The 72,089-nt window shown below is 37.6% G+C and overlaps 2 protein-coding genes and 2 pseudogenes across 4 annotated transcripts; 2 read left to right on the top strand and 2 right to left on the bottom strand.

Annotated features, from left to right (window-relative positions):
- Positions 1-11,470: 11,470 nt before the first annotated feature.
- On the bottom strand, positions 11,471-12,875 carry LOC309709324 (uncharacterized protein). Its single transcript, XM_082537889.1, has 3 exons — positions 12,769-12,875; positions 12,307-12,623; positions 11,471-12,098 (listed from the first exon to the last, which is right to left on the bottom strand). Coding segments are annotated over exons 1-3 (780 nt in total). The 5' UTR covers positions 12,771-12,875; the 3' UTR covers positions 11,471-11,637.
- A 9,845-nt stretch (positions 12,876-22,720) lies between these two features.
- LOC309707756 (kallikrein-8-like) lies at positions 22,721-26,783 on the bottom strand (annotated as a pseudogene). The gene is made up of 6 exons: positions 26,735-26,783; positions 25,379-25,559; positions 25,057-25,246; positions 23,457-23,509; positions 23,035-23,192; positions 22,721-22,935 (listed from the first exon to the last, which is right to left on the bottom strand). The product of its transcript is annotated as a kallikrein-8-like (transcript).
- Positions 26,784-31,359: 4,576 nt separating this feature from the next.
- LOC309708755 (somatostatin receptor type 3-like) lies at positions 31,360-43,083 on the top strand (the record flags this gene model as incomplete). The annotated part of the gene is made up of 2 exons (XM_082537046.1): positions 31,360-31,481; positions 42,236-43,083. The coding sequence occupies exon 2, from the start codon at positions 42,301-42,303 to the stop codon at positions 43,081-43,083; it is 783 nt and encodes a 260-aa protein (XP_082393172.1). The 5' UTR covers positions 31,360-31,481; positions 42,236-42,300.
- A 2,218-nt stretch (positions 43,084-45,301) lies between these two features.
- On the top strand, positions 45,302-48,871 carry LOC309708756 (ras-related C3 botulinum toxin substrate 2-like; annotated as a pseudogene). Its single transcript, XR_014280894.1, has 6 exons — positions 45,302-45,383; positions 45,814-45,931; positions 46,073-46,135; positions 46,534-46,693; positions 47,000-47,133; positions 48,341-48,871. The product of XR_014280894.1 is annotated as a ras-related C3 botulinum toxin substrate 2-like (transcript).
- Positions 48,872-72,089: the final 23,218 nt, after the last annotated feature.

The following is a 72,089-nucleotide window of genomic DNA, read 5'->3' as shown; positions in this document are numbered from 1 at the left end:
CAAATATCTTTGACTTGCTTTTATGTCTTATAATGTTTATGTGTGTATTTATGTCTTCAATTGCTGTTAAGTAACTTTCTTGCACTGAGGTCTGTTTGTTGCAAATATCTTTGACCTGTTTTTATGTCTTTTAATGTTTATGTGTGTATGTATGTCTTCAATTGCTCTTAAGTAAATTTCTTGCACTGAGGTCTGTTTGTTGCAAATATCTTTGACCTGTTTTTATGTCTTATAATGTTTATGTCTGTATGTATGTCTTCAATTGCTGTTAAGTAACTTTCTTACACTGAGGTCTGTTTGTTGCAAATATCTTTGACTTGTTTTTATGTCTTATAATGTTTATATTTGTACTTAAGTGTTGCATTGCTGGTAAGTAACTTTCTTGCACTGAGGTCTGTTTGTTGGAAATATCTTTGACGTGCTTTTATGTCTTATAATGTTTATGTGTGTATTTATGTCTGGTATTGCTGTTAAATGTGTATTTATGTCTTGTATTGCTGGTAAGTAACTTTCTTGCACTGAGGTCTGTTTGTTGCAAATATCTTTGACCTGTTTTTATGTCTTGTAATGTTTATATTTGTACTTATGTCTTGTATTGCTGGTAAGTAACTTTCTTGCACTGAGGTCTGTTTGTTGCAAATATCTTTGACTTGTTTTTATGTCTTATAATGTTTATATTTGTACTTATGTGTTGCATTGCTGGTAAGTAACTTTCTTGCACTGAGGTCTGTTTGTTGGAAATATCTTTGACGTGCTTTTATGTCTTATAATGTTTATGTGTGTATTTATGTCTGGTATTGCTGTTAAATGTGTATTTATGTCTTGTATTGCTGGTAAGTAACTTTCTTGCACTGAGGTCTGTTTGTTGCAAATATCTTTGACCTGTTTTTATGTCTTATAATGTTTATATTTGTACTTATGTCTTGTATTGCTGGTAAGTAACTTTCTTGCACTGAGGTCTGTTTGTTGCAAATATCTTTGACCTGTTTTTATGTCTTGTAATGTTTATATTTGTACTTATGTCTTGTATTGCTGGTAAGTAACTTTCTTGCACTGAGGTCTGTTTATTGCAAATATCTTTGACCTGTTTTTATGTCTTATAATGTTTATATTTGTACTTATGTCTTGTATTGCTGGTAAGTAACTTTCTTGCACTGAGGTCTGTTTATTGCGAATATCTTTGACTTGTTTTTATGTCTTTTAATGTTTATGTCTGTATGTATGTCTTCAATTGCTGTTAAGTAACTTTCTTGCACTGAGGTCTGTTTGTTGCAAATATCTTTGACTTGTTTTTATGTCTTATAATGTTTATGTCTGTATGTATGTCTTGAATTGCTGTTAAGTAACTTTCTTGCACTGAGGACTGTTTGTTGCAAATATCTTTGACTTGCTTTTATGTCTTATAATGTTTATGTGTGTATTTATGTTTTGTATTGCTGTTAAGTAACTTTCTTGCACTGAGGTCTGTTTGTTGCAAATATCTTTGACCTGTTTTTATGTCTTGTAATTTTTTATGTGTGTATTTATGTCTTGTATTGCTGGTAAGTAACTTTCTTGCACTGAGGTCTGTTTGTTGCAAATATCTTTGACTTGTTTTTATGTCTTGTAATTTTTTATGTGTGTATTTATGTCTTGTATTGCTGGTAAGTAACTTTCTTGCACTGAGGTCTGTTTGTTGCAAATATCTTTGACCTGTTTTTATGTCTTATAATGTTTATGTGTGTATTTATGTCTTCAATTGCTGTTAAGTAACTTTCTTGCACTGAGGTCTGTTTGTTGCAAATATCTTTGACTTGCTTTTATGTTTTATAATGTTTATGTGTGTATTTATGTCTTGTATTGCTGGTAAGTAACTTTCTTGCACTGAGGTCTGTTTATTGCAAATATCTTTGACCTGTTTTTATGTCTTTTAATGTTTATGTGTTTATGTATGTCTTCAATTGCTGTTAAGTAACTTTCTTACACTGAGGTCTGTTTGTTGCAAATATCTTTGACCTGTTTTTATGTCTTATAATGTTTATATTTGTACTTATGTCTTGTATTGCTGGTAAGTAACTTTCTTGCACTGAGGTCTGTTTGTTGCAAATATCTTTGACTTGTTTTTATGTCTTATAATGTTTATGTGTGTATGTATGTCTTCAATTGCTGTTAAGTAACTTTCTTGCACTGAGGTCTGTTTGTTGCAAATATCTTTGACTTGTTTTTATGTCTTATAATGTTTATGTGTGTATTTATGTCTTGTATTGCTGGTAAGTAACTTTCTTGCACTGAGGTCTGTTTGTTGCAAATATCTTTGACCTGTTTTTATGTCTTATAATGTTTATATTTGTACTTATGTCTTGTATTGCTGGTAAGTAACTTTCTTGCACTGAGGTCTGTTTGTTGCAAATATCTTTGACTTGCTTTTATGTCTTATAATGTTTATGTGTGTATTTATGTCTTCAATTGCTGTTAAGTAACTTTCTTGCACTGAGGTCTGTTTGTTGCAAATATCTTTGACTTGCTTTTATGTCTTATAATGTTTATGTGTGTATTTATGTCTTCAATTGCTGTTAAGTAACTTTCTTGCACTGAGGTCTGTTTATTGCAAATATCTTTGACTTGTTTTTATGTCTTTTAATGTTTATGTCTGTATGTATGTCTTCAATTGCTGTTAAGTAACTTTCTTGCACTGAGGTCTGTTTGTTGCAAATATCTTTGACTTGTTTTTATGTCTTTTAATGTTTATGTCTGTATGTATGTCTTCAATTGCTGTTAAGTAACTTTCTTGCACTGAGGTCTGTTTATTGCAAATATCTTTGACGTGCTTTTATGTCTTATAATGTTTATGTGTGTATTTATGTCTTGTATTGCTGGTAAGTAACTTTCTTGCACTGAGGTCTGTTTATTGCAAATATCTTTGACGTGCTTTTATGTCTTATAATGTTTATGTGTGTATTTATGTCTTGTATTGCTGGTAAGTAACTTTCTTGCACTGAGGTCTGTTTGTTGCAAATATCTTTGACTTGTTTTTATGTCTTATAATGTTTATGTGTGTATGTATGTCTTCAATTGCTGTTAAGTAACTTTCTTGCACTGAGGTCTGTTTGTTGCAAATATCTTTGACTTGTTTTTATGTCTTATAATGTTTATGTGTGTATTTATGTCTTGTATTGCTGGTAAGTAACTTTCTTGCACTGAGGTCTGTTTGTTGCAAATATCTTTGACCTGTTTTTATGTCTTATAATGTTTATATTTGTACTTATGTCTTGTATTGCTGGTAAGTAACTTTCTTGCACTGAGGTCTGTTTGTTGCAAATATCTTTGACTTGCTTTTATGTCTTATAATGTTTATGTGTGTATTTATGTCTTCAATTGCTGTTAAGTAACTTTCTTGCACTGAGGTCTGTTTGTTGCAAATATCTTTGACTTGCTTTTATGTCTTATAATGTTTATGTGTGTATTTATGTCTTCAATTGCTGTTAAGTAACTTTCTTGCACTGAGGTCTGTTTGTTGCAAATATCTTTGACTTGCTTTTATGTTTTATAATGTTTATGTGTGTATTTATGTCTTCAATTGCTGTTAAGTAACTTTCTTGCACTGAGGTCTGTTTGTTGCAAATATCTTTGACTTGTTTTTATGTCTTATAATGTTTATATTTGTACTTATGTGTTGCATTGCTGGTAAGTAACTTTCTTGCACTGAGGTCTGTTTATTGCAAATATCTTTGACGTGCTTTTATGTCTTATAATGTTTATGTGTGTATTTATGTCTTGTATTGCTGGTAAGTAACTTTCTTGCACTGAGGTCTGTTTATTGCAAATATCTTTGACGTGCTTTTATGTCTTATAATGTTTATGTGTGTATTTATGTCTTGTATTGCTGGTAAGTAACTTTCTTGCACTGAGGTCTGTTTATTGCAAATATCTTTGACGTGCTTTTATGTCTTATAATGTTTATGTGTGTATTTATGTCTTGTATTGCTGGTAAGTAACTTTCTTGCACTGAGGTCTGTTTGTTGCAAATATCTTTGACCTGTTTTTATGTCTTATAATGTTTATATTTGTACTTATGTCTTGTATTGCTGGTAAGTAACTTTCTTGCACTGAGGTCTGTTTGTTGCAAATATTTTTCACTTGTTTTTATGTCTTGTAATGTTTATGTGTGTATTTATGTCTTGTATTGCTAATTGTTAGGAACCCTAACTTTATTTATTTTTTTAATAGTAAGATGTATGTATGTATGTGTGTGTGTGTGTGTGTGTGTGTGTGTGTGTGTGTGTGTGTGTGTATATATGTGTGTCTGTGTGTGTGTGTGTGTGTGTGTGTGTGTGTGTGTGTGTGTGTGTATATATGTGTGTCTGTGTGTGTGTGTGTGTGTGTGTGTGTGTGTGTGTGTGTGTGTGTGTTTGTATATGTGTGTCTGTCTGTCTGTGTGTGTGTGTTTTTTGTCCACAGATGAGGTTTGAAGTGTCTGTGTGGTGCAGCTGGTCTGGTCTGTCTCTGTACAGTCCAGGCTGCACCCACCCATAAAACGGTGGAGGCTCACCAGGACATGCACACCTCACAAGTTCCCGGCTCTCTCGGCTCGGTTGAAGACGGGTTTCTTGGAGAAGGGGAGGGCAGTGAGGCACAGTCCCCCATCCCCCGACGCCCCTCGCGATGCCCCTCCTTCTTCGACTAACCCTCTGCAGAGGAGCCGTGAGAGCCAGGAACTTGTGAGTTTTGTATATCCACTCAGGCATCCTTCATACCTGGTCTGTAGGAAGTTCCTGTCAGAAGGAGGATGGACAGTGAACATTTTAAGCCCACTCGGCAGCGACAGATGGCCACCCCTTCCTGAGCCTGGTTCTGTCGGAGGTTTCTCCCCGTTAAAAGGGAGTTTTTCCTCCCCACCGTCGCCAAGTGCTTGCTCATAGGGGATTTTTTGGGCTTTTTTTCTTAAAACCAACCGCTGATAAGTTCACTGGCATCAAGTTTAGGACTCTGCAAATATTTAAATGGATAATTCGTCATCAAGTGAGGAATGATCCATTTAAATCATATTTGAGAGTCACATATATTTGTATATAAATATGATTTGTTGGACAATAAGGCAAATCACAGACTAATTTGGACAATTGGGAAAAATTAAATAAATAAAAAAAATTGGATAAAATGCATGTGTCATTGTTTCATATTGATTTCAAATAACATACCATTTGATTTCAACATATTTTTGTTACACTTGCAGTGGTGTTATTTTGTTATGATCCTGTTCCTTTTAAATATAAATATAAACCATCTAAATAGAAATGGAAAACTAGAAAGATTAAAAATATAGCTTTACTAATCTGAAAGTTATTTGTCATTGGATCCATCATTCCCACAGTGGAAACACATTATCTCATATTATGTTCAATTCAGTAGTTAAAAGTATAAAGTTTAATAATGTCTATTTTTAGTTTACTTTGTTAATAAACACATTTTTTAGTATTTTAGAAACACTAACATCATACATATCCAAATATGAAGCAATGTTTTAACTCCCATTTACATACAGACCTGTGGCCAACTTTACAAACCATTTTGAATTTTTCCAGCTGAGGCGTTCAAAATAGATATACTTTTGATTGTCACAGTGTTATTTGGGCAGCTGCCTGCCTAATATAACATAACATCACCACAATATTTTACATTAAATGAGGAAATGTATCTTTGTTTCCTCAGCTAAGACTGCTTGGCTGCTGTAGCTTGTGTTTATGTTGAGAGTGACATCTGATTTAAAAGCAAGAAGCAAAAGCCACTGAGCACCATCAGTCAGCACAGAGGCAATGCTACAAATTTAAGGAACAAAGGTCAATTCTTTGTGTGTGTACATGCACAGAGCACATGTGCACACGGTTGTGCAGATTAACTCACAGATGTATATGACAACTCACGTTTGTGGCATTAACATTGTTTTCCAATCTTAAACAGAAACAGGAAGCTCCAACCCGGAGGGCGGTGCACTGTTGGACGGACCAATCGGAGTCTGCGCTGCGGGACTGTTTTGATCACGCCGACTGGGAAATGTTTCACGTGGCCGCCAGAGACATTGATGAATACACAGACTCAGTCTGTGGATTTATCAGGAAATGCGTGGAAGATGTCGTCCCATCCAGAACAGTCAAATCCTTCCCAAATCAAAAACCCTGGATTAACGGAGATGTTCGCGCGGCACTGGTGGCACGGAACACCGCCTTTGCCTCCGCGAACACATCGGACTACAAACACGCACATTACCAACTCCGGAAGACGATCAAAGCAGCCAAACGTGAGTACAGGGACAGGGTGGAACAACAGTTTGACAACCCTCGGAGTATGTGGCAGGGACTAAACACGATCACAGACTTTAGAGGGAAAACCAGCACACCGCAGACCACGGCCTCTCTGTGTGAGGATCTAAACGTATTCTACGCTAGATTCGACACAGCGAACACCATGAGACCGGACAGTGTGCGCACCGCGGATGACGTCAGTGCGCACACTGTGTCTGAGGAGGATGTGCGGAAGTGCTTCAGGAAGGTGAACGCACGCAAAGCTACTGGTCCGGACGGGATTCCCGGCCGCGTCCTCAGGTCATGCGCGGCTCAGCTGGCTGGAGTGTTCACGCACATCTTCAACCTTTCCCTCTCTCTGTCTGTAGTCCCAGCCTGCTTCAAAATGGCCACCATCGTCCCTGTACCCAAATCCTCCACCATCTCCTCATTGAACGACTGGCGACCTGTAGCCCTGACCCCCATCGTAAGCAAATGCTTCGAGAAGCTGGTCAGGGACTTCATCTGCTCTGCACTACCCGACTCACTGGACCCTCTACAGTTTGCATACCGCCACAACAGGTCCACTGATGATGCCATAGCCCTGACACTACACACTGCCCTGTCACACCTGGAGAAGAGAGACACGTATGTGAGGATGCTGTTTGTAGATTACAGCTCAGCATTCAATACCATCGTTCCCTCGAAGCTGGACAGGAAACTGCAGGATCTAGGACTGAGCAGCTCCCTCTGCAGCTGGATCCTTAGCTTCCTGTCTGACAGACGCCAGGTGGTCAGACTGGGCAGCATCACCTCATCCCCCATCACACTGAACACTGGTGCTCCACAGGGGTGTGTACTGAGCCCTCTCCTGTACTCACTCTACACCTACGACTGCACAGCCACTAACAGCTCCAACATCATTGTGAAGTTTGCGGACGACACTACAGTGGTGGGTCTTATCACCAACGGTGATGAGACGGCTTACAGGGAGGAGGTCAGCGCCCTGACCCACTGGTGTCAAGACAACCATCTCACCCTCAACGTCGCAAAGACAAAGGAGTTGATAGTGGATTTCCGGAGGTGCAGAGAAGTACACACCCCCATCACCATCAACGGCGCTGCTGTGGAGAGAGTGAGCAGCTTCCGGTTCCTTGGCGTACACCTGGCTGAGGATCTTACGTGGTCAGTACACACAAACAAAACAGTGAAGAAGGCGCAGCAGCGCCTCTTCTTTCTCAGGAGACTGAAAAGATTCGGCATGAGCCCCCGCATCCTCAGGACCTTCTATCACTGTGCCATTGAGAGCATCCTCACTGGATGCATCACCACCTGGTATGGCAACAGCACCGCCTACAACTGCAAAGCTCTCCAGCGAGTAGTGCGGTGCTCTGAACGGATAATTGGAGGTGAGCTTCCCTCCCTCCAAGACATCTACAGGAAGCGCTGCCTGAGGAAAGCGGGGAGGATCATCAAGGACTCCAGTCACCCCAGCCATAAACTGTTCAGACTGCTTCCATCAGGAAGGAGGTTCTGCAGCATCCGGTCCCGTACCAGCAGACTGAGAGACAGCTTTTTCCATCAGGCCATCAGACTGCTGAACACGTCATAGACACCTCAGCTTCACTACTGGAACTTCAACATTATGCACTCCACACTGTATATAAATGCCACTTGTTTTGCACATATTCAACTCTGTATATTTTATTATTATTATTATTATTATTATTATTATTATTATATTTTATTTTTTTACTATTTAATTTGTAAAAATGTGTATACACACACACACACACACACACACACGTAGGAAAATATTTAGTATACACATCCAGAAATGCATACACTATTATATATTGTGCATATATTTATTAGTTTCAGGTTGGCCATTCTTGTATTTTGCTCGTTTGTGTTGTTGTGTTTGCACATCTCTGTTGCTTGTGGGGCTCGCACACAAGAATTTCACTCGCATGTGCTGTGCCAGTGTGCCTGCACATGTGATGTGACAATAAAAAGTGATTTGATTTGATTTAAATGTAATACATACATTTCCGTCATTGGCCATAATTCTTGCAAGGAAGGGACTCAAAGGTCACAAGTTATTAAATAAAATTAATTAAACACACCATTAAAAGAAGTTCACTATTCACTCCTTAAACGTCATAGCTAGCAGCAGTTATTTATATCTATGAAAGAGAGAGCTTAATTGTTTGATTAAGCTTGATTGGAATGTCAGCTCCACACTGTGGCTGGTTGATTAAATAAGTTGGGGGAGCAAAAGTAAAATGAGCTACTTGTGGGATACTATTTAACTTGGCTTGGGTAAGCTGCTCATTTTATGCTCATTTTACTTTTCAGATGGTGTCAAGCCTGGCAGTTTGGTGTAATTGTTAGCCTAGTAATTCATAGTAATATATTTCTCACACACAACCTCAACCTCTGCCTCTCCATGTGAGCAGAGACGCAGCAGCATCTTGTTTCTACAGGAAGCCTGATTAAAATGTTAGGCATTTATACGGTGTACAAGATTAAAGAATATAAAACTGATATTACTAAACCTGACTTCCTTCCATCTATTTTCTGCTGCTTATCTGAGTCCGGTCATGATGCCCAGACGTCCCCCTCCCCAGCCACCTACTCCTGCTCTTCCTGGAGAACAGTGAGCCGCCACTCTGGTGCCTTTCGGTGTAAACGAGTAGCTTTCCAAATAACTCAGCTCTTCATTGTGTTTTCTAAGGCAGAGGTCAGACATCCTTCAGAAGATGCTCATTTGTGTCAGATTTTAGTCATAGGTAAAGGTATGACTGTAGACTGACGGGTAAATCAACAGGGATCAATACCCTGCTCCTCTTTTTTCCAATACAAGTTCCTCTATCAAATCATTTTTTGACACTTGAGTCAGCAGTCCAAGCAGAGATGTCCAGAAGTTCCTTTTCCCACTTAAGTGGTATTTATGGTCACACAAATGCGTCTGACAACAGACAGGCAGCGAATACTGGGATACCACGGCGATAAAATGTTAAAAGTACTGGTTGTGTTTGACCTCATCACCAGGATGAGTTGGAAATACTTCAAATTCCCTCAGGTGGCCTTTTGCTGGTTGGATTGCCACTACAGTCTGTAAACTGTGGAGGTAATTTTGTGAGCTCATTGGATGAGCAGTTTCTGAAATACTCAGACCAGCCCATCTGGCACCAACAACCACGCAATCTCTTTCCCCCATTCTGATACTTGCTTTGACCTTCAGCAGGTCATCATGAACATGTCTGTATGCTAAAATACTTTAATTTGCTGACGTCTGATTGGTTCACTAGACATTTGTGTTTAACGAGCAGGTGAACAGGTGTACCTGGCAAAGTGTGTGTAACCCTCAGTGTTACTGACATGTTCCACACTGATGCACAACAATACTCTGTGCCCCACACTGTTTTATTAAGTATGTCTAATCACTGTGGACATTACATGTACCTTCTTAGAGGAGAGGTCAAAGGTCAGTTACCTTTATAGGTTCCTGCTATATGTTGTGACATATACACAGCACAGTTGTAGGAATGATAGTTTCTAAGTTCTAAAGCTTTTTGTCAATTTTCAACCAATAAATCTTAAAGTTGACCTTGAAGACCACAAGTTTGAATGGATTGTTAACATGACCCCACTCTACAGCACTGCAACATTTTAACATGAGTTATTTAAGACTTTCCAGGTATCCTGGTTACAGAAAAAGATTGATGAGCAGAAAAAAAGAAACAAACTTTAATTGTTTCTGATTAGAAGCTGTACAATCCGGACTGACTTTAACAAATGTGCTATAGGCTCAGCTGGAAAATAGTGAGCTTTACAAGACTGATTTTGTTCCAAAGGCTTTCACAGACCTCAACCAATCCTAAGGCTAATTAGCACGGCTAGAATTTTAAAAACATTTGTTAAATGTTGTCATTACTAACATATACCTGTTTTAGAGCATGCTGAGTAGCGAGAATGCAAAGTTATTGTTACCTCTAAAAAAAAAAGTGAAGATGTGATATTAGCATGTACGGAGCCCCTCTGATGACATGGTCCAAAACATAAATAAATTGTGGCCACAAAATACTACTTCGTGGCCACGAAATGGGTATAACGTGTGAACGAAATGCTTATTTGTGAGCACGAAACACTTGACCAATAACCGTGATCCTTCCCAGGCCCTTGCAGTTGGTTGACAATAGAATCTATCCCAACGTCCGAGTCGTACTTACGTCTGCAATGCAACTGGGCTCTTAATATCCTGTTTAACTGTCTCTCCATAATAATGGTTCCTTTCAGTGCCAGGCTTTTCAAAATGCATGTGTAGCTCATTCCCAGCCTAAAATTGTCAGGGATCTGGGTCTGAGGGACCTAGACCTATTATTGTGTATTGTTTACTCCACTGTAAATAAACGCATTTTGGGTCCTCCTTCCCCACACACCCAAGGTCTGCCACGCAGACCATGACAAAAATAAAACTCAATCATACTGTCTCTGGCCATGTTGTACAGGTTTAGCCTACTCTTATGCTTATGTCTCTACACAGCTGTCCAATGTATCAATATGATGTGCGCACGTCATCTATTTGTTGCCACAAATGCGTAATTCGTTGCCACGTTATACCCAATTCGTGCCCACAAATTAGCATTTCGTGCGCACGTTATTTCGTGCCCTCGAAATAGTATTTTGTGGCCACAAATAAGTATTTCGTGGGCACTTATACTATTTCGAGGGCAGGAAGTAGTATTTTGTCGCCACAATCTATTTATTTTTTGGAGGATGTCATCAGAGGGGCTCCGTAAGCATGAGCTATATAGTATCTCCAAGAGAAAAGCGATCAGCTGATCATTGATCAGTTTCATGATTTAAGTAGCAACAGGAGAGAGAGGGAGAGAGAATGGGAGAAGAAGAGGCAGCTGGCCACGTAAAGACACAGAAGAACTCCAGCTTTGTGTATTTTTTTTCCATTCAAGCTGAAGTCCGGGACAAATCGGGTTCCTTTTCAATACGAGACGCGGCCGGTCCGCGGGTCTCTCCTCCTCCTTCCTCCCCTTTCCCTCATCCACCTGCTGTACTCAAAATTTGTACTCAAGTACAAGTACTGTTACACTGCTTAAATTGTACTCAATTACAAGTAAAAGGTACTGGTGTTAAAAAATACTTGAGTAAAAGTACAAAGTACTCTTCTCAAAAACTACTCAGAGTATTAATTACTTTTTAACAGACTGATGTTTTATTCTGTCGTTAATAGCAGGCATTCAACTCGATTCACCAGTATAAATATTTATGTTCAAAGCACATTTCTCAGATGAACAAGGTATAGAAAGGTAACTTGTTTTGTAAATAAATGTAGATATAAAAGAAGGAATTTTGTTTGTTAAAACAATGACAAATATGTTTCTGAACATGCGTAGAACCATTTAAACTTTTCCCCATACACTGAACAACAGGCAGGTGAGTGTCTTAAACTCTTAGCATTTCTGTCACACTTGAACCTTTTGTTCAGTTTCAGCAAGAGCTGGTTTTCTAAATTAACAGAGGCAATCCAACTTGGTTTGGCTGTGAAGAGTAGACCAGCACAGCTAAAAAGTCGTTCACACGCAGCAGAAGCAGGCAGAGCTGTGTTCAGTTTAAGAGAGAGGTTTTTGATACCTGAGAAGGAGTGCAGCAGCTCCATGGTGTCTGTGGCACAAGCAAGGTAACCATCAAGCTCAACTGCACTTTGCAGCCTTCTGGAGATTGGTCTGGAGAAGAATTCATCTTCATCAGATGACTCTCTTTGCTGATCCTCACTCTCATGCTCTGTCGTTTCAAGATGTTGTTTGATGTATGTCAAGGCTGTAATTGCAAGTAGATAACACAATTTTGTTATTTACATTTCAGTGATTATTCCTGAACACAAATTTAAAAATGGCAAATTCTCAAAAAGGATTGTTTAGTATTCAGGACAGACCATCAATAACTTACAATGTATTAGGTGAAATACTCACTTAAGCATGTGTTCAAATGTAAAAATACACAAAAATGGGATCACATGAATCCTTACCAGCCTCTGTTACATCTGCTCTGTCAGTCCAGGAAGTCTTGAACTTGGGTAAGAGGACTGCAGCTGCAGCCAACTCTGGATCCTCCATCATCGCTCCAAAACGCTTTTGAAGGCCATTTTGCAGGGCTCTGATGAGTGGCACGCATGTCTTGCTTGATGTCTCCAGCCTGCTAAGTTTGGACAGTAGTTGTTGGATTACTGGCAGGAGCCATCCCATAAAGGAAGTGGACTCAGACTGAAGAATGTTTGAAGCTTTCACCAGTGGCTTCATGGTGGTACAGTACTCCCTAAGGAATGCAACTTCTGCAGGACTCAACCTGTAAGACACAACAACAAAACCCACCATGACTATAATAGGGATCTTCTGATTTAATATTAAGAGTCTGCTCACGTTTTTAACCATCCATTAAGGAAAATTCACAAAATTTGCAACCATATTGGTAGGTGTCCAATTTTACTCACATTTTCACCTTGAACTCCTCACAAATGCTCCTGATGGCATTTTCCCCCTTCTCATCAATGATGCGTATTATCCTTTCAATGGCAAGGTAGGTTGAATTCCATTGTGTTGCATTGTGACGAATGATCTGTAGTTCACACTTGTCCTCTACCACTTCATTAGCCAAATGAGTTTTGTTCCAAATGGCCTGGCATTTTGCAAAGCTTGCACGGGAGAGCCTCTTGTAGGTGTCATTCATGCTCTCTGCTAGGGCAGCATCAGATGTTGCCACAAGGTTTAGCAGGTGACATGCACATCGCTGATGAGGCGGGAGTTGATACTCCAAACCAGAGTCTTCATCAAGAATTGCACTTGCCTCATGGTAGTCAATATGGTCAGTCAGGTCAATAGTTTCTGGGTCTGCTTCATCTTCAGCTTCATCTGCATCATTTTGTGCCCCAAACATGTGGAAGGCCTTGACAAAGTTGGATCCACTATCAGTTGTGGTTCTTACAACTTTGCCTCTAATCTTGTATTGGCAATGGATATCATCAAGCGCACCAGCAAGCATGTCAAATGTGTGAGACCCTCTCAATCTTTTGCATGCTGGTGCTGCAGATCTTCTTTCCAGGGACTCTTCCTCCAATGGCATGTGACTCCAAGGTAACTTTTCTGATGAGCTGACCAACAATCAGTAGTGGTAGCAACAAATTTGACTTTATCCAATGCTGCAACCAAAGTCATCTTCATGTGATCAGCAGCTTCACAGATTCTGGCACAGACAGTGGGTCTGGAGATGACTTTGGCTTGAGGTTGTAATGTGGTAACCAATTCTTTGAAAGATGGCTGTTCTACCACTGGCTGTAGACCCTCACATATGAAATTGATGACAAGCATGTCAACAGTTGCTTGTGGAACATGTTTGTTTGCAGCTCTCAACATCAGGTCTGGTAACTTGGCTTGTGTATTTGCTGAGAGCTTGTTTGGTGTGGCTGTGGTCTTTCGCTGACGAGATGTTGATGCCACAGTGATATTGTACTGCTCAATCTTCGATGGATGTTTCCTCTGTAGAGATAAATATTATCATACGTCAGGTTCATACATTACTTCATAACATCACTGTGATTAACACTACAGGAAAACACATTTTTAAAACATCATTCAACTAGACATGAGCTAATCTTTGATTGTTTAGCATAGTATAAAAGAGTGGTGAATTTGGTCAAATCTTGCAGATATATTGCTGTATTTATTTACAAATGTAAACCAATTTTGAACGATCATTGCAAAAAACATGAATTTCTGTATACATTCTAAGTTCTGTAATCTGTATACTATCTGTAAAAAGAGTATCGACCAATGTATCAGTATCTAAATTTTTAACTCCTTTTTATCAGTATCACCCTAAAGTTTTCAGTATTAGTCAGGTTCTAAAAATACTAAGAGAGCAAAATATGTGTATATAGAAAATGTAATTTAAGAAAAGGGATCACATACACAAAAATGCTGCCCATACAGCTAACAAATAAAAACAATCCACATTATGTTCTTTGAAAAATATATCATATCGGGAAACATGTAACCCTACTGATTAAGAGCCATGTCACTATGATAGACCTATATCAGGCCAATGATCCTGATCAACTGATCCATCAATCGGGCTCTGGTACATGTCAGCTGAGAGCTGGAAGATTCATTTGAGATGCAGCTCAGCACTGTGTTCAAGTTTTGTTTTTGTTTTTTATATAGGCCAGCTGATTGTAGGCCTGTGAGTTTTAAATGACTACAAATTTAATTTATTGTAATGACGGTGGTTATCCAAATAATAAGCTAAAACATTCCTACGAATTTAGCTGTTCAGTGATGACACACGAATCCTACTTCCGGGTCTAAAGTAGTCTGCGTTTAATATGGCTTTTGTATTGTTAACATGTTTAATGTTATGTATTTTCTTCTATTTGATCTCAAAAAGCTCCTAAAACAGTCAGTGATCACTGTTGACCTCCCTCGGCTTTTATTACCGCTAATCATTTATTTAAGCTCAGTTTTTAAAACCTTAGGATGTAACTACAGCCCAGCCCATGCAGCAGTATATGAATGACTAACCTCGTATTGTGGATGGATTATCTCAGTTGTCCTCCTGGCTGAAGTTTGGTCCTTTTACAGCATCCTGCCATGCGATTACATTTGTTCCTGACCACCGAGAACACTCACATTAACTTTTATCGAGTGGAAAAAAGTTAGCTTGTTTATATTATGCTAACATAGCTGTGTCGCTAGCGGTCACGTAGCACATCATTATATACCAGCTAGCCCAACTTCAGTAACCCTACAAACGTCACTGCTGTTTAGTTTTCTGTCTTCATTTATGCTGGAAGTGATAGCAGAGCTGTACGTTTGAATTTGTTTCCAAAACCTGCAGTCAGGACATGCTATATTGTATTTAGATAGAAGCTAGCGAGCTAACGCCCTGCTAACTTCTAACTCTGTTAAATGCCATAAATTCCGTTTTCATGGATGCCTGGATGTTAAACTCAATTGTTACACCTGGTAGAGCAGAACGCTGATCATTTTATTAAAAATGAAAGACTTTAGACAGTTTTTCAACTCTCAGTAATGCCATAGTGATCGTTTGATATATGGACCTGCAGCGGAGTTTAGACCCAGACACGGCTAGTGAGGTCAGACTGGACAACCGGATAGTTCTATCCCGTGCACGTGTACACGTTGACAACCGTAACCATGGCCGCCGAGGGTATATAAATGCTGCACAAGGTTCCAAACGTCTGTTTACACTTGCTCGTGGACTTGTTTCGACCTGCTCCAACCTCAGCCTGTGGAAAGCTAAGTTTTGCAAACTATTTCACTAAAAGCGGATATAACTTGAGAGCAGAACAAGTACTTCATCGTTTGTACTTGTTTTTGTTTTTCAAGTTTGAAGATGGCTCGCCGTGGACCCGGACTCCCCGACTGTCACCTGGACTTCGCTGCAGGTAAGTGTGAAAATTTCTTTAAATGTAAATTACTGTAATAATTTAACAAGTTCCAGTGTGAATATCAAGTTTTAACGTGATCAAATATGTGTATTTCAAGTCTGTTTCCTGTAAATTGTTTGTATGTTTTAAATTTTCCGGGAGAGGTGTAGAAATTATTAACGACTGGTGTATGAATATGAAAAAAAGGTGTTACTTTGACTTGAAGGCTTCAAATTTGACACTTTTCTTTAAAATGAAATGGTTAAAAATAGCTTAATGGACTAAAATTTGTAAAATGCCCAAAAATCAGTTTCTGTGGTAACGGCATCTTCAAGATGTCACGGGTCAGAACACGCAGGCGTAAACACACAGATCCAGGTCCCCTCCTGACATCCTTTTCTTCTCCGGATCAAAGGCTTTATTGACATAAACTATATTTTTTCTCTGCTGCAAAACACAAAGATAAAAAAATGCAAATAAAATAATATCAAAAGAATATGAAAACAGTAGTAATAATGGCATTAAGACCATCTTCTGTTACGGTAATGCTTTTAACCTTATTAGATAGCAGAGAGAGATATTGTACACAGGGATATTTACACAGGGATAGCATGTTTACCACAGATTAGATGTACCTGTCCTTATGGCAGATACAGTCCTTGTGCACATTTCTAAAAATGTGGATTCTGAGTTAAGAGTTTCTGTTTGTTTGTTTTTCACTTGACCATCATTTTCAGACATACCTGCAGAGCTTTGTGTGTGCAATTTTTACTCTTGCCAAGGAGGTTGTGTTTTTATTTAAAAAAAAAAACAAATAAAAAAAACAAATATATATATATATATATATATATATATATATATATATATATATATATATATATATATATATAAATTTGTTTTTGTTTTTTTTATATTTAGGACATGCGATTGGTACATGTGGTCTAAATGTTACATTATGGTTTGCATCCACATATTTAACCTATGAGCTTTTTTCAAAATGTGTGACATCGTGAATTGTAAATAAAACAGGAGAATGAGCTGCATGGTTAGTTATAAATGTACTGTAGTATATTTATATAATAAGTTACTCATGTCCGGCTATTTACAAATCAATACCTATTATCCATTACCTATTCCAACATAGTGTTTGCATAAAGGCTTACAAAGAACAAATAAAACAAATTGAATGTACACAAAATACAGTGACATATATAGTGTCAATATAGTGCAGGGGTGGGCAATCTCAGTCCACGAGGGCCGGTGTCCCTGCAAGTTTTAGATCTCACCTTGGGTCAACACACCTGAATCACATGATTAGTTCGTTACCAGGCCTCTGGAGAACTTCAGGACATGTTGAGGAGCTAATTTAGCCATTTAAATCAGCTGTGTTGGTTCGAGGACACATCTAAAACCTGCAGGGACACCGGCCCTCGTGGACTGAGATTGCCCACTCCTGATATAGTGTCACCTTAAAAGTACACAGAGTGAGCTGCCTTGGTGGAGGTTTGGTGGTCTTCTATTAAAAAACTTGACTTAAAGATTGAACAAGTAGAAGTGTCATTCAGTCTGACATAAAATGCTTTTCTCTCATCCTCTGCTCAAACTAACAGATGTAGGTCTGTTGCTTTAACACTGGGTGTCTATTACATTCCTAATGTTATTTTAAAAATTGTTTCCTCACAGGGCGTCTTGACTATGTGGTTGAACGCCCTGCAGAAGAAGGCCTTCCTGAAGTCATCAGGATCCTGGATGACAGTCTCCAGAGCACCACCTCTTCTGGTGAAGCTCAGGACACTGATACCCAGCGTATCAGCGAAGGTGAGTATGGTGAGTATTTTATCCCTCTCTCATCCTCACCCTTATCTCACGAAGCACCAGATGCTGATGACAGTGAACAGCAAGGTGAGTATGGTAGGTATTTTATCCCTTTCTCACCCTCACCCTCTTCTCATGAAGCACCAGATGCTGATGACGGTGAACAGCAAGGTGAGTATGGTGAGTACCCCCCCTACCTACCTATAGACGATGAAGAGGTGAGTGAACAGACTGACAATTCATCTGACTGGAGCGACTCAGAAGAGTGGGGGGATTGGCTTAGCGATGACTCTGGGTATGACACCATGGATGAGAGAGATGATTCCCCTCTCATCCGGGAGCACCCTCCAGAGCCGTTTTGGCACGATTGGCAACGTCCTATTGCTCCAGGTGCTGCCCCCATCGCCATGCCGCCTTTCGGCCAGGCCAATGCCCCATTCTTCCCTCGAGTTGTTGCCCAGGTTGGTGATCCGCCAGCTGCTCCTCCCCCAGCTGCTCCTCCCCCAGCTGCTCCCTCTGCTGCTCCTCCCCCAGCTGCTCCCTCTGCTGCTCCTTCCTCAGCTGCTCCCTCTGCTGCTCCTTCCTCAGCTGCTCCCTCTGCTGCTCCTTCCTCAGCTGCTCCCTCTGCTGCTCCTTCCTCAGCTGCTCCCTCTGCTGCTCCTCCCCCAGCTGCTCCCTCTGCTGCTCCTTCCTCAGCTGCTCCCTCTGCTGCTCCTTCCTCAGCTGCTCCCTCTGCTGCTTCTTCCTCAGCTGCTCCCTCTGCTGCTCCTTCATCAGCTGCTCTCTCTGCTGCTCCCTCCTCAGCTGCTTCCTCTGCTGCTTCTTCCTCAGCTGCTCCCTCTGCTGCTCCTTCCTCAGCTGCTCCCTCTGCTGCTCCTTCCTCAGCTGCTCCCTCTGCTGCTCCTTCCTCAGCTGCTCTGTCATCTGCTTCCTCAGCTGATCTCTCTGCTGCTCCTTCCTCAGAAAAGAGAAGCAGAGAAGACATCTGCACCGAAGAGGTAAGTGCAAAGAGGTGCAAGGTGAGTGACCAGTTTGATGCCCCTTCAACATCCTCAGGTAGTTTTGGAGTCAGACGTTTCTGGGAGAGGCCTTTTAACCTTTCCATGGATGACAGTGACTCTGATTAGTTTATGTTAGAACGTGTTTTTAAACTTTGCCTTTGTGTTTTTGTTTTTACAGATATATGAACATGTGACTCGCACATGTGAAATGTATTTCTTTTTTTCTTGATATGTGACATTAATATTAATATTACATTGTGAATTAAAGGTCGTTTTTTAGTTGTTATTACTTCCAGTTACGTCCAAGATGGAGCAAACACCCCACCCAGAAGACAGCCTTACCCCGACCAACCCGATGAGAAGGATGGATGACCAAGTGAAAAACGGGAGAGTGGTGCTGTGTTCCAACTATGTAAGTTATCACCTCACATTGACAACAAACTGTATTGAAGACAAAATTCTTCCAATAGTTGGTATAAATCATCATCCTATGTCAGCAGCACTGTAGGTTTAGCTTTATTTATATTTTTCATGTGTATACGTTGGGTTTAAAATAGTTTTTTTAACAACATACTGCAGCTACCAACAATGAAAATGCTGTTTTGTGTTAAAATGACGTCTTTCTTGTGTTATTGCTTTGCAGGGCAGCTGAGAGTGGACAGAGCTGCACAGAGGACCAAAGATCCACTCTCAGCACTTCATACCTGACTGGCCACAGCACCAACCCTCCTCACCCTGGGTGAGGAGGGTCCTGACCCCGCCTGCACAGAGGGAGTTGTGAACATGCACTTCTGTGTCGGTGGGTTTAGGATCCTCCTCACACTCACACTGATGAAGACTGTCACTGGAAGATGTCTCCATTGCATCAGCAGGACGTAAGCATTTGTAAAATATTACAGTTTGTGATGTTTTGTACATATTTTTATTGCATCATTTAAAACTATGAGATATAAAATAAACCAATTTTCATAAAATTTTCTGTGTATTTAGTTGTTTTCTTAATAAGTTATTTGGAACATCATTGCAACCTGTCAGCTTTTTATTGAGGATTTAGAAAGTTGCTGGTGGCCCGAGTGTGTAGAGTGGGGTGTTGTTTTTGTCACATGGTGAAAGTGACCTCATGGGGAGCAAAGAGAACAACTGAACAATTTGGGGATTCACAGACTTTCGTAATCGCTAAAAACAATTAATAAAAATTGTTCTGTGTGAACTAAAAGCTCAAATATAAACCATCCTGACACTGACACAAATGATCTGCTGTTTATAAGCAGGACAGTGTTTTCATGAGCCTGGATGAAGCTAATTTGCATGAGTTTAACCTGCTGGTCAAAAACTTGCATGACTCTGATATCACTCCAACTTTCTTCTGTTTATTTATTCATTTTTGCTAATTGTAGTAGATTAATATGTTCACCAACTGATTGTTGGCCTGAATGTTTGAATGTTTGCAGTTTCAGGTCCTACTGATCAGTTTTAAGTATTGTAGAAAGTGAGCAGCAATTGAATCAAGTCCTGGGATGAAATGGGACAAAAGGGTAATGTGACAGCCACATTAGTTCCCTTCCCTCGTTTAACAATGTGTAAGCAGACTGCTTTAACCTGCAATTTACTGCATGTTGTTAGGCTGCATGGTACAACCACAGTCTGCTAACCACCCGTGGTGATCGAAGGTTTTGAGGTCTTGCTTGAGCTACTGATGAAGTTTTATCAAAGCTTGTTAAGTTTCCCAACCACATTTTATCCTGATGGTCCAAGGCTTACATCTTTATGCTCACAGACGTACTTCTGTAATTAATCAGTGACCGATTTATTACTTTAAGTTACAGTGTGAGGGGCATTAATGAACATAAATCAGATTTAACTGGATTATGTGTTTAGGTCAAGAGACACAGACCTTCATCTTTAAGAGGCTCTTCTTGAATATCTAATCACGATGTTTGCCATGCAAGTACACTGGGCGGTTGTTTTTAACAGAATCATTTGAAGATTCTGATGAAATGAAGTATTGTTTCAATGAGCTGTGGCACCATTCTTGCTTTAGCAGTGAAAGGAGTCAGGTAGGGCTCCATCAGGAAGAGGGCCCCAGAGGTCCTATCCCCCCGCCCACTTCCCTGGGGCTTGAACATCAGTGGATTTCCACTTAAGCAAAGCCTCATCAAGTTCCTGCAAACAGCACCACACACACACTATCATGTACAGAGTGTGGATGCTGTGTCTAAGACCACGATCATTGTGTTCCCACCATCTGGTGCAAGCTTCATCTGTCTCACTGTGTTCTCCTAAAGGCCAAGACAGCAGGACAGTGAACTCAATCTCACTTATAGGTGCCAGAAATCAGTGGATGTGAGATTAATGGTGGTAATCAGGTTATGCATTTGTTGTCTTCTCAGCAGGTGGGAAACATCTCTCTTTATTTGTTTATGTACATGTGTATCAGAAATCTATTTTCCTGTACAGCTCAGGTTTAAGGCACAATGTTTATCTAATCTAATGAAGATCAGTGAAAATACTGACATTAGTGACGTTAACCCTTGACTAAGAGTTTCTTAGTCAATTGTTAATGGGAAACACATTTCCACACCACCATCTTCTAAGCTGTGATGCTACATGTGCAGCAGCAAACGTCCAATTAGTACCGATCAGAAGGTTGGAGGTTCGATCGCTGCCTGATCTGATCTGTATCTCAAAGTATCCTTGGACACGATACTGAACCCCAAACTGCTCTTTCATGTGTCCATCAGAGTATGAATGTTAGATAGAAAGAACTTAGGTACAGAAAAGTGCTTGTATGAATGGGTGAATGAGGTGTATAAAGTACTTTGAGTGCTTGAGTAGAAAAGTGCTATTTAAGAACAAGGATGTGCAAGAATTTGCTAGACACGCTCTTCTTTTTCCAAAACTAAAAATGTTATTTCAAATTTGGCAGCCTGTGTGTCAAAGAGACTGAAGAGTAACTAAAGGGCAAAGTCCAGGAATACAGCCAAACTCAGGAGATCAGTTAGGAGTACAACTGAGCAAAGGTGATTCAAAAAAATGGAGAGAAACTCTGCCATGCAGTGCCATGCTGAGCAGACTGGTTTACAGCCACAAGAGAGACTCAGCGTTCACAGATCATAAAATCTTCAGGGAGCAAAGCTCTCAGAGAAGCTATAATGCAATCCACAGATAGAATACAGTCAATAAGCTCCAAGTGAAATGTTAAACAGTGCATGGATAGCTTTTTGTTCAGCTTTTTCTTCGTATCCTTTTTCCCCCTTTCTAAAGTCTCTTCAGAGGCTTTGCAATTTGTCAAACAGCAGCTGGTAAAAAGGCTTTTGCAGTGAGGCAGGGAGCCTGTTCAAACCAGATTATGCTTGATTTGATGACTGCAGAGAACTTGGGGCTGACAGCTCAGATTAGGATCGGTTCTCCCTTGAAAAGGCATTAGTGTGTTCTGTCATGGCAGGATTTCTGTTCAATGTGCAGGTAGATTGAAATCAAAGGGCACCAAAGACACCCAAACCTGAGGGATCATTACGTGACACCCAAAGCATCTGAGCAGTCTTATTCCTTCATCTGTACCAAATTACTCAGATTCACAGACGTCGTGCACAGCAGACCTGCAATACAACAATGAATAACAGGAGTTACGCCTGCGTTTGACAGGTCAAAATGTCACAGGGAGCAGTTCAGTTAAGTTTCATTCCCCTCCAGAAATCACTTCATGCATGATTATCAGGAACCTTTGAGTAATGACAGCACTTAAGTGAGTGTTTCCTTACCATGTTCCACTTTGTCACCAAGTTTTAGGATGAGAATGTTTTTTTTCTACTTCTATTTTTTTTATATCGTTGTTATTATTTCTGTTGTAATTTGTGTTTGTTTTTTGTTTGTTTGTTCAGTTTTTCAGCCTTGTTGCATTTTTTTTCTATTTCTGTTGTGTTTTATTCAACTTTTAATAAAACACAACTTTTATTCATCCGTCAATAGAAAAAACTTTTGCAGTTTCAGTATTCAGGGACACCATATTATCATTATCTTTAAAACTGCATTTGAAACTTAATGCTGAGTTTTTACTTTCTGCAGTTGAAGTTATCTAAAGAAACTGTGTGTGGGTGCAGCTGAAAAAACGTCTTTTGGCAAATAACACAGAAATTCTGAAATCCTCTACTGCTTATATCAAACAGAATAAAAGAAACCAAAGCTAAACTCTAAAAGATTATTTATTTCAGCTTGTTTACAGTTATCCACACCTCACAGCTTTTTATGGGTTGATAGTTTTCCTGATCCAATCTGCATACTCAGGATCACAGAGGTCCATGAAGGCAGCCGGTGCTCTGCATACAAAGTCTGGATCTCCCACAAAAGAAGAGACCCCATAAATCCTGCCATTATGAACCACTCCTCCACCAGAGTCTCCCTGCAAGACAGAAATACAGTTTCCCAGGTTTATAAAATCTTTCTGTATTTTGAATGTTTAATAAATGCAGCTGTGAGCTGAGGGATCATGCAAACTCACTCGACATATATCTTTCCCAGGACTTTGTCCACAGAACCAGTGCTGATAGCTCTTGACTCGGTGGACCTCGGGGAATTTTTTCAGTAAAATATCATTGAGCTCTGTACAGCTGACAACCTCAGTCTCTGCACAGTGAAGAGAGGGTGATTCACCAGGTTCTAGAAAAAAGGGACAATTAGTTCAGCTTAAAGCACTTTTTAAAAAATGATGCAGATTTGTATTTTCTGCAGAAATGCAGCAGAAAGAAATAAAATGGTCTGAGCTCACAGGAAAAGCTTGTTTTTACTTTGAACACATTAGAAATGAAGAAAAATACAATTTCAGTACAAATATCTGCAACATCTCTTTACTAATAAAGTAACAGTTTGGATGGTTTGTTTTCTTTTTTCTTAATACAACAAATTTGTTAAAAATCATCTTACTCCTTTTCTCATTAGCTAGTCCAGTGGTGGCACCATAACCTGCGACCTCAACTCTGGAATGACACAAGAAGTGTTTGGACGCTTTTCTCTCCTTTTTTTTGTCAGTTACATACAAATACATATATTGATTGTTTTGCACGTTAACTTTGAAATGTTGCCCTGAGGCCTGTACTATGAAGCAGGATCTCATCTCTCCAGGTAACTTCAGAGTTCTATATGAAGGATTTTGACTTCTTACCAGAGAAAATTGTAAGAGTAACCCTGACCTGCTGTTATATTAGTTATGTCCTTTATAGAGTTTTAGTCACCACTTTATCATCACGCACCACACCTGGCTAGCATGCTTGCACTGTGCTTGCTCAGCGCATTGGGACACCATTCAAGCTCACTGCAGCACATGCTACTTCCTGTTTTAAAGGGCCTTGTAGCAGCCCTTGTTACATGCGTGGGCACGGAGCGTGAAGCAGAAAGCACAGCTTAAAAGAGAAGTTGATATACCCGGCGGCGTGACACTGACTGGTGTTTTACGGTTTCTCAAGCCAGCTAACACAAAGTAAGCCAAGCCTTGTTGAATTTTCTTTGTACTATATCCCTCTGGTTAAGTTCAAGTTTAGAGATCATTTGTCCAGAAAAGCAGCATCACCATTCCTGGAAAATCCCTTGAAACTTTCAACTTTAGACCCTCCTACTGTACTACATGGACAGTGGGAGGGGCTAAAATTCTTCAATAGCATTTTTTCATAGACATTTTTCAGTTTGCAGCCTATGTTTAAATTCTGTTGTTATATTAAGTTTTATTTTCTCTTAAACTAATAAACAGCAGAAAGTTTGTAGCTGACAGAATAAAAGCTGAAACTGTCTTTCAAACATTAATTAAATGAAATACTTAATTAATGATCCATCAGATTCTCCTGTGTAATGATAGGCCGTGATGTCAGTCAGGATTTTTGCTGTCTTTCTTGCTTGTCTCCAAATGGGCTAGACTTTATTGATATAGATTTCATCCAGTCTTATTGAACAAAGCATCTGAAGTGCTTGCACATTCATATAGTGCTTTTACTACTAAGCTACCCTACAGCAATTTTACACACACACACACACACACACACACACACACACACACACACACACACACACACACACACACACACACACACACACACAACACTGATTTTTCTGCAGCAGCTGTTACCTTCAGTCTGTATTATGCATTTAAACCCTTCATATTTTTCTAATATTACAGTTTTATCTTCCTTTTTAAAACCTGCACTGCCAGTATAGTTTATCCACATCCGTTAGGATTGAAAGCCCTGGTTAACTTGATAACCAGGGCTTTGAATTGATAAGCAGCTTCCTGTGAGTACTTATCCTGATTCCCACTGTTGGGTTAAGATAAAGGAAATATATTCTACATATGCTGAACTCACTTCACAGCACAGAGCTCAGGTCAAGAAGAAACTTTAAGAAAAAAAACTTCAAAGCAAGAAACTTTGAGCCACAGGAACATAAATGTATCATTTGAATCTAAAACTGAAGTTAGCACGACGTATCAGTATCTGTCAGAACACATGAACCTGAAGCAGAAACATCCACAACTCGCCTTTTAGGAGGTTCATCACAGTCAGGTAGTTTTATAGGTTGGATATCAGAGCTGCTAGTAGCTGCAGCAGCATGATGTCATGAACTCTGCCTGTGCTGGTGTCTTTGTCTGTATAGATCTCAGCTTCTGCTGTTATCTGCACTTCTTGTTCGGACCCCCTTGATGCACACTTAGATTTGCAAACATGGTCCTGCATGTGCACAGCAAACATAAAACATGATTACTGATGGTCACCATATTCTATTTCTCATCTTGTCTGAATGTATTTTACTTTTTACTGAATAGCAAAAACAAGTTTTAGTTGCTGCTCTGATCTCCTCACCCTCCTGGCTTCAGACGGTGAGCTGCAGTCAGAATCCAGCGGTCGCTGATCAAAGAGCCTCCACACAAGCTGGAAAGTCCATGTGGATAAACTGCTCTGAGCTGTACATGATACTGTCGCTCACATTCATCACCTCCAATGACTCTCTTTTGCAGAGCGACCTCTGTGTTCGCCGTCACACCTGAAAGAGGAATCCCCCGCCCACCAGGTCACTGCCAGTTTTTCTTTGTACCTGTAAAATATCTGCTCTCAGAAGTAAGGCAGAAACACACAGTGAGGACCAGAGCCATTAAATATAGATACTGTAGCTGAGCACTCGCTGATACACAGAGAAAAGAGAAGAGGCACCACACATAGTGTTGCTGCCATTCACTCTCTAATGACTGCATTTCAGTTTGAATATTGGACACTGCATAGTCACATAGTGTCATTATGAAGCTTTATCAACTGCAAAGCTGCAAAGCTCCACACATTTATGCAAAGTTACTTATCGTCTCTTTTGGCTTTCATAAAGTGACAGAAGGGAAATGAAGGTAAAATGTTTCTATAGAGAAAGTGCTTCACAATAATAATCAATAAAAATAAATACAAACATTAAAAGACAATAATAATATCCACTACCTAAAATTAAGCCTGTACAAATAAGTAGAGCTGCTCTTTCAAATATTCAGACCGCAGAGATCAAATGTAATATTAGTGCATTCCATAGATTATCAGCCAACAGCCTTGAAGACACACTTAGTCTCTTTTAGTTTTCAGCCTAGAACGAGGAACCACCAGCAGGTTTCTGTCAGAAGACCTCAGTGACCTGCACCTTATAGATGGAAGCAAATGAAGTTTGATCTCAGCTTCATGCTCTTGTTCTGCTCGTGCTCTGATTTGAATTACATGTTCTACACACTTCACTGTATCTCACTGTCAGTTTGTCAATTTGTGACATTAATTCAGAGGAATGTGGTGTAAACCAATGATTTATAAACCTAAAACAGCTCATGATCACTAACCAATGCTAACTTTGAGAAGCAATGCAGAACATATTGTGCCCTCTGTGTGGCTAATGGAGCTCTTAAGAGTAGAAGAGCAAAACAAAAGAAAAAAAACCCCTCACTCACGAGTCTGCGACTGCGTGCTGACAGAGAGCGAGTGGGTTACCTCTGTGTGACTTCAAGCAGCAGAGGGTAAGGCTCTGACTGTGGTCTGCATATATGTGCCGAGCAGCAATTCAGAATACCCACCGTGCACAGTTTCTGTGAGGTTTGGCATAACTCGATGCATTGAATCATTTTTATATTATACAGACAGAATTATGCAGTAAGAACCAGCAGTTAAATATAGAAACCTTTGTTGAATACTCACTGATACACAGAGGCAAGAGAAGAGGCAGCAGACACAGTGTTCCTGCCATTCACCCTCTAACAACTGCCTTTCTGTCTGAATGGTGACCATTGTATAGTCACCAGTGTCATGATGAAGCCTTATCATGCTGCATGAAAAGCTGCAATACTCCACACATTGATGCAAAGTTACTCATCAGCAGTTTTTGCTTTTGCCTTTCATAAAGTGCTGGGAGGGAAATGAAGCTGAGAAATGAAACTTTGAGTATTGTGTAAACCGTCGATTTTATAGAAGATCTACAGTATGAACTGACCATAAATGTACTTTGGTCAAGACCTGAATTAAATTTCATCCAAAGGCTTGTGGCTCAAATTTGAGCAGGGCCTGACAGCTTCAGTAGAAAGACGCTGAGGGTCCTGTCACTGTTGTTGATGTCTCTGTCCTGAAAGATCACAGACTGCCCTGTGATTTGTGGTGTTTCTTGTGGACTCGTAAAAGGATTTATTTACTTAGGATTTATTTACACTGAGGGTTACACACACTTTGCCAGGTACACCTGTTCACCTGCTCGGTAAACACAAATATCTAGTGAACCAATCAGATGTCAGCAAATTAAAGTATTTAAGCATACAGACATGTTCATGATGACCTGCTGAAGGTCAAAGCAAGTATCAGAATGGGGGAAAGAGATTGCGTGGTTGTTGGTGCCAGATGGGCTGGTCTGAGTATTTCAGAAACTGCTCATCCAATGAGCTCACAAAATTACCTCTACAGTTTACAGACTGTAGTGGCAATCCAACCAGCAAAAGGCCACCTGAGGGAATTTGAGGTATTTCCAACTCATCCTGGTGATGAGGTCAAACACAACCACTACTTTTAACACTTTATCAATTATTTACCAAATTAAAAAACAACATGTGGTAACTTATTTTTCATTTTGCTGCATACAAGTTGAATCCAACAAAGTCACATGACCTTTTATCATCCTTGAACTTATTTCTAGTACAACATTTAATATAAACACTGTACTTTTATTCAAAAAATAATTATTAAAAACACTCCTTTTAATACGTTAAAATCAGCCAAACTTTTATTTTAAAATATAAATAAAGTATATCAGCCAACATACTGGTCACTGTTCTGCTGAACAACACACATATTACCAATATTGTACCCGGTGTTATTTAATAATAGTTAAATATTTTCAAAATTAAAGTTCATATTTTTATTTGTCACACAATCAAAAACTTTATTAACCTTACAATAAAACAAAGTCTCAGATTTAATTATTCTGAAACTAAGTTTAAGCTTCTCATAACTTTGTATTGCAAGTTACATTACTGATATAATAAATATAAAATGGTTTTATTGTTCATCCACAAGTGCAGTCTCTGGCTCAAATAACACAGAAGCTTGGTGTGTTCTAATATCTTTAAGGATGGTTTGTTTGTCAGTCCAGGCAGTGTTTCACTTTTTGTGGAAAAACTTGCGATACATTGAGTATATTCAGTATATCGCACAGCCCTGCTGTGAACCCCTCCAGTGTGAGCTGGAGGCCGCTGAGTGATGGCTAACCAAGCCCGATAGAACTCCGCCTTCAGTTTAATGGCTCCTTTCTGGGAGGTTACCACCACGACAGGCACCAAGCACCTTGCTGCCACAGCTCCTTGCAGCAGGCTCAGCTATGGAGGAGCAGAACATTGTCCATTCTGACTCAGTGTCCAAAGCCTCCCTCAGAATGCTGTCGAACTGGCAGTTAAAGGGGTGTCCAGCATCCTCCCCCACCACCTGACCCAACTCACCATCAGGTGACCATCAGTTCATAGCTCAGCTCTGTTCTTCACCTGAGTGTCCATAAGATACAGTTGAAGAACCCAAGCTGTTTGTTGAGGTCAGTATCTCTCAAGTAAAGTAAAAGCAAGTGTCTTTAAACAAAAGCTAAACTCCAGATATTTTCTATTTTGAGCTTAAGATGATTCGATCGGTTAATTAAGTCCATTTGAGTTCATTTGTGGCACACTTGTGGATGCATGTAAAACCACACCCCCAAACACAGAGCCTCTTTCTTTGACATCATAGGAAAATCAACCAAGACATCAGGAAATGAATTGTAGACTCCACAAGTGTGGCTCATCTTTAGGTGCAATTTTCAGATGCCTGAAGGTCCCACATTCATCCATTCAGACAATAATACGAGAGAATAAAAAGTACAGGAACGTACAACCATCATACCGCTCAGGAAGGAGACCTACAAACCTGACCCAGTTACACCAGTTCTGTCAAGAGCAGTGGGCCAAGATTCCAGCAAACTGTTGCAGAAAGCTGGTGTAAGGACACCTGAAGCGTGTGGCCCAAGTGAAACAGTTTTGGGGCAATTTTACCAAATAATAAGGAAGTGTATGCATACTTCTGACTCTGATGAAAGTTAAAGAAACAAAAAACAAACAATCAGAATCAGAATCAGAATCAGAATACTTTATTGATCCCTGGGGGAAATTAACAAACAAACTTCTCTCTCTTTATTTTGAATGTGTAAACAGAATCCGCAAAAAGATGTAAACACAAAGCGCGGCTCATTCACCCGGACATGCCGTCAGGTGCTGAAAGCAGACGTCCAAAGCGAAATAGTCAATTCACTTTGGGCACGTCATTGTCAAGCAGGACGATTAACCCTAACCCTATGAAATAAGAAGTTATCTATAAGGTTATAATTAAACTGCTACGCAGATAAGCTACACAAAAACACCACTATGTGTTGGAACAGGAAGTGATACTCTACCGCAGAGAGAGCGAACACCAACTGGATGGCGCTGTAGTCTGCACTATAGCTTTGTATTATTTATTCATTAATGAAAAAGCACACACATTGCAGCTCTTCCTGTTTGCTTACTGGATCTAGAACACCATTTAGATCATAACAGCTCCTGATCAGGATGAATTTCATTTTCAAATCAAATTTCATGTCCCAGTTTCACAATTTTGTAACATAATATTTCAAAGCTTGCTTATGGGCTTGTTTGGAGCAGACCAACAGTCAGGCTCGTCTTCACCCTTACTGTCAGACTCTGAATTGTTCTGCTATATCTCACCTGGCTGAGTGGGGACACACGTACTAAAGGTTAGAGTTCCCACTGCAGGAGCTTGGGTGTGAGTCTGCCGCACAGGTGTAGGTGCTTGAAAAGTAACAATGTTGGAACTGTGTGCTGGAATGACAGACAATAGAAGAACACACACATGCAGGCACACCTTCAGAGTACTCTCTAAGGAGACCCAAACTACTTATGCACCACTCAGCATATCTCACACTGTGAACATGACATTTGCTTCAGCCATGTTCATGAAGCCCATTCTCACTATGCCTTGGGTTGAACTGCATTTTTGCCTTAGTTATTGCTAAGGAGGAAGGTGAAATGCACTGGCTGACGGTCGTAAAGTGACTGCCTCGTTCAGTTAAAAAGTCTGGTCTGAACATGGACTGTTAGTCAATGGCCCCTCCATTTTTACTTACAGCTATTCACAGAGGCAGAAAGATGAGAGAGCAAAGCAAAGTGCCTGCTATGTTCGTATGAATCTCTATTTTTGAACACTTTGTTTGCATTTCTGAATCAGAATTAAATGTCTAAACAAACACAGCATTTTAAAATTGCTTTGTGTAAAATATGTGACACTGTGATTGCACTATCCCTGTACTTTGTTATACAGTACTTCTTACCGCCAATTTGTCTTGAGGACTCAAATTTAAGTGCACAAAAAGTAAAAAATGAACCCATGTTAATGGCACTTGTTTAAAAAGCATAAAGTGATGGTTTTCCAAAGCTGCTGCTATGAGTAATGGCTCCAGAGATTCAGGTGCTTAGCTGTTTGTTCATTTGTGCACTCCCCGCAAAGGTATTAACAACTGATTAGTGTAATGGGAAATTTTAAGACTGTGTGAAGCTGACCTGACTCAGTGAAAGGCTCCATGTTTTGTCATTCTGTCTTCATGCACTCAGAAAATATTTATGCTCAAAATGCTGATTTTAATTTAATTACATGTCAACTTTCTGTGTCTTTGTTTTTTTTTAAGTCCATGAAAAAAGTTTAATGGAATCTGGCCAAAAGAAATGTACTTGATTGGTATGTATTCAATTTATTATGAGCATATCTTCCTAATAATTTGAATAAATAAACAGATTTTATTTATTGTTATGAGGGCAAAGAATAATCTTTCAGGTATACCACACGCTCATGCATCAGTTATCTTTCGCACACAGCGTTCTGACCGTATTGTGTGATCGTGGCAGTGATGTGTAAATATTGGAGGTGCTTTGTAAAAAAGCACATGGACCTGCTGGTAATTTGAACCAATGCAAAGTCAAATTAAAGTCGCAGAGAAAACCTGATTTATTTCAGATTTCCACAACATTTGCGCTCAGCTACGAGAGAGGATAATACAGGATGTGATTAAGCCGAGCATAACCATTATAATATAATGTATATATAAAACATCTAAAACTGTTTCTAGAACTAGGGTTGTGGTTTCTATTGGTTAAGAGTGTTGCTAATACGTCGTGTCTGCAGGGTCCTCGAAATTCCAACAAAAAACAGAAGGAAAGAAAAAAAAAGAAACACGGGCGCGTGTGTGCGCGCGTGGGTATTGTAGGTGGAGGCTGTTCTTACAAACCCCCTCAGCTCTCAGAGCTCTGAGACAGTCTCCGCTGTTCACGGCTCCGAGTGAGTCTGTTCTCAGCTGAAGTGCAGACCGGTGAAACACAGTGAGCGGATAGTTGTAAGTATTTTTTTCCCTTCGTCATGTCTTTAGTCTCTGTTTAGAGTGTGCAGGACAGCCTTTTTAATCCACACTGCCGCTAACACAAGCCTGTGAAAATGAAGCGTCGTTAAGTTTGTCTTACTTAGTAACATAAACTTGATGGCTCGTCCAAACAACAGCAGCCATTGCCGTCAGCTGGATACATTTTTATTTGCAGAATTCACCTGTGATAGCGGACAGCACACAGCCATAAACTCGTGCTTACATGTAAATACATCAGGTGAAGGTGGCTGGTGTCGTGTTTAGGTTCACTTCAGCAGTCTGTGCTTTGTGTGTTGCTCGTGTCTTTCTGTTTTGTCCTAGTTGTTGCTGTGTATTGGTGGGATTTATTTTAATCTCTAATACTCTTTATTAATGTGAGATATATTTCGCGCCGTGTCTCTGGAGGTGCAGCAAGCCAAAAACATTATCAGTCACGGTGCTCATCTGTCTGCTGCTGATACAGAACTCCTGGAATTACTGTAAAAATGAGGATTTTTGTGTATGTGGCTTTTAAAAACGATACAGGTGGAAGTGGAGGCCTTGATTTGCTCTAAAGGGTCACACATACAAAAAGGGGACTGGAATAGAAATTGAACTCAAACTAAAAACAAAAAATGCAGAATTAAGAGGAATAGGAGTCACGAGAGAAGAGATGAGGAGAAACCAAGTGAGATGAAGAAGGGTGACATGCAGTGTAGGAGATAGAAGAAGAGATGAGGGGAAAACAACAACAGGGTAGAGAGGAAATAAAAGAAAGAGGAAAGAAGAGGAAGGAATATGAAATCTGCTCCACTATCACTGATAAGGTTTAGAACACTGTTATTGAAGCCCTGCTGCTTGAATTAATGGACTGCTGTGAAACAGGTAAAAAAAAAAATTAACCTCTACGTGACCCTTTGTTTTCTCTTTCTTTCGCTGTCCGAGGAAACAGAGCTTTTAATTTAATTGGTCACCACTCTTTAGCTTTTAAAGCTTTTCATTCTCGTCTGTTCACCTGTGGTACGTTTTTTTTTTTCATAAACTGCATGTGTCCTGCACGCTGTGTAGGAAGAGGATAAAAGTGTTGCTGATATTGGTTTTAGCAGAACTGTGGCAATGCATGTAAGCATTAATGCACCCCCCCCCCCAAATTCCTGTATACCTTCCCAAAAATCTACCCTCCACAAGCAGTGTGACACTGTGGGTGCTGCAGAGTCTCCTGTGTTTTTTAACTTCAGTCACTGCCTTAGGGCCAAATGACTCATGTGTGCACACGAACACCTCCCTGCGTGTTTATCTATCCATAGATAAGTCCATCCATATGTGTCGTTCGGAAAAACTAAAATACAACCAAAACCATTCTGTGACCATGTTTGCATTTGCAGATCTTTGATCCACATGACATGCTTGTAAGATTATTGATCACACTCTGTGCAATCTGTGAGCACTTGTCAGCTTTGTAATAAAAAGTGTGGAGGCGGGCAGCGGTGTGGAGGTGACTGGATCCAGTCCAAATCTGTTAATTAAACCGCAACAGAGGAAGTAGATTCCCTGAGGGAGTAGGACTAATGGATAGCCAATTAGCTGATGGTGTATCTCTGCTCAATCTATGCTCTCCTGCTTCGAGTGAAATTGCTTTAAAAAAAAAAAAAAGAACATTACTGTGTATTACATGTCATAAACAGTGTACACACATCACAAACCCACTATTTTCCCCAAAGAAATATGACAAATGAATATTTATAGTCCAAATATTTGCCTTGCTGAAAGCATATATGTGTTTTTGTGAAAATACAAGCTTAGGATCTTTGTACTTTGGGCTAAAGTAACTCACAAATGTTTACTGGTCTATCTTGCAAAGATGGGGCTTTAGTAACTGTAGATATTGAATAGGCTAAATTTAGTAAACAAAAAGTACAATATTTCACACTGATAATATTATCACTATTTAAATGTTACCTAAAGTCAAACACTCTATATAAAATTTGGACCCAATCACAACAAGAGCACATACTCTTTTGTGGACTACTGCTTTGAAGCTTCAAGTTTGGCATTTTGGCTGTCACCATTGTTTTTCTTTGGAAGTAAACAATGGCCGTATTTGGATGAGAGGCTGTAGTGCTAGCAGCTAGTTAGCAGCTAATGTGGTTTATCTTGATTAGCAACTTGCATACATAGACTGAAGCATATTCATACAGTATTACAATTTAAGTCACAGACCTTTTTGTGACAGAAGACATATAATTTGCCGGATAAACTCGTTAAAATGGTCCAAAAGAGCACAAACATGTTCAGTGATTTTTAACTAGCTGAGGCGTTACCTAGCATTTGCTAGCAGCTTTAGCGACCCTAACCCTGGAGACTGCTGCCAACCTAGAATGTACTGACTTTGGTAAGCTTTTTTTAAATGTTGTGTCATTAACATTATTGTTGTATTTTATTGGCATACAATGCAAATTCACAGATGCAGGAGTGTGTTTCAAGCTCCAGTCTCTAAATGTTTTGTCTACACGAAGTGTACATATACTTAGGTGTGTTCATGTCCAAGCTCAAAGCGTCGCAGCAAGGAATTCAAGTGATGATTTTGTGCAGCATCATCGTCGTGTGATGATCAGTTGTATCCACAATTATAACTAACATTATAAACCATATGAAATAAATGGACAGATGCACATAAATGTATATAGTTTATGCTGCAATTCCTTGGCACCTTCTTAATGACAGCATGATAAGTAAGGCTTTGAAATCTATTTTGTGCAGTGAGTGATGGTTACTCTTCCCCATTACCCTTTATGAGATACCCTCTGCAGCCTGGTGGCCACACCACCAACAGTCTTTGCTTTTTCCTGTCCTATTTTTTATATGCTAGGAATAAGGGTGGCAAAAAAAAGAAAAGACCAGACTGACATTAAAAGAAACAATAGAAATGCCCTAAAATGCACTTAGTGAATGTAACAATAATGAGCGGCCCTTTGGGCAATCAGCAGGCATTCACTTCCCCAATGAAACAGTTGCCAGACAGGCGTCTGTGTTAATGGGTACCTTGTGGCCTCTAGATTGCATCAGGAGGTTGTTTGTTCCAAGCTGTGGATTGAACAATTACGAGGTATTACGCAGGCGTCAACAGAGTTTTCAGTGAGGAGGAAACATGTATTTACCACCAGTATCAACCATGTAATCATCACCAGGCCTCTTATAAAGAGAGTCACCATTAATGTTAGTATAAATGCTTTCCAAAAATTCAACTATTGAAATTTATTCAAGGACATCTCTTTTCTGTCTCATATGCTCTCTTTTGTCTTTAAGAGAGGTTAATCACACCAGAAATACGAGAGGTTAAAGCCAAATTGATGGTTGTACAACACGTAATGGTGATAGGAAAAAAACAAAAACATTAAAAAAAAACATGGAAACTGATGTTAAAAGTGTTTATTAAAGCATCGTGCACCAAACCGCTGTCAGCATGAATGTGGATTTTTTAAAGTTTTCAGCTTGTTCCTTTGAAAGACACAACAGCTGAAGCTCACAGCAGGTGCAAGCTATTTTCATTAGCAGAAACCATAACAATAGTATCCAGGCTTATTATGTGCCAAGCAATTGTCGCTTCACCAGCTAATCTCTAAGTACAATACTGCTAGTGTCGCTTTGCAGTTATGAGCAAGCATCATTATGGAAATAACTGAATTTGGGATTCAGTGATGTTGTGGATGAACAGCTGGAATGATCGATATGGGAGTAGAGAAGTGTGTTGTCCTGCAGTGTCAGCCGTGGCATCCAGTTATGAGTACACACACCTTCAGTGAATTCCATCGAGGGACAATAACTGCTGAGGTGGTGCATGACTCAGTATAATAGTCTTTCCTCTGGAAAAGGCTCTGAAAATCTCAAGATGACATCTTGGCTTCCGCTAATTCAAAGGCTAACTGTAAAGCCTATGCTGAAATACACTGAGGCTTCAGTGAAAGTGGATTTTATTTTCTACTGATTCATGAGGAACAAAGTGACATGCATTTGTTGGTAATCACAAACTGAGTTTGCAGCATTGAGTTTAGTCAGAGTTGAATTAGAGCAGTGAGAAAGTCTCTGACGTGAAAGCCTAAAGGTGTTCAAGCCAGCACAGGAAAACATGGGACTGATGAGATTAAGAAAAAACACATTGAACTGTAATGTCGTTAAAGTGTGTAGTGAACAAGTGGATAGAAAGGACTGCTGCTTAGACCACCGACAGTTTGAAAGCGTTGCATAATTTTGGTAGGTTATGAACTGCTGCTGTTGCCTCAAATTATACTGTACAAATGGACTGATTCTTACATAGCTTTCACTTTTCTACTCTCCTGGAGTACTCAAAGCGCTCTATACAACATGCCACAATCACCCAATCTCACAAGCACTGTCTCTAAACTGAGTGCTTTCTATCGACATTCACACACATTCATACTCCGATGGATGCATCGAGAGCAACCTGGGGTTAGTATCTTGCCCAAGGATACATGAGCCAGGGATCGAACCACCAACCTTCAGTAGGTGACCTGCTCTACCTCCGGAGCTGCAGTCACCCCACCCAGGCCTCTCATTGTACTGCCTCAGCAAATAGGTACAATTTCACCAGTTCATTTGTAAACCCTGTGCTGTCTCACTTAAACAGAGTTTTTTTCTAGACTTTTTTCAGTTTTTAAAATATATTTACATTCAATTTATTAATTAAAAAAAAACAAAACTGCAAATAAAGGTTTTAAATTAAATTTTTTATTCTTTTTCATTGTGTCACTTTGTAAAATTAATATATATTATATTTTTTATTCAGTCTCATATGTGGCATATGGCATTCACTTATTATTAATAGTTAAATTACTGTAAATGACAACCAGTAAGTTACCATTAAAGTTTAATGATCAGGCAAAATACATATTTCAGTTACACATGAGATTTTTTTCTATATTTATTTTTTTCAGCACAGCTTCAACGTCATTTAAGTTTTTTCCTGCTTGCACAGAATGATAAGGTTACGAAACCACAGAAGATTACCGTTTCACGCTCTCGATCCAGTCTTGAGTCTTTTCCAAATGTGTTTGATATTCAAATTTGTATGCTTGGCATTTGCTTTTCCCTGCTGCAGCCACAAAATGAGGTAAAAAGTGGGGAAAGTGAACCAGAACACTGAATTAGTAAGCCATATGACTGTATAACCTTGTTTGCTACAATGATAGAGTAATCCTTGAGATGTGAAATAATAAAAAAGTAAGTACCTTCCTATTTTTAACAAACTTTCTAGCTTCTGTTTCTCCGGATGTCTGCATTAGGAGAGAACAGACTATGCAAAATTTGCCAAAGCAGCAGCTCAATCATATTTTGTGTTGAACCTATTATTTTAAGATTTGTTTTGAAAACTATACATATTCCATTCTATGCCACAAATGGCAGATAAATATAGATATGTATAGCAAACAAGTGAACATTTAGAATTGTAATCATCACTTCAGCTAGCATCAGACTTTAAATAACAACCAGTTAACATAAATTTACCCTGAGATCTCTAAGACTATATTATCTTCACTCTGCAGATGCACAGAGGGCAGGTTTTGTGTACACACATGCACAAATGCATTTGTCACACACCTGGCCTCTCACACACAATACTCTTTGTATTTGAATGTAAATGCAAGGACTCTTCAATCAGCAGTCATTCAGACTCTCACTTATCTCGTCAATTTGCTCCATGCAGGGACCTTTAAGCCTTGTCTTGACCTTATGTTACCATAGCAACACCTCCTGGGAGGGTTTTCACAGAGCTGCTCGTGCAATGGCAGACAAGAGAAGTGATGCACTTCAGGAAGAAAAATTGTCAGTCTGCTCTTATTGTGTTTATCAGAGATTAGGGTGGGAGGCAATAGCAAAGGCAAAATGAGGAGAGTGTAGGGGAGTGTGTGTGTGATTAGGTTAGCCTTGCTGACTGTTCACATCTCAGTGGGACATTCAGTGACTATCTAATGTATGGTGTGAGTAAAAAAAACAAAAGATACCTGCAACCACTCCTGTTTGTGTTATGGAACCATTAAACTTCTTATTTCCCCTTTTATATATTAATTAACATATATTCGCGTTATGACAGTGATGTGAAGCCTGTGATATGTTAGAAAATCATTTGTCTTCACTAACCATGGATGTGAATTGCATTACTATAGTTTTTATATGTTCAATTCCATTTTATTATTATAGTGCCAATTCACAGCCACAGTTGCCTCAAGGCGCTTTCTATCACAAGATAAAGATCCTACAATATCATAGAGAAAAACCCAGCAATTCACTGTGAGCAACCACATGGCAACAGAGGGGAGGAAGAACTCATTTTAATAAGAGGCAACATGTGGCAGTACCAGGCTCAGGAAGGGGCAGCCTTGTGCTGTGACTGGCTGCTGAATGAGAGGAAAGAGAAGGAGGAAAAGGGAGCATAGAGAGACAAGGACAGAACTTGAAGGTAATTGTGGATTTTTTTTTAAGCTTAATAAATGATGCACATGCTAGTAGGGCTGGGCGATATGACCCAAAATTCATATCTCGATATTTTTTAGCTGGATGGCGATATAAGATATATATCTCGATATATTTTTTTAAAGTCATAAAGTAAGAACAAAAAGAAAGTTCTTAGTCAAAGCTGTGTCCCAGATGTCACACAGGCACTTTTATTAACATAGAGCAGATGTACATAAAATTTACTCAAAAATAAATTATGAGCATTTATTAAATAATAATGCTCCATAAATAAAAGAAAACAATGTTGTTTTTGTGCATAACAAAAAGCTCACAATTGTGCAATCAAAATGTAAACTAAAAGACGCTGAGCACAATAACAAAGACAGATTTCACAGCTGCTCTGTTCCCAACTTGTACTGCGTGACTGACAGCCTGGAGTTTGAAATCCGCTTCGCAACCACGTCTCTTAACAGGTGCCATTTATGGTCCTTATACACAGTAGGGTAATATTACGTTGAAGCACAGTACGTATCACTCCGCGAGGCTCAGCCGTAATCCTCCGACAATCCATCAAGCGGTGCAGCTCCGTAGCTTACCAAAGTCGTACTAAAACATTTTTGACAGATTGCTGAGCGCCGTGTTCCACATAAAATCGGTTCGCGGCCATCAAGCACAACCAGAATTCATACATAAGGTGCGCTGTCAACTTTTGAGAAAATGAAAGGATTTTAGTCCGTGCAGCCCCTCTGGGCTGCATGGCGTTAGCGTGGTTAGCTCGTTAGCGTGGTTAGCTAGCTAACACGTTGACGGCGTCCAGCCCCACGCACGGTAACTCGCTAACGGAGATTTTCCGCTTTCATCTTGTCGCTTCCTGCAGGTGAAGCGATGGGGGAGGAGGGGGAGTTGTGTTCAGTGAAGGAGAGGCGAGGCCGAGTAACGTTGCGTAAAGACGAAAGTGGACGAAAGAGAGGCAAACTTGCGGCTCCACAAGTATAATTATAACGTAACATAGACTATATCGATATAAAGGATATTGTCACATCTTATATCTCGTATAAAAATATATCGATATTTTTTAAAAACTCGATATATCGCCCAGCTCTACATACTAGCCACAAGGTTGGATTACAAAGAGAATGCACTTCAAATAGTCACAATGTGTAACAACAGAAAGGTTTTGCTTTCCTACTATTTGTTCATTATCTATCCAAAACAGTTTTTTTAATAAATGTTGGAACCATAAAAACCAGAACGATAATTTTTTTTATATTTTTTATTTAAGGAGACAGGATTTAAGAGTGAACACTGGCTCTTGTGCCTCAGCTGATTTTTAATATTTTGCTGAACCACTTTTACTGCATTACAACATTCTTTTCTTTTGTGTACTCCTGATACGCTTTATTGAAAAGGACTTATTGAGACTTTATACGTCACTCAAGTTCGCTGACTGGAAAAAAAAATCAATGACTGAGGCCAGAGAAATAATTGGTGCCTCGATTTAATCTGTTGAACCATTTTAGCTCCGTGTCTTTGTACAGTGTGACACCTGAACGTTGTACAACTCCATATTCACAATCACAGCACTGTTTGTGATACGAAGCCTGTCAAAGGTTAGTCAAGAAGACTGTCTCACGTTTATACCACCCATTCATGTTCCCTCTCACACAGCACCTAGTTTATAAAGGCGACTGACTGATGATGTTCCTCTCTGTGTTTATCATAGTTTCTGTCTCTTATCCAATTTTTTGCACTGTGGTCATTTAAAAAATGTCTAAGCCTCTGCTGCTCTCTGTGGTCATTTCCTTGTCAGATTGATGGAAAACTCTTCCACCCCATTCATCCTCACTTTTAATCAGGACCTCTGTCCTCAGGTCCATCCATTAATCTCACCATTTGTCATGCTCCACATCACATCCATCCAGATCTCCAGCATCATCCTTCACCCCTGCGCTGCCATCACCACCGTCTAGACTCCCTCCAGGGGATTTTTCCAGTACAGCTCAATATATCACTACTCCCTTATATGATGATGTCACAATAGGATCTCTTCACTAAAGACTCCTTACACAATGTGCACACATTATAAAAAAATCCATCTTAGCCTTCTTTCATTTGAATAATTTCTGATTTAAACATGAGGTTTTAAAAGCCTAAATAACCCCAAGTATAAGTGTAATTCGATATTAGGTACAAGTTAATATTTCTATATTTATCGACTTCTTGTCTTTACCCTGTTGCTTCATAAAAGCAGTAGCAGCATTAAGCAGTTGAGATCCACGGCATATACCATCCTCTGGCATTCACATTTAGTAACTGAGGTCATGACCTATGGATGGCTCTTAGGTTTGGTCTAAAAACTGTACATAAGGATTGACATTCACCATGATTTGATCACGTGTTTGACCAGTGAACACTGTGGTCTTATTCTCCACTGGTGGTACTGGTGCCCTTTAGGTTGTAATGAATGAAATGTAATTAAAGCAAAGCAAAAAAAATCTCCAAACACTGAAAGAGAATTCAGTCATGCTTCAAAGTGTGTACATTTGCTGTGTGCTGCCAATATTTGTACTTATTTTAATCTAAAGTAACTGTCTCTGGGGGATTCTTTAGTGGTGTATATAATTCACCTTACCTTCCCCGCTCTTCCGCTCATCTTCACATCTGCATTAATGTACTTTACTCAGTTGAGGTCGCAGAAGATATGCCTCTGCTATTTTTCCCCCATAGGTCAGTGCATTTTGTTCCACCAATTATTAACCATCGCTGTGAGGGATGAGGGTGTGCCTGTGTGTGGAACAGTGGTGATTAAGAAGCTGGGATGGCTTCATAAACAAGTCTCGTACTAATAAAACTAAATACCTTATGTCTGTGTTCTGGTGCTCGCTTGCTTTGTTGTGACGGAAGGAAGGTTGTTATGTTTATTAATAGCTTAGTATTCATCAAGCCACTGGGCAGATATGGCCAAACTTTTGAAACTTTTAGGTGTTGTCCAACATCAGCAGCAGTCAACGTTATGTGTACATAGAAAAGTGTGTCTTTGTCAATACATGTTGTTGCCTGTTCATTCTCTCTTACTGCTGTGTATGCCATTGTTTTCTATGTTTTATCTTTCTTTGCTACATATCTTTTAGAGACACAGTTTTATATTTTATTAAACTGGCTCACTCATTCTCTTGCCAATAGTCAGATGAAAAATGTAATAGTGCTTGCACGTCTATTTTTGACAGAAGCCTGTTAAAACATTTAAATACCCCTAAAGCTCACATTAGCTAGTTATATAGTATTGTTGTCTAGATGCAAAAAAATGTCACTTGTGAGTTTTACAGAGAAGACATAAACACTAAACATGCAGCAAAAGTCTCCTGCCCACTTGAAACCAAGAACAATACAGCACTTGAGTGCCGGCTGTCTCCAGGCAACCTCAAGGTAACAAGACTTCCCAAGTTGCTGTCTATCCAATAAAAATTCAAAGTCCATACTAGCAAAGAACAATCTAAGACGTGATGGGAAATCTGTTACCTTTACACAGTCAGCCTAGATGTTTCCTCTAAAACTCTAAAACACAATTATAATGCAGTTTAGTTGAAGTTTCATGGACCTGGATTAACGTTACATTAATGATAATCCAGGTGCTAAATAACACCGAGCACCTTTCTTACTCCTAAGGGTTTTACATAAATTCTATACTTATTATTATGTACTATATTTATATTTTAAAGTTAAGCAACAAGTTTGCTGCAGTGTGTATAATTGCATGCAAACTGTGTGCTGTGTCTATTCCACCATGTAAAGCAGGGTTCCCCAATCCCAGTCCACGGGGGCCGGTGTCCCTGCAGGTTTTAGATCTCACTCTGGGTCAACACACCTGAATCACATGATTAGTTCATTACCAGGCCTCTGGAGAACTTCAAGACATGTTAAGAAGGTAATTTATCCATTTAAATCAGCTGTGATGGATCAAGGACACATCTAAAACCTGCAGGGACACCGGCCCTCGTGGACTGGGATTGGGGACCCCTGATGTAAAGGATGAAGCATTTTCTCCAACAACAGATCTGCTCGAACAGAAACTGAAAACAGAACTCAGAAAAGGTCCCAGAAGAAACTTTATAGCTTTACAGACACATTTCAGTGGACGAACAACCAACACGGCTGATTTGTTGGAAGAGTTGATTAACTGGACATCTCCGAAATGTTAGAATACACCTTTAATGCATTAATTGCTTTATATTTCATGTCCACATGAAGTGTGCTAAATTAATTAACTTTGCTTTCTGTAGGGCTGCTGATCTTCTACTGATGTGAGCTTACCAACAACTGTTGCCTGATAGTCGTTAACGCCTCGATGGAGCTCGTCCAGTTTGCTTTGCTGCCTCAGGAAGTCCCTACAGCTACCTGGAGCAACACCTCTGCCCCCTCCTACTCTCATTTCCTGCTCCTTTCTACTCCCTCCGAACCGCTTCACAGCTTCAACCAAGATGACACTTCGTTTCTCCTTAACAGGTCCTGTCAAAATTGCACCAAAAGTAAACCAGGATCCCTCCCTGGCTTGGCTGGAATCTTCATCCCACTCATTTATGGCATCGTTTGTGTCGTTGGCTTGGTGGGAAACACTCTGGTCATCCATGTTGTTGTCAACTACACAAAACACGAGTCAGTCACAAACATCTACATCCTCAATCTAGCCATTGCAGATGAGCTTTTCATGCTGGGCCTACCCTTCTTGGCGGTACAGAACGCTTTGCTCTCGTGGCCTTTCGGCTCTCTGATGTGCCGAGTGGTTATGACAGTGGATGCCATCAACCAGTTTACCAGCATCTTTTGTCTAACTGTGATGTCAGTGGACCGATACCTGGCTGTGGTGCATCCCATCCGCTCTTCTTGGTGGCGGCGCCCCCACGTGGCTAAGGCTATCAGTGGCACCGTTTGGGCGGGGTCCTTTGTGGTGGTGCTGCCGGTAGTGGTGTTCGCGGATGTGCTGAAGGATGATGGGAACTGCAGCATCGTGTGGCCTGAACCAGCAGAAGTGTGGAAGACATCGTTTATTATCTACACGTGCACTGTTGGATTCTTCTGCCCCCTGCTGGTCATCTGCTTGTGCTACCTGCTGATCGTCATCAAGGTATGACTTTTAGAGTAACACTGAAATAATTTGAGTTTTTAAGATAAAGGAGGAAGTATGAGGCTGCAAACTGTTTTAAGAGTATTGTGGCTGCAGTCAACTAATGTTGATGTACTTGATTGACATTTTATGATTGACATTTAACTGTTCATCCACTGTCTAAAAAAAGCCATTTCCTTTAAGGCCACTCTTACACCCTCAGGAAAGGGCTAGGGGATGAGGGGATTAACAATGATAAGCTCAGGGGACAGATAACGAGTCAACTATACTGTTATATCACTCCAACAAAGGATGTCAACAGACTAGAATCTGCTGAAAAGACAAGAAATGGGTAATCAAAGAAAAACTTCACTCTCACATAGGGCACTGGCTGCTCACTACTAGCTCAAACACAGCGCTAAACTCATCGTCAAATACGTCAAAGCACATCACTACACAAGCCTCTGCAGGCTGGGAAACAAACACCTAAGGTCACCACAGTACTGACACTGGCGTACACCGAGGAGCTCTTCACAAGCTTGTATCCAGCTATACACTGGCTCCTCAGGAGAAATGGGCGGCAGCTGAACCTGTGGGAGCCTGCTAGGGTTATAACAGCCACCCTCACTTTAAGCCAGCTTTCTTCTGTTCATTATAAACAGGTTGAAAGAGCAGGCGGTGGCTGTGTTCACAGCCAGAGCTGTGAGCATGAGATGACCATATTAACGATGTCCCCACATATTACACAGATAAACAAGCAGTAAACACTGTCCTAAACCTCACTGTGCACAGCGATTACTTGCACATGCATTGGCCACAAGGTTTACAAATTTGGGCCATGTTTAACATGAGTATCTAATTTTAACAGTATACACCAATGAGGCTTAATATTATGATCACTGATAGGTGAAGTGAATAACACTGATTATTTCTTTATCGGGGCACCTGTTAGTGGGTGGGATATATTACAGAGCAACTGAACATTTTGTAGTCAAAGTTTATGAGTTAGAAGCAGAAAAATGGGCGAGCACAGGGATTTGAGTGAGTCTGCAATATTAATAATATTAATATTGTGATGGCTGGATCATCTCCAAACTGCAGCTCTTGTGGGGGGTTCCCGGCTTGCAGTAGTATCTATCAAAAGTGGTCCAAGGAAGGAGCAGTGGTGAACCAGCAACAGGGTCATGTGCAGCGCATGAGGCTGCATAGCTGCAGACCAGTCAGGGTGCCCGTGCTGACCTCTGTACATTCATGAAAGCACCAAAAATGGGCACATGAGCATCAGAACTGAACCACGGAGCAACAGAAATACATGGCCTCTATAGCTGTGCCGTCTTTCAGCAACGCAAACATGTTTCAGGACTGGTTTAAAGAGTACAACAACATGTTTAAGGTTGAGAAGCTCCGAGGCCCCACCTCGCAACTTCCAGAACTTAAAGGATCTGTTGCTAGAATCTTGTTGCAGATACAGCACACCTTCAGGGCTCCAGTGGAGTCCATGCTTCAGGGCTGTTTTGGTATCAAAAGGGGGACCTGTGGCCTGTGGTCATAATGTTATCCCTGATCGGTATCTGCATGAGTGTGTGTGTACACTGTTACTGTAACTTGTTTATATGTAAACAAGGTTATAACTTTTCATCTTCCACTTTCACAGTTGCTAATCTTCTTGCAGTCATGATTAACATTGCTCATGTTGACTCATTGTGAATCATGTTGCTGCATCTGTGGGAAACATAAATGAACTTTGGGAACATAATGGCTCCTTCCACACTAAAACTCTGTCTCGGTTATTTTTGTTTAAAAAAAAAGAACCTCACTCCTCTCCACAGTGACGTCCTCCTAAACTTACATTACTCAGAAAATCTGCCAACATGTGCGTAGATGCTGAAGCCCAACGTAAATGGACTACACTCTGTTAATATCACTAATGGCACAGGAGGATGAGTGTACTTAAGTAGTATTTGCACAGACCTAATGGAAAAGCAGAGTGTGCCATGGTTAGCAGGTGTTTCTACATTTTGGGAGAAAAACAGCAATCAGACTGCGTGAATGTTGTTCTTCCAGCAATCTGAACTCTTAACTCTATAAATATGTTTAAACAACAAACAGAATCACGTATATCCTCCCTAACCACCAGCAGGATCTCAGATGTTTGTCATAGTTGTTCTATGTTTGACAGTTTACGTTATTTCAGTGACTTTTCTATTTCAGGAAATCCATCCATCTTTTTAACTACTGGGTCATTAAGTAGGCTGAAGCCCATCCCAGCTGTCATTAGGCAAAGGGCGGGGTAGACCTCGGACAGGCCATAAAACAGGATTAATCTGGTACACTAGTCTCTTTCTTTCTGTAAAAAAACATCTGTGTCTGCAAACATTTGTGTTATCAGTTTCATTTGAGCCTGAATACATTTGAATATGAATATGAAATTTCTCAAGTTTTTAAAAATGAGAAATTAAACTGTTATTCTACTATGAGACCACACGGGGGCAGCCCTGCCTTATTATGTATTATTCTCTCTTACTAGACATGGTTAGGATGGCTTTTGTGTCAAACTAACCAAAGTAATGTTGTTGGTTAATGTTTTTGTGAACAGTGGTATTTCAAGTATGGTCCTGTTTTTTTCTCCATTACAGGAGTTTCACTGGTTAAACAATCAGTGAATTGAAAGATTGTTGAATGAATGAATAACCAATGAAATGAAAGGTTGCCTATGACTTGTTGGCTGATCGCTGACCTTCTCTACTCTCCCCACAGATTCGACAAATATTCAGCTAATGTGATGGTGGACAGCAAGCCGGTCAACCTGGGCCTCTGGGATACAGCTGGACAGGAAGATTATGACAGGCTCCGCCCACTGTCCTAGCCACAGACGGTACAGAATCACACATACACACACAGGCACACACAGTAACTAATGGACATAAAGTTACACAGACAGAACTTATATAACATGTCAGCTAATTAAAACTGCAGCAGCTATTCTAATTCTTTGTCTCCTTGTCTCTCCATCCAGGATGTTTTCCTAATCTGCTTCTCCCTGGTTAGCCCGGCATCCTATGAGAACGTCAGAGCTAAGGTGAGTTTTGGCTGTTTTTTATGAGGCCTGTCTCTCAGCTGCCGAGGAACAAAATGTAAAAAAGAACAAACGGAACAAAAGCAGGAATTTATTATAGAGAAAAAAAATAGGTACTTGGATTACAAAATGGAGAAAAAGCCTAAACAGGTCTAATAATTGATGTGAATGAATGATTGATGCTGTGGGTGAAAGTTGGATGATGTATTTCTCTCATCTTTAATAGCTACAGCATATCATTTGTTTTTCATGCCTTCATCCACCTTTCTGTAACACCTGGCATCAGAGCTTCATCTCCCTCCACCTTTGATTCTGTTTTTTGCCTCTAACACGTTCCTTGATTTTGCGTGTTCCCCTTTCTTGCCTCTTATTTAGTTTTCCTTTACTCTGTATTCTGCCAGTGGTACCCTGAGGTCCGTCACCACTGCCCCTCCACACCCATCATCCTGGTTGGCACTAAGCTGGATCTGAGGGATGAAAAGGATACCATTGAGAAACTGAAGGACAAGAAGCTGGCGCCTATCACCTATCCACAGGGCCTAGCTCTGGCTAAGGAGATAGGTCAGTCACTCTTACTTTATTTGCTTGAAAAGCACTTTAAGATTTGAAGCTCTCCTCACCAGTGAAGATATGAAACTAGCAGATGAAGATGCTAGAGAACTTTGTAGCCTGACTGCCTCTGCAAATTTTTGTTATTCCCCTCATTTCCTGGCATCACAGTAAAAGTATAGTAGCTGTAGTTGACTATAGTGTTCTTTGAAAGTTGAACTTATTCTTCTCCACTACCAGCAAACCTTTCTTCTCTTACTTTGTCTTTGTAGTTCTTTCTCTTCTTTTATTAACATATATGTGTCTTCGCATGTATAGATGCAGTCAAATACCTGGAGTGCTCAGCCTTGACCCAGCGTGGTCTGAAGACTGTGTTTGATGAGGCCATTCGTGCCGTCCTCTGCCCTCAGCCCGCCAAGGTCAAGAAGAAGCCCTGCTCGCTGCTGTAAACGGTACGACTGAATAAAACACAGAGGAAGAGGAGGAAGAGAGATTAGACGTTTGAGAGAAGAGAGAAACAAAGTGAACTCGCTCATTAAATCAACACATAAAGTAGAGTAGAGGTTTGAGGGCTTCTTTTCTTTTCTTTGAACATAAGTCTGAAGCTATTCAATCAAGCCTTTTATTTGTCACATGCAATGTTTACATCTGCAGTGAAATTGGACCCCCCCGAACATACATACGTATCAGCTCCAGCCTTGAGACCACAGCTGACACCGATACGGTAGCTGCATGAAATGATGGTGGTTTTCCTTTAGTGCGAACAACTGCATGTCAATTTCACAGTTGGTCTAACAGTCCGTCACTGGTCTCTCAGTCTCCCGTTGGAGAGCTTCTCTGAGATGTTATCAATCTTGTGCTCAGAGAGCAGAGACTGCCGTGAGCTTCTCCAAGATCTTATCCGTGCTGCGTTCAATGAGCCCATTTTGAGAAGTCACGACCCGTCCCATCATTTCCATCATAGCGGGCAGCCTTGTGGGGTTTTGGAAAGCCAATTCCGCCTTCCTTGATAAGCCAGGGCCAAGCCAACTCCGAACAGCAAGAACCCTGTTATCATGGTTCCGAAAAGGTAGATGTCTACAATGTTCTCGATTGACAGTCCCGCCAGGCACACGACCCTCCAGTTCCTCCACCCGTCCATTGTGTATCCAGAGGGGAACGTCCCTCTAGGACACTCGGACTTACTCAAGCCCAGGCTTCTCGTTGAGAAGAGCGTGTCAATTGCATTCAGGGACCAGTTGTTCAAATCCATAATTCCTCTTTTAGGTTGTAACAGACCGTGAGAGTCATCCAGGGCAAAAGTAGAAAAGTAAACGAGACTAGACAAGGACATTGAGAAGCCAAGCAGGAAAGAGAAGGAAGAGGGAGAGGAGAAAAGTGCGACTGCCTTCGTCCAGAGCCAAACGAGAAAGGAAACTGTAGACACTTATCACTAAGAGGTGATTCAGAAGTTTGTTCTTGCACATATAATGGACAGAAACATTAAAGAGAAAAGAAAAGACATAAATGAACACAACACAAGACAGAAAAGTTTCACATGCTTTGTACTCAATTTCATTTTTTTGCAGAGGAAAAATAAATTTGTCCTGAATATTGTTGGAGTAATTTTGTCCCACAGGCATCAATTTAACCCCATGATTTATGTGACCTTTGTTTTAGATTCTCACAGGAGCACAGAAGAAGAGAAAAGGACTGCAGACCCTGAAGAATATATGCAAATCTGCCATGTCTCTAATGTATATCTACAACTTTAAACAAAACAAAAAACCAAACAATGTATGGTGTGCAGGTTTGCTATTGTTTTAGAAATGCCAACGAGCTCTTCAGTCCAAATCCAGACGCTGCCCAGACAGGATTTCTTTGTAAAATATATCAGTTTAGAGATTATAGACCCTTTGAGTTTAAGTGTAAGTCTGAGAGCAGCATGCTGCCTTCATCTAAAGTACTGCCAACAATATATATGTGTTTCATGAAACCTAAAATAAAAATAACTTTTGTAACTGAAATAAACACAGTGTTTCAGTATGATTTGTTCACTGTGCTGTTTTCAGGGTGATGAATGTAAGGAGCAGAAATGGTCGTTTGTGAGGAAGCAAGCAACAAGCAAACTTGTGTCTGAATAAGATTTATTAACAAATGTATTATTTGTTGTGCTATTAAAATAAAAATAAAACATTTGATTGCACAAAAGATTCACATTATTTCTCCACAACATGTGACCTTTTGGATTGAATACCTATACTCAACTATGGGGGATATAAAATTCTCATTTTGATCCAGCTGCTGATATCGCCTATACTCTATCCTTATTTACATATTGTGGAGAACAGCATCTTTTTCTGGTGGTGAGTTGAAAATGTTCAGACTCAAGCAGCACTTTCAGTTTTGCAGTTTAATGTTTGACCAGCTTTTTTGCCAAAACACCTTCATGTTTCAATCATTTTAGTAATCCTGCGAACAGTTAATCATGTCACATGGTGCTCAGCTGTGATTTTATTTGTTATTTAATTAATACAGTTTAATGTCTTATAATATAGATAGCTACACAGGCATACAGAGAGATTGTTTACTTTATTAATCCCCAGTGCGACTGAAGATTAAACTGAATATAAAGCATTTAAAAGAAGCTCAATCTTAAACTCATAACAGAACAGTAATGTTAGTCCATATAAAACTGATGTGGAATATTTTCCTCTTGAATTATTAGGTTAACTTTGATATTTTGTGGTTAGTTTGCCAGGATGATGACTGTCACCTCTCTGCCTTTCTGCAAGAGGCTCCATATGCCGCTGTTCTAGTGGATACTGTAAAAATAAATAAGCAATGATATATGATAATACATTATCATTAAACTCTTAACTATACAGTAGTAGTAAAAAATATTTTACTACTTTCCAAATATCAATGAAAGTATAGGCATTCATGTAATAATAATAATAATAATAATAATAATGAACATGAATTATGTTTCATTCACAAAATATTTTCTCTTGCCAGTTAGTATTGTATTGTAGTGGTATTGTAATTTTCAGGAGACTGACAGTAACAGAAATTAATTCCATAGACAAGAAATCAACATGGACGTGGACCGCCACACTGCAAAACATTTGGTAATCTTTTCTGAATGGTTTATAGTTATGACCCTATTAAGGATACACAGAAGACAATGGACGAATGGACAAAATAAAGCATGTAGAGTACTTTTCAAATTCTTTTTGGTGTTTGCTCAAATATGGGACCTTAAATAATTTTTTTTTAATAATATAATTTAACTAGACCATACCTAGAATTTTTTTGTGGTACATTTCCCTGATGACAGATCCTGATTTAATTTCATGGTTGGAAGGACCAGGAAAAATTCTAAAAATTGTTTGAGTTGAGACAAAATGACCCTATTAGCAAATCACCATCGGTTTAAGAAAGGACACAAAAAAATTCAGTTAACATACAAAATCTGATATGAAAGAGGCAACACACAGTCTAACTCTTTTGTTTTTATGTTGCATAATACAGAGAAAAACTGTTTTTACGACACTAATGATGCCAGTAACAGTCGCTGTTGGGGAGGACAGTTTACACTGAGCATGTGCAGTTTAAAGATGCCTTTTATTTTTAAGGAGGAAACCATCCTGAGCTGCTAGCTGTCCAGTTTAAAATCTATAGTGAAGCACTTTCTGATGTCTTCTTATTCCTTTTCAGTATTGTGGATGTTTTGTTCAATATTTCCTTTTTGATGTTTGTTTACCAGCCGTATTGGTATCAATACTTCCTGTTATTTAGCCGTAAATAGCCATTGTAGTGTCTTTGATTGAGATATGACTTATCGATCGTATTGATAATTTACGGAGAGCTTAGAGATGGATATCTGTGTAAGTAATGGCACAGCTTTTTTCCCCTTTTTTGTTTTTAGAATTAAGATTTTAAGAAAAGAAAAACAATTAAACCGTATCTGAATCTGATCAGAGGAAAAGAGGTATCCGTCAGCTGTGACGCTGCGTTCTCGTTGATCTCCTTGAGATCTGAATGACATCAAACTTATTTTTGAAGTTTGCATTTACCCTGTTGTATTAAAAGAATACCTAAAGTTTCTTTTCCATTAGAGAATTTTTTGTTAACCTGTTTACTGGTCTTGATTATGCATCAAGTCAGAATCTGAAATTCATTTTTTTTAAAAAGGACGTAAAAACTCCCACGTTTTACAGCGTCGGCTATGCGGAGGCTGCCAGGCGTCGTATTTACACACCCATGGATGTTTAACTGTATTTATTGCGTACAAATAAATGTGAAATAAAGATAGCTTAAATGGAACAAGACTCTGTTTTAACACTTAATTCCTGCATCCACCTGTTTAAAATATATTATTTTAAAATAATGTGTTACATGACTACACAGAAGGATGTTTCAGCTCAGTATATAGCAAATAGAAAAAATATAAATAATTCTTAATTTTAAAATAAACATTAATCTGATTATTAAAAAAAATTATTGGACAAAAAGTACATGGAAAAAAGAACTCGGTGAAATGGAAAAAATAAAGTTCAATATCTTGAAAATCAAATAGAATACAAGCTTTGTTTTCTTCCTTGTTTTCTGTATTTATCTGTTTGTATAAGACAAACAGTTTATCATAAGTAACTGAAAGTCTTTCGGCTCTTCGAAGAAAAACTGATGGAATCCAACAAATAAACATAACTAAAAACTGCAGCCTCAAAAGTAAAACTCATTTGTTGCTGATAACGAACGCAAATCCAAAGTGTTGTTGTTCCCACCCCAGAGCAGCAGGTGGCAGCAGCACGATACAAAGGAACTGTACTGTACTGGGATTTCTGTTCGTTTTTGTTTTTATTTTCCAAAAGAAGAAGCTGTTTTTAACGTAAACTGTTGATTATAGAGTTTTTTGTTGCAGTTTGACCTTCAGCTGAACTTAATGTTGGGTTTCTATTGATTTTAGAGAAGCTATTCGCTGAGAGGTTGTCATAATTCATGCATGAAAGGGTTAAAACATATCCTTTGTTTCATTTTTTAGTGAAACTCTGGTAGAGTAGCTTTGAAACTGATAATTCAGCATATACTAAAAAATAAAGCCTTTTCTTACAGTATATTTGTGTGTATTTTATTTTGCAATATTTCTAATTACCACACTTAAAAGTGAACAGCCTATAATGCTATCATGACTCATCACTCAAACGCATCTTTTTCTCTCCGTTTTGGCCTTCCGTCCACACTGAGACAGCGTTTTCGGTCAAGGAAAGCGCAGCGTTTTGAAAACGCTCTCCAAAGCGTATACATTTGACGCCGTTTTCGCATAGCATTGTGGAAAGCGAACTGGAGCCTTTTTAAAAACAATGACACATTGTAGACTACGTCCACACATACACGGGTATTTCTGAAAACTGAGATTTTTCGTTTTTTTTTTAAATCCCATTCACACCTCAACACCAAAAACGAAGGAAAATGCTGCCAGGAGCATGCCAAAGCAACAGGTGGCGCTATATTCCTAACCGTGTAGAAATGTTGGCCAATCAGATGTCTAGACGCCTGGGCGGGAAAGAGTAAACAAAGATGGCGGCGCAAAGAAGCAGAACCAAGTACTATGTGTGGAGGGACCGTAACTGTCTGTGTATGTAAGCATTTAAACACTACAGAGAGTAAAATTAACAGTATTTTGTCTAAGTCCGCCATTGTAGAAATTAATTTCACCGAAACAATAACTTGGCGCACAGTGTGACGTCAAAAAAGGCGCACACCTTTGACCCTGCGTTTTCTCTGTTTTCCTTGTCCATAGTAAACGCAAAAACGGAGTTCTTGAAAATCTCCACCCAGGCAGGAATTTTTAAAACTCTCCGTTTTCAGTGGACGAAAGGTACAAACGCATAGATAAATCTACGTTTTCAAAAATACCCATACATGTGGACATAGCCTAGTCAAGTGATGCAATCATGTGATAAATTGTGACAGCCCCGTTAAAGATTAATATCAGTTTGTACATCCTCCAGATAGCTTTTCTTCAAATTCTTTAATTCTCAATCGCTTTTGTAACTTTGTACTTTTGTATTACTTGCAGCAACAACTCCACCTCATTGTTAGTCCATTTAAAAAACTAGTCGCTTTTCCTTTTCATTTTGCTGCATGTTTCAAAGAGCCGGAAAGTAAATAAACGGCAGACAGAAATGAGGCAGGTCGAGTCATCTTGCGTTTCACGCATGCGCAGTGCTGGAACAACTCTGTCAAAACGGTAGTTTGGACACGAGCATTTTCAGACAAAAACACCTTTTTCAAATTGATCCGGCCTAGTGTGACGTAAGATCACAGGCCGTTCCAATGACGTCACCAATCACCACACTTCAAAGCACAAAGCCTGCGTTGTCACAGTAACGCATTCTGCGATAGGAGGTCATATATAGGAGTGAACTTGACTCTCACACAGCCTTAACTGTCTGTCTGTCCTCATGTCTCCTGTCACCCTGCATGTTTCTAAGGTTAGTTTTCTCCATATTTATATTGTTCTTGTAGTTTTTGTCCTCTGGTTTTTGTCCTTGAGGTTTGAATATATGTGTGTGTGTGTGTGTGTGTGTGTGTGTTTGTGTGTGTAAATATATATATATATATATGTATATGTTTTTTGTCCACAGATGAGGTTTGAAGTGTCTGTGTGGTGCAGCTGGTCTGGTCTGTCTCTGTACAGTCGAGGCTGCACCCACCCATAAAACGGTGGAGGCTCACCAGGACATGCACACCTCACAAGTTCCCGGCTCTCTCGACTCGGTTGAAGACGGGTTTCTTGGAGAAGGGGAGGGCAGTGAGGCACAGTCCCCCGTCCCCACTTTCTTGCACTGAGGTCTGTTTGTTGCAAATATTTTTCACTTTGTTGAATTCTCCCAATTCTTTGAATCTTTGGGCTGAAGGAAGGACAATACTCGGTGTATCAATGCTCAATCAACAATCATTTATTTCCATACAATTCAACAATAAGAGCATTACAACGTCCGGACGGGAGAGATGCTACCAGAGGGTCAGGCACATGTCTCAGAATGGTGACGGGTTGCTCAGCTTTTTATACTCTCTAGTGGCCCCCAGCTAGTCGTAAAAGCCAAAACATCACATTTTTTCTCTGTTACAGCGCCTAAGTTATGACCTCGGCAGTTGTTTCTCTGCTTTCTGTAAGGTGGGGGTGTGGAATGTGGTCTGTCTATCTCCCCTGTCTTTAGACACAGAGTCTCCTGCTTACAACCTTCTCTTCATGATTCAACAATTAAGCATGTCAAGAAAACAGTGTAACACATTCCCAGCAGATCAAGGATACAGAGTGATGCACATTTATCTAATGAACTAATATGTGAATATGTTCTGTTAACTCAAAAGTATAATGAGAACTACACTACATACAGCTCACACACTCTATATTAAAGGGTATAATGTGATCTACAGCAGTATTCTAATTCAACTACTTTGATTACATATATAAAGTAACATATAATAACAAATGTTTATTGCAAATATCTTTGACCTGTTTTTATGTCTTATAATGTTTATATGTGTATTTATGTCTTGTATTGCTGGTAAGTAACTTTCTTGCACTGAGGTCTGTTTGTTGCAAATATCTTTGACTTGTTTTTATGTCTTATCATGTTTATATGTGTATTTATGTCTTGTAATGTTTATATGTGTACTTATGTCTTGTATTGCAGGTAAGTAACTTTCTTGCACTGAGTTTTTTTTGTTGCAAATATCTTTGATTTGTTTTTATGTCTTGTAATGTTTATATGTGTATTTATGTCTTGTATTGCTGGTAAGTAACTTTCTTGCACTGAGGTCTGTTTGTTGCAAATATCTTTGACTTGTTTTTATGTCTTGTAATGTTTATATGTGTATTTATGTCTTGTATTGCTGGTAAGTAACTTTCTTGCACTGAGGTCTGTTTGTTGCAAATATTTTGCACTTGTTTTTATGTCTTGTAATGTTTATATGTGTATTTATGTCTTGTATTGCTGGTAAGTAACTTTCTTGCACTGAGGTCTGTTTGTTGCAAATATCTTTGACTTGTTTTTATGTCTTGTAATGTTTATGTGTGTATTTATGTCTTGTATTGCTGGTAAGTAACTTTCTTGCACTGAGTTTTGTTTGTTGCAAATATCTTTGATTTGTTTTTATGTCTTGTAATGTTTATGTGTGTATTTATGTCTTGTATTGCTGGTAAGTAACTTTATTGCACTGAGGTCTGTTTGTTGCAAATATCTTTGACTTGTTTTTATGTCTTATCATGTTTATATGTGTATTTATGTCTTGTATTGCTGGTAAGTAACTTTATTGCACTGAGGTCTTTTTGTTGCAAATATCTTTGACTTGTTTTTATGTCTTATCATGTTTATATGTGTATTTATGTCTTGTATTGCTGGTAAGTAACTTTATTGCACTGAGTTTTGTTTGTTGCAAATATCTTTGACTTGTTTTTATGTCTTGTAATCTTTATGTGTGTATTTATGTCTTGTATTGCTGGTAAGTAACTTTCTTGCACTGAGCTTTTTTTGTTGCAAATATCTTTGATTTGTTTTTATGTCTTATCATGTTTATATGTGTATTTATGTCTTGTATTGCTGGTAAGTAACTTTATTGCACTGAGTTTTGTTTGTTGCAAATATCTTTGACTTGTTTTTATGTCTTGTAATCTTTATGTGTGTATTTATGTCTTGTATTGCTGGTAAGTAACTTTCTTGCGCTGAGTTTTGTTTGTTGCAAATATCTTTGATTTGTTTTTATGTCTTGTAATCTTTATGTGTGTATTTATGTCTTGTATTGCTGGTAAGTAACTTTCTTGCGCTGAGTTTTGTTTGTTGCAAATATCTTTGATTTGTTTTTATGTCTTGTAATCTTTATGTGTGTATTTATGTCTTGTATTGCTGGTAAGTAACTTTCTTGCACTGAGGTCTGTTTGTTGCAAATATCTTTGACTTGTTTTTATGTCTTATCATGTTTATATGTGTATTTATGTCTTGTATTGCTGGTAAGTAACTTTATTGCACTGAGGTCTGTTTGTTGCAAATATCTTTGACTTGTTTTTATGTCTTATCATGTTTATATGTGTATTTATGTCTTGTATTGCTGGTAAGTAACTTTATTGAACTGAGTTTTGTTTGTTGCAAATATCTTTGACTTGTTTTTATGTCTTATCATGTTTATATGTGTATTTATGTCTTGTATTGCTGGTAAGTAACTTTATTGCACTGAGGTCTGTTTGTTGCAAATATCTTTGACTTGTTTTTATGTCTTGTAATGTTTATATGTGTATTTATGTCTTGTATTGCTGGTAAGTAACTTTATTGAACTGAGTTTTGTTTGTTGCAAATATCTTTGACTTGTTTTTATGTCTTATCATGTTTATATGTGTATTTATGTCTTGTATTGCTGGTAAGTAACTTTATTGCACTGAGGTCTGTTTGTTGCAAATATCTTTGACTTGTTTTTATGTCTTGTAATGTTTATATGTGTATTTATGTCTTGTATTGCAGGTAAGTAACTTTCTTGCACTGAGTTTTTTTTGTTGCAAATATCTTTGACTTGTTTTTATGTCTTATCATGTTTATATGTGTATTTATGTCTTGTAATGTTTATATGTGTATTTATGTCTTGTATTGCTGGTAAGAAACTTTCTTGCACTGAGGTCTGTTTATTGCAAATATCTTTGACCTGTTTTTATGTCTTATAATGTTTATGTGTGTATTTATGTCTGGTATTGCTGTTAAATGTGTATTTATGTCTTGTATTGCTGCTAAGTAACTTTCTTGCACTGAGGTCTGTTTATTGCAAATATCTTTGACCTGTTTTTATGTCTTGTAATGTTTATGTGTGTATTTTTGTCTTCAATTGCTGTTAAGTAACTTTCTTGCACTGAGGTCTGTTTGTTGCAAATATCTTTGACTTGTTTTTATGTCTTCTAATGTTTATGTGTGTATTTATGTCTTGTAATGATTATGTGTGTATGTATGTGTTGCATTGCTGGTAAGTAACTTTCTTGCACTGAGGTCTGTTTGTTGCAAATATCTTTTACCTGTTTTTATGTCTTGTAATGTTTATGTGTGTATTTATGTCTTGTATTGCTGGTAAGTAACTTTCTTGCACTGAGGTCTGTTTATTGCAAATATCTTTGACCTGTTTTTATGTCTTGTAATGTTTATGTCTGTATTTATGTCTTGTATTGCTGGTAAGTAACTTTCTTGCACTGAGGTCTGTTTATTGCAAATATCTTTGACTTGTTTTTATGTCTTTTAATGTTTATGTGTGTATGTATGTCTGCAATTGCTCTTAAGTAAATTTCTTGCACTGAGGTCTGTTTATTGCAAATATCTTTGACCTGTTTTTATGTCTTGTAATGTTTATGTCTGTACTTATGTCTTGTATTGCTGGTAAGTAACTTTCTTGCACTGAGGTCTGTTTGTTGCAAATATCTTTGACTTGTTTTTATGTCTTATAATGTTTATGTGTGTATTTATGTCTTGTATTGCTGGTAAGTAACTTTATTGCACTGAGGTCTTTTTGTTGCAAATATCTTTGACTTGTTTTTATGTCTTATCATGTTTATATGTGTATTTATGTCTTGTATTGCTGGTAAGTAACTTTCTTGCACTGAGGTCTGTTTGTTGCAAATATCTTTGACTTGTTTTTATGTCTTGTAATGTTTATATGTGTATTTATGTCTTGTATTGCTGGTAAGTAAATTTCTTGCACTGAGTTTTTTTTGTTGCAAATATCTTTGATTTGTTTTTATGTCTTATCATGTTTATATGTGTATTTATGTCTTGTATTGCTGGTAAGTAACTTTCTTGCGCTGAGTTTTGTTTGTTGCAAATATCTTTGATTTGTTTTTTTGTCTTGTAATCTTTATATGTGTATTTATGTCTTGTATTGCTGGTAAGTAACTTTATTGCACTGAGGTCTGTTTGTTGCAAATATCTTTGACTTGTTTTTATGTCTTGTAATGTTTATATGTGTATTTATGTCTTGTATTGCTGTTAAGTAACTTTCTTGCACTGAGGTCTGTTTGTTGCAAATATCTTTGACTTGTTTTTATGTCTTGTAATGTTTATGTGTGTATTTATGTCTTGTATTGCTGGTAAGTAACGTTCTTGCACTGAGGTCTGTTTGTTGCAAATATCTTTGACTTGTTTTTATGTCTTGTAATGTTTATGTGTGTATTTATGTCTTGTATTGCTGGTAAGTAACTTTCTTGCACTGAGGTCTGTTTGTTGCAAATATCTTTGACTTGTTTTTATGTGTTATCATGTTTATATGTGTATTTATGTCTTATAATGTTTATATGTGTATTTATGTCTTGTATTGCTGGTAAGAAACTTTCTTGCACTGAGGTCTGTTTATTGCAAATATCTTTGACCTGTTTTTATGTCTTATAATGTTTATATGTGTATTTATGTCTTGTATTGCTGGTAAGTAACTTTATTGCACTGAGGTCTGTTTGTTGCAAATATCTTTGACTTGTTTTTATGTCTTATCATGTTTATATGTGTATTTATGTCTTGTATTGCTGGTAAGTAACTTTCTTGCACTGAGGTCTGTTTGTTGCAAATATCTTTGACTTGTTTTTATGTCTTGTAATGTTTATGTGTGTATTTATGTCTTGTATTGCTGGTAAGTAACTTTCTTGCACTGAGTTTTGTTTGTTGCAAATATCTTTGACTTGTTTTTATGTCTTATCATGTTTATATGTGTATTTATGTCTTGTATTGCTGGTAAGTAACGTTCTTGCACTGAGGTCTGTTTGTTGCAAATATCTTTGACCTGTTTTTATGTCTTATAATGTTTATATTTGTACTTATGTCTTGTATTGCTGGTAAGTAACTTTCTTGCACTGAGGTCTGTTTGTTGCAAATATCTTTGACCTGTTTTTATGTCTTATAATGTTTATATTTGTACTTATGTGTTGCATTGCTGGTAAGTAACTTTCTTGCACTGAGGTCTGTTTGTTGCAAATATCTTTGACTTGTTTTTATGTCTTCTAATGTTTATGTGTGTATTTATGTCTTGTATTGCTGGTAAGTAACTTTCTTGCACTGAGGTCTGTTTATTGCAAATATCTTTGACCTGTTTTTATGTCTTATAATGTTTATATTTGTACTTATGTCTTGTATTGCTGGTAAGTAACTTTCTTGCACTGAGGTCTGTTTGTTGCAAATATCTTTGACTTGTTTTTATGTCTTATCATGTTTATGTGTGTATTTATGTCTTGTATTGCTGGTAAGTCACTTTCTTGCACTGAGGTCTGTTTGTTGCAAATATCTTTGACTTGTTTTTATGTCTTATCATGTTTATATGTGTATTTATGTCTTGTATTGCTGGTAAGTAACTTTCTTGCACTGAGGTCTGTTTGTTGCAAATATCTTTGACTTGTTTTTATGTCTTGTAATGTTTATGTGTGTATTTATGTCTTGTAATGTTTATATGTGTATTTATGTCTTGTATTGCTGCTAAGTAACTTTCTTGCACTGAGGTCTGTTTATTGCAAATATCTTTGACCTGTTTTTATGTCTTGTAATGTTTACGTGTGTATTTTTGTCTTCAGTTGCTGTTAAGTAACTTTCTTGCACTGAGGTCTGTTTATTGCAAATATCTTTGACCTGTTTTTATGTCTTATAATGTTTATATTTGTACTTATGTGTTGCATTGCTGGTAAGTAACTTTCTTGCACTGAGGTCTGTTTGTTGCAAATATCTTTGACTTGTTTTTATGTCTTATCATGTTTATATGTGTATTTATGTCTTGTATTGGTGGTAAGTAACTTTATTGCACTGAGGTCTGTTTGTTGCAAATATCTTTGACTTGTTTTTATGTCTTGTAATCTTTATGTGTGTATTTATGTCTTGTATTGCTGGTAAGTAACTTTATTGCACTGAGGTCTGTTTGTTGCAAATATCTTTGACTTGTTTTTATGTCTTGTAATGTTTATATGTGTATTTATGTCTTGTATTGCTGGTAAGTAACTTTCTTGCACTGAGTTTTTTTTGTTGCAAATATCTTTGATTTGTTTTTATGTCTTATCATGTTTATATGTGTATTTATGTCTTGTATTGCTGGTAAGTAACTTTATTGCACTGAGTTTTGTTTGTTGCAAATATCTTTGACTTGTTTTTATGTCTTGTAATCTTTATGTGTGTATTTATGTCTTGTATTGCTGGTAAGTAACTTTCTTGCACTGAGTTTTGTTTGTTGCAAATATCTTTGACTTGTTTTTATGTCTTATCATGTTTATATGTGTATTTATGTCTTGTATTGCTGGTAAGTAACTTTCTTGCACTGAGTTTTTTTTGTTGGAAATATCTTTGATTTGTTTTTATGTCTTATCATGTTTATATGTGTATTTATGTCTTGTAATGTTTATATGTGTATTTATGTCTTGTATTGCAGGTAAGTAACTTTCTTGCACTGAGCTCTATTTGTTGCAAATATCTTTGACCTGTTTTTATGTCTTATAATGTTTATGTGTGTATTTATGTCTGGTATTGCTGTTAAATGTGTATTTATGTCTTGTATTGCTGCTAAGTAACTTTCTTGCACTGAGGTCTGTTTGTTGCAAATATCTTTGACTTCTTTTTATGTCTTGTAATGTTTATGTGTGTATTTATGTCTTGTAATGATTATGTCTGTATGTATGTCTTGCATTGCTGGTAAGTAACTTTCTTGCACTGAGGTCTGTTTATTGCAAATATCTTTGACCTGTTTTTATGTCTTGTAATGTTTATGTGTGTATTTATGTCTTGTATTGCTGGTAAGTAACTTTCTTGCACTGAGGTCTGTTTATTGCAAATATCTTTGACCTGTTTTTATGTCTTGTAATGTTTATATGTGTATTTATGTCTTGTATTGCTGGTAAGTAACTTTCTTGCACTGAGGTCTGTTTGTTGCAAATATCTTTGACTTGTTTTTATGTCTTGTAATGTTTATGTGTGTATTTATGTCTTGTATTGCTGGTAAGAAACTTTCTTGCACTGAGCTCTATTTGTTGCAAATATCTGTGACTTGTTTTTATGTCTTGTAATGTTTATGTGTGTATTTATGTCTTGTATTGCTGGTAAGAAACTTTCTTGCACTGAGCTCTATTTGTTGCAAATATCTTTGACCTGTTTTTATGTCTTATAATTTTTATGTGTGTATTTATGTCTGGTATTGCTGTTAAATGTGTATTTATGTCTTGTATTGCTGCTAAGTAACTTTCTTGCACTGAGGTCTGTTTATTGCGAACATCTTTGAGTTGTTTTTATGTCTTTTAATGTTTATGTGTGTATGTATGTCTTCAATTGCTGTTAAGTAACTTTCTTGCACTGAGGTCTGTTTGTTGCAAATATCTTTGACCTATTTTTATGTCTTATAATGTTTATATTTGTACTTATGTGTTGCATTGCTGGTAAGTAACTTTCTTGCACTGAGGTCTGTTTGTTGCAAATATCTTTGACTTGTTTTTATGTCTTCTAATGTTTATGTGTGTATTTATGTCTTGTAATGATTATGTGTGTATGTATGTCTTGCATTGCTGGTAAGTAACTTTCTTGCACTTAGGTCTGTTTATTGCAAATATCTTTGACCTGTTTTTATGTCTTGTAATGTTTATGTGTGTATTTATGTCTTGTATTGCTGGTAAGTAACTTTCTTGCACTGAGGTCTGTTTATTGCAAATATCTTTGACCTGTTTTTATGTCTTGTAATGTTTATGTGTGTATTTATGTCTTGTATTGCTGGTAAGTAACTTTATTGCACTGAGGTCTTTTTGTTGCAAATATCTTTGACTTGTTTTTATGTCTTATCATGTTTATATGTGTATTTATGTCTTGTATTGCTGGTAAGTAACTTTCTTGCACTGAGGTCTGTTTGTTGCAAATATCTTTGACTTGTTTTTATGTCTTGTAATGTTTATGTGTGTATTTATGTTTTGTATTGTTGGTAAGTAACTTTCTTGCACTGAGGTCTGTTTATTGCAAATATCTTTGACCTGTTTTTATGTCTTGTAATGTTTATGTGTGTATTTATGTCTTGTATTGCTGGTAAGTAACTTTCTTGCACTGAGGTCTGTTTATTGCAAATATCTTTGACTTGTTTTTATGTCTTTTAATGTTTATATGTGTATTTATGTCTTGTATTGCTGGTAAGTAACTTTCTTGCACTGAGGTCTGTTTGTTGCAAATATCTTTGACTTGTTTTTATGTCTTATCATGTTTATATGTGTATTTATGTCTTGTATTGCTGGTAAGTAACTTTCTTGCACTGAGGTCTGTTTATTGCAAATATCTTTGACTTGTTTTTATGTCTTTTAATGTTTATATGTGTATTTATGTCTTGTATTGCTGGTAAGTAACTTTCTTGCACTGAGGTCTGTTTGTTGCAAATATCTTTGACTTGTTTTTATGTCTTGTAATGTTTATATGTGTATTTATGTCTTGTATTGCTGGTAAGTAACTTTCTTGCACTGAGTTTTTTTTGTTGCAAATATCTTTGATTTGTTTTTATGTCTTATCATGTTTATATGTGTATTTATGTCTTGTATTGCTGGTAAGTAACTTTATTGCACTGAGGTCTGTTTGTTGCAAATATCTTTGACTTGTTTTTATGTCTTATCATGTTTATATGTGTATTTATGTCTTGTATTGCTGGTAAGTAACTTTCTTGCACTGAGGTCTGTTTGTTGCAAATATCTTTGACTTGTTTTTATGTCTTATAATGTTTATGTGTGTATTTATGTCTTGTATTGCTGGTAAGTAACTTTCTTGCACTGAGGTCTGTTTGTTGCAAATATCTTTGACTTGTTTTTATGTCTTGTAATGTTTATATGTGTATTTATGTCTTGTATTGCTGGTAAGTAACGTTCTTGCACTGAGGTCTGTTTGTTGCAAATATCTTTGACTTGTTTTTATGTCTTATCATGTTTATATGTGTATTTATGTCTTGTATTGCTGGTAAGTAACTTTCTTGCACTGAGGTCTGTTTATTGCAAATATCTTTGACCTGTTTTTATGTCTTGTAATCTTTATGTGTGTATTTATGTCTTGTATTGCTGGTAAGTAACTTTCTTGCACTGAGGTCTGTTTATTGCAAATATCTTTGACTTGTTTTTATGTCTTTTAATGTTTATGTGTGTATGTATGTCTTCAATTGCTCTTAAGTAAATTTCTTGCACTGAGGTCTGTTTATTGCAAATATCTTTGACTTGTTTTTATGTCTTGTAATGTTTATATGTGTATTTATGTTTTGTATTGCTGGTAAGTAACTTTCTTGCACTGAGGTCTGTTTGTTTCAAATATCTTTGACTTGTTTTTATGTCTTATAATGTTTATGTCTGTATGTATGTCTTCAATTGCTGTTAAGTAACTTTCTTGCACTGAGGTCTGTTTGATGCAAATATCTTTGACTTGTTTTTATGTCTTATAATGTTTATGTGTGTATTTATGTCTTGTATTGCTGGTAAGTAAATTTCTTGCACTGAGTTTTTTTTGTTGCAAATATCTTTGATTTGTTTTTATGTCTTATCATGTTTATGTGTGTATTTATGTCTTGTATTGCTGGTAAGTAACTTTATTGCACTGAGGTCTGTTTGTTGCAAATATCTTTGACTTGTTTTTATGTCTTGTAATCTTTATGTGTGTATTTATGTCTTGTATTGCTGGTAAGTAACTTTCTTGCACTGAGGTCTGTTTATTGCAAATATCTTTGACTTGTTTTTATGTCTTTTAATGTTTATGTGTGTATGTATGTCTTCAGTTGCTCTTAAGTAACTTTCTTGTGCTGAGTTTTGTTTGTTGCAAATATCTTTGATTTGTTTTTATGTCTTGTAATCTTTCTGTGTGTATTTATGTCTTGTATTGCTGGTAAGTAACTTTATTGCACTGAGGTCTGTTTGTTGCAAATATCTTTGACTTGTTTTTATGTCTTATAATGTTTATATTTGTACTTATGTCTTGTATTGCTGGTAAGTAACTTTCTTGCACTGAGGTCTGTTTGTTGCAAATATCTTTGACCTGTTTTTATGTCTTATAATGTTTATATTTGTACTTATGTCTTGTATTGCTGGTAAGTAACTTTATTGCACTGAGGTCTGTTTGTTTCAAATATCTTTGACTTGTTTTTATGTCTTATAATGTTTATATTTGTACTTATGTCTTGTATTGCTGGTAAGTAAATTTCTTGCACTGAGGTCTGTTTGTTGCAAATATCTTTGACCAGGGGCCCGTTCTTCGTACCTCGCTAAGTAGGTTAGCCGGATTAGATTGTTGACGATTTCGCGTGATCCTGGATCAGTCGGTTCCCCGAAGCTCATCCGGGACTTGCTGTCATAGCAACAGAGCCGTAAGCGTAAACCTGCTCGGGAGCAGGTTTACTTTATGTAAACAGGATTAGATCGCGGCCACGCAGGTATGTCCGCTTCATTTATACGAAAGCAACAGCGATATTTTTCCACTGTTTCACCATAAATAAATATTATCAATGTAACTAAAGATAATGCAGCACTTGATCCTTTTATTGATTTCACACAGATACATACAGGTCATTTCCTAAAAAAGGGAAATGTACTATTAACATTCTATTACATGTATGTGATTATTACAGATGTAATTCATATTTCAGAGTAGTAATTGTAAATTACTTCGTGTAATCAAGATGAGAGACCACGGCTATAAAAGCGAAGGTGGATTTGGGAAGCCTGTCGCAGCCATGTCCTGTCCGTATACGCGACCAACCCATTGCGGAAGGTGCAAGATTGATAAGGAGAGTCCTCAGAATTCAGCGTATATTGCGGGATAGACAGGATCCTTTAGCTCAGCGCGACAGTGTGCTCATAGAGAGATATCGATATTCCCGTGAGGGTATTATTTACTTAACCAACTTGTTGACGAGGGGGTGCAGGACCACCACCTGTCTTTTTTTCCTCTGCCCTTTTCTTGGTTGCTGTTATGAACAAACTAACAGAGTATTACAGGCCAGTATTACCTTGCCAAGAGACGCAAAGCAATCTAAGAGATAAATATTACCATTCTGTAGAATACTCCTGTATTCCACTTTTACTTGTTCCCATGTTCTTGTGGGTCCTGTTGTGGCTCTAATGTGAAAGGGGATATAATATAACATATTATAATATAATATAATGCCATATGATATTGGACAATATAGTGTCATATGATAGATCTACCCTACCGCCTACTGGTGTTGGCCAGAGGGGCCGATGGCGCGATATGGCAGCCTGGCTACAACCGTAGCTGCCTCCACCAGTGTGTGAATGTGGGAGTGAATGAATAGTGGTATCGTAAAGCGCTTTGGGTGCCTTGGAAAGCGCTATATAAATCCAATCCATTATTATTATTATTATTAAATTACCTACGAGTTTGATTTGTCAGCAACTTTCTGCCAGCCCTCTCTCCTTGCTTTTGCAGCCTTTGCAGTGTTCTCTTGCGTTTTAATTAAACTCTGAAACTCCTGTAATCCCTCACTCATGAGTTCTTGCTCTGCTGCCGGAAAATACCGAGCACGCCCCTTCGACATTTTCGCCGACCAATCAGCGGGTTGCCGATCAATGTTTCTACTATCGATGCGTAGCCCCTTTTACGACACCCAGTGATGTCACATTCCTGCGTCCAGCTGTAGTAATCGTCAACAGCAGGTGTTTTCGGGGAACCGGATTAGCGAGCTCACGGTTAGCGCGATGATTTGATCTTGGATGTAGTAAGCGACGTACGAAGAACGGGCCCCTGTTTTTATGTCTTATAATGTTTATATTTGTACTTATGTCTTCAATTGCTGTTAAGTAACTTTCTTGCACTGAGGTCTGTTTGTTGCAAATATCTTTGACTTGTTTTTATGTCTTATCATGTTTATATGTGTATTTATGTCTTGTATTGCTGGTAAGTAACTTTATTGCACTGAGTTTTGTTTGTTGCAAATATCTTTGACTTGTTTTTATGTCTTGTAATCTTTATGTGTGTATTTATGTCTTGTATTGCTGGTAAGTAACTTTATTGCACTGAGGTCTGTTTGTTGCAAATATCTTTGACTTGTTTTTATGTCTTGTAATGTTTATATGTGTATTTATGTCTTGTATTGCTGGTAAGTAACTTTCTTGCGCTGAGTTTTGTTTGTTGCAAATATCTTTGACTTGTTTTTATGTCTTATCATGTTTATATGTGTATTTATGTCTTGTAATGTTTATATGTGCATTTATGTCTTGTATTGCAGGTAAGTAACTTTCTTGCACTGAGTTTTTTTTGTTGCAAATATCTTTGATTTGTTCTTATGTCTTGTAATGTTTATATGTGTATTTATGTCTTGTAATGTTTATATGTGTATTTATGTCTTGTATTGCTGGTAAGAAACTTTCTTGCACTGAGCTCTATTTGTTGCAAATATCTTTGACTTGTTTTTATGTCTTGTAATGTTTATGTGTGTATTTATGTCTTGTATTGCTGGTAAGAAACTTTCTTGCACTGAGCTCTATTTGTTGCAAATATCTTTTACCTGTTTTTATATCTTATAATGTTTATGTGTGTATTTATGTCTGGTATTGCTGTTAAATGTGTATTTATGTCTTGTATTGCTGCTAAGTAACTTTCTTGCACTGAGGTCTGTTTGTTGCAAATATCTTTAACCTGTTTTTATGTCTTATAATGTTTATATTTGTACTTATGTGTTGCATTGCTGGTAAGTAACTTTCTTGCACTGAGTTCTCTTTGTTGCAAATATCTTTGACTTGTTTTTATGTCTTCTAATGTTTATGTGTGTATTTATGTCTTGTAATGATTATGTGTGTATGTATGTCTTGCATTGCTGGTAAGTAACTTTCTTGCACTGAGGTCTGTTTATTGCAAATATCTTTGACCTGTTTTTATGTCTTATAATGTTTATGTGTGTATTTATGTCTTCAATTGCTCTTAAGTAAATTTCTTGCACTGAGGTCTGTTTATTGCAAATATCTTTGACCTGTTTTTATGTCTTATAATGTTTATATTTGTACTTATGTCTTGTATTGCTGGTAAGTAACTTTCTTGCACTGAGGTCTGTTTGTTGCAAATATCTTTGACTTGTTTTTATGTCTTATAATGTTTATATGTGTATTTATGTCTTGTATTGCTGTTAAGTAACTTTCTTGCACTGAGGTCTGTTTGTTGCAAATATCTTTGACTTGTTTTTATGTCTTATCATGTTTATATGTGTATTTATGTCTTGTATTGCTGGTAAGTAACTTTCTTGCACTGAGGTCTGTTTATTGCAAATATCTTTGACTTGTTTTTATGTCTTATAATGTTTATGTGTGTATTTATGTCTTGTATTGCTGCTAAGTAACTTTCTTGCACTGAGGTCTGTTTGTTGCAAATATCTTTAACCTGTTTTTATGTCTTATAATGTTTATATTTGTACTTATGTGTTGCATTGCTGGTAAGTAACTTTCTTGCACTGAGTTCTCTTTGTTGCAAATATCTTTGACTTGTTTTTATGTCTTCTAATGTTTATGTGTGTATTTATGTCTTGTAATGATTATGTGTGTATGTATGTCTTGCATTGCTGGTAAGTAACTTTCTTGCACTGAGGTCTGTTTATTGCAAATATCTTTGACCTGTTTTTATGTCTTATAATGTTTATATTTGTACTTATGTCTTGTATTGCTGGTAAGTAACTTTCTTGCACTGAGGTCTGTTTGTTGCAAATATCTTTGACTTGTTTTTATGTCTTATAATGTTTATATGTGTATTTATGTCTTGTATTGCTGTTAAGTAACTTTCTTGCACTGAGGTCTGTTTGTTGCAAATATCTTTGACTTGTTTTTATGTCTTATCATGTTTATATGTGTATTTATGTCTTGTATTGCTGGTAAGTAACTTTCTTGCACTGAGGTCTGTTTATTGCAAATATCTTTGACTTGTTTTTATGTCTTATAATGTTTATGTGTGTATTTATGTCTTGTATTGCTGCTAAGTAACTTTCTTGCACTGAGGTCTGTTTGTTGCAAATATCTTTAACCTGTTTTTATGTCTTATAATGTTTATATTTGTACTTATGTGTTGCATTGCTGGTAAGTAACTTTCTTGCACTGAGTTCTCTTTGTTGCAAATATCTTTGACTTGTTTTTATGTCTTCTAATGTTTATGTGTGTATTTATGTCTTGTAATGATTATGTGTGTATGTATGTCTTGCATTGCTGGTAAGTAACTTTCTTGCACTGAGGTCTGTTTATTGCAAATATCTTTGACCTGTTTTTATGTCTTGTAATGTTTATGTGTGTATTTATGTCTTCAATTGCTCTTAAGTAAATTTCTTGCACTGAGGTCTGTTTATTGCAAATATCTTTGACCTGTTTTTATGTCTTATCATGTTTATATGTGTATTTATGTCTTGTATTGCTGGTAAGTAACTTTCTTGCACTGAGGTCTGTTTATTGCAAATATCTTTGACTTGTTTTTATGTCTTATAATGTTTATGTGTGTATTTATGTCTTGTATTGCTGGTAAGTAACTCTCTTGCACTGAGGTCTGTTTGTTGCAAATATCTTTGACTTGTTTTTATGTCTTGTAATGTTTATGTGTGTATTTATGTCTTGTATTGCTGGTAAGTAACTTTCTTGCACTGAGGTCTGTTTGTTGCAAATATCTTTGACCTGTTTTTATGTCTTATAATGTTTATATTTGTACTTATGTCTTGTATTGCTGGTAAGTAACTTTCTTGCACTTAGGTCTGTTTATTGGAAATATCTTTGACCTGTTTTTATGTCTTATAATGTTTATATTTGTACTTATGTGTTGCATTGCTGGTAAGTAACTTTCTTGCACTGAGGTCTGTTTGTTGCAAATATCTTTGACCTGTTTTTATGTCTTATAATGTTTATATTTGTACTTATGTCTTGTATTGCTGGTAAGTAACTTTCTTGCACTGAGGTCTGTTTGTTGCAAATATCTTTGACTTGTTTTTATGTCTTCTAATGTTTATATTTGTACTTATGTCTTGTATTGCTGGTAAGTAACTTTCTTGCACTTAGGTCTGTTTGTTGCAAATATCTTTGACCTGTTTTTATGTCTTATAATGTTTATATTTGTACTTATGTCTTGTATTGCTGGTAAGTAACTTTCTTGCACTTAGGTCTGTTTATTGGAAATATCTTTGACCTGTTTTTATGTCTTGTAATGTTTATATGTGTATTTATGTCTTGTATTGCTGGTAAGTAACTTTCTTGCACTGAGGTCTGTTTGTTGCAAATATCTTTGACCTGTTTTTATGTCTTATAATGTTTATATTTGTACTTATGTCTTGTATTGCTGGTAAGTAACTTTCTTGCACTGAGGTCTGTTTGTTGCAAATATATTTGACCTGTTTTTATGTCTTATAATGTTTATATTTGTACTTATGTCTTGTATTGCTGGTAAGTAACTTTCTTGCACTTAGGTCTGTTTGTTGCAAATATCTTTGACCTGTTTTTATGTCTTATAATGTTTATATTTGTACTTATGTCTTGTATTGCTGGTAAGTAACTTTCTTGCACTGAGGTCTGTTTGTTGCAAATATCTTTGACTTGTTTTTATGTCTTATAATGTTTATGTGTGTATGTATGTCTGCAATTGCTGGTAAGTAACTTTCTTGCACTGAGGTCTGTTTGTTGCAAATATCTTTGACTTGCTTTTATGTTTTATAATGTTTATATTTGTATGTATGTCTGCAATTGCTGGTAAGTAACTTTCTTGCACTGAGGTCTGTTTGTTGCAAATATCTTTGACTTGTTTTTATGTCTTCTAATGTATATGTGTGTATTTATGTCTTGTATTGCTGGTAAGTAACTTTCTTGCACTGAGGTCTGTTTATTGCAAATATCTTTGACTTGTTTTTATGTCTTTTAATGTTTATGTGTGTATGTATGTCTTCAATTGCTGTTAAGTAACTTTCTTGCACTGAGGTCTGTTTATTGCAAATATCTTTGACTTGTTTTTATGTCTTTTAATGTTTATGTGTGTATGTATGTCTTCAATTGCTGTTAAGTAACTTTCTTGCACTGAGGTCTGTTTGTTGCAAATATCTTTGACCTGTTTTTATGTCTTGTAATTTTTTATCTGTGTATTTATGTCTTGTATTGCTGGTAAGTAACTTTCTTGCACTGAGGTCTGTTTGTTGCAAATATCTTTGACCTGTTTTTATGTCTTATAATGTTTATATTTGTACTTATGTCTTGTATTGCTGGTAAGTAACTTTCTTGCACTGAGGTCTGTTTATTGCAAATATCTTTGACTTGTTTTTATGTCTTATAATGTTTATGTCTGTATGTATGTCTTCAATTGCTGTTAAGTAACTTTCTTGCACTGAGGTCTGTTTGTTGCAAATATCTTTGACCTGTTTTTATGTCTTATAATGTTTATGTCTGTATGTATGTCTTGTATTGCTGGTAAGTAACTTTCTTGCACTGAGGTCTGTTTATTGCAAATATCTTTGACCTGTTTTTATGTCTTATAATGTTTATATTTGTATTTATGTCTTGTATTGCTGGTAAGTAACTTTCTTGCACTGAGGTCTGTTTGTTGCAAATATCTTTGACCTGTTTTTATGTCTTATAATGTTTATATTTGTACTTATGTCTTGTATTGCTGGTAAGTAACTTTCTTGCACTTAGGTCTGTTTATTGCAAATATCTTTGACTTGTTTTTATGTCTTATAATGTTTATGTGTGTATTTATGTCTGGTATTGCTGTTAAATGTGTATTTATGTCTTGTATTGCTGTTAAGTAACTTTCTTGCACTGAGGTCTGTTTATTGCAAATATCTTTGACCTGTTTTTATGTCTTATAATGTTTATGTGTGTATGTATGTCTTCAATTGCTCTTAAGTAACTTTCTTGCACTGAGGTCTGTTTGTTGCAAATATCTTTGACTTGTTTTTATGTCTTATAATGTTTATGTCTGTATGTATGTCTTCAATTGCTGTTAAGTAACTTTCTTGCACTGAGGTCTGTTTATTGGAAATATCTTTGACTTGTTTTTATGTCTTATAATGTTTATGTGTGTATGTATGTCTTCAATTGCTCTTAAGTAACTTTCTTGCACTGAGGTCTGTTTGTTGCAAATATCTTTGACTTGTTTTTATGTCTTATAATGTTTATGTCTGTATGTATGTCTTGTATTGCTGGTAAGTAACTTTCTTGCACTGAGGTCTGTTTATTGCAAATATCTTTGACTTGTTTTTATGTCTTATAATGTTTATGTCTGTATTTATGTCTGGTATTGCTGTTAAATGTGTATTTATGTCTTCAATTGCTGTTAAGTAACTTTCTTGCACTGAGGTCTGTTTGTTGCAAATATCTTTGACCTGTTTTTATGTCTTATAATGTTTATATTTGTACTTATGTCTTGTATTGCTGGTAAGTAACTTTCTTGCACTTAGGTCTGTTTATTGGAAATATCTTTGACCTGTTTTTATGTCTTATAATGTTTATATTTGTACTTATGTCTTGTATTGCTGGTAAGTAACTTTCTTGCACTGAGGTCTGTTTATTGCAAATATCTTTGACCTGTTTTTTTGTCTTATAATGTTTATATTTGTACTTATGTCTTGTATTGCTGGTAAGTAACTTTCTTGCACTGAGGTCTGTTTGTTGCAAATATCTTTGACCTGTTTTTATGTCTTATAATGTTTATGTGTGTATTTATGTCTTGTATTGCTGGTAAGTAACTTTCTTGCACTGAGGTCTGTTTATTGCAAATATCTTTGACTTGTTTTTATGTCTTGTAATGTTTATCTGTGTATTTATGTCTTGTATTGCTGGTAAGTAACTTTCTTGCACTGAGGTCTGTTTGTTGCAAATATCTTTGACTTGTTTTTATGTCTTATAATGTTTATGTCTGTATGTATGTCTTCAATTGCTGGTAAGTAACTTTCTTGCACTGAGGTCTGTTTGTTGCAAATATCTTTGACCTGTTTTTATGTCTTGTAATGTTTATCTGTGTATTTATGTCTTGTATTGCTGGTAAGTAACTTTCTTGCACTGAGGTCTGTTTGTTGCAAATATCTTTGACTTGTTTTTATGTCTTATAATGTTTATGTCTGTATGTATGTCTTCAATTGCTGGTAAGTAACTTTCTTGCACTGAGGTCTGTTTGTTGCAAATATCTTTGACTTGTTTTTATGTCTTATAATGTTTATGTCTGTATGTATGTCTTCAATTGCTCTTAAGTAACTTTCTTGCACTGAGGTCTGTTTGTTGCAAATATCTTTGACCTGTTTTTATGTCTTATAATGTTTATATTTGTACTTATGTCTTGTATTGCTGGTAAGTAACTTTCTTGCACTGAGGTCTGTTTGTTGCAAATATCTTTGACCTGTTTTTATGTCTTATAATGTTTATATTTGTACTTATGTCTTGTATTGCTGGTAAGTAACTTTCTTGCACTGAGGT

The sequence above is a fragment of the Aulonocara stuartgranti genome, assembly GCF_965226115.1.
Source record: "Aulonocara stuartgranti genome assembly, chromosome: 6".
Classification (NCBI taxonomy): Eukaryota; Metazoa; Chordata; class Actinopteri; order Cichliformes; family Cichlidae; genus Aulonocara; species Aulonocara stuartgranti.
This window is presented reverse-complemented; position numbering and strand designations above follow the sequence as displayed.

Bases quoted from the DNA above. Each gene is read 5' to 3' on its own strand.
- LOC309709324 (XM_082537889.1), bottom strand. The intron at 12,099-12,306 runs GTAAGGATTCAT...TTGCAATTACAG, and splicing joins AGCAGATGTAACAGAGGCTG to CCTTGACATACATCAAACAA.